At 41.5% G+C, this 72,089-nt stretch overlaps 2 protein-coding genes across 5 annotated transcripts; both read left to right on the top strand.

The window, feature by feature from the left end:
- The first annotated feature begins 43,653 nt into the window (after positions 1–43,653).
- On the top strand, positions 43,654–44,568 carry LOC118013085 (olfactory receptor 6X1). The gene is given in 3 exon segments (XM_035008738.1): positions 43,654–43,813; positions 43,816–44,212; positions 44,214–44,568. Coding segments are annotated over 3 exon segments (912 nt in total).
- A 7,273-nt stretch (positions 44,569–51,841) lies between these two features.
- ZNF202 (zinc finger protein 202) lies at positions 51,842–68,821 on the top strand. Of its 4 annotated transcripts, XM_035009173.1 has the most exons (8): positions 51,842–51,942; positions 53,251–53,367; positions 62,326–62,830; positions 63,511–63,721; positions 64,072–64,160; positions 65,091–65,220; positions 65,749–65,868; positions 66,400–68,821. In XM_035009173.1, the coding sequence occupies exons 3-8, from the start codon at positions 62,429–62,431 to the stop codon at positions 67,392–67,394; spliced, it is 1,947 nt and encodes a 648-aa protein (XP_034865064.1). In that variant the 5' UTR covers positions 51,842–51,942; positions 53,251–53,367; positions 62,326–62,428; the 3' UTR covers positions 67,395–68,821. The 4 variants fall into 4 exon arrangements, with proteins under 4 accessions (XP_034865064.1, XP_034865066.1, XP_034865065.1 ...); XM_035009175.1 differs by lacking the exon at positions 53,251–53,367 and having other exon boundaries at positions 51,855–51,942; XM_035009174.1 differs by lacking the exon at positions 51,842–51,942 and having other exon boundaries at positions 52,423–53,367.
- The last annotated feature ends 3,268 nt before the right edge of the window (positions 68,822–72,089 follow it).

Genomic DNA, 72,089 nt, shown 5'->3' with positions numbered 1-72,089 from the left:
GGGGAGTAGGAGAGGAAGAAGCAGGCTTCCCCGCGGAGCAGGGAGCTGGATGTGGGGCTCGATCCCAGGGTCCTGGGATCAGGACCTGAGCCGAAGGCAGACGCTTAACGACTGAGCCACCCAGGCGCCCCTAGGAGTTATTTTTCTTACATAACTCAAACTTTAGATCTTTGAACATCAACTACACTCAGCCCATGCCAACCACCATTCTACTCTCTGTTTCTATTAATTTGACTATTTTAGATTTCTCATATAACTGGAATCATGTGGTATCTGTCCTTCTGCAGTTGGCTTATTTCATAATGGACTTCAAGTCCATCCATGTTGTCACATATGGCAGGATTTCCTTTATTTTTAAGGCTGAATATCATTCCATTGAATGTACATGGCACCTTTTTCTTTATCCACTCATCCATCAGTGGACATTTGGGTTGTTCCCATATCGTGGCAATTGTGAATAGTGCTACAACGAACAGGAGAGTTTAGGGGAGGAAAATGTTCTCTTCTCCTATTCCAAGTTTTTTGCCTGGCCTAATAATTAAATTGGTATGAGACAGATCAAAAGAAGAAAACCAAATTTAATTCCATATGTACTGAAGCCGCACAAAGACAGAGAAGCTCTCTGATAATCAGGCAAATGAGGCTTGCATGCCACCCTGAATTAAAAAGAAGGGGTTTCGGGGTCTGGGACTTCAAAGGGAAGGAAGACAATTCACAGGAAATGGGAAGAGCAAATGTTTGGTAAACAAATGTTTCTCATGCCAGGTGGAGAAGTTTTCTTATGTCAAAAAAAAATTAGAAAGCTATCTTTGGTGATAGCTCTCTTCCTGGTACAGACTCCCTATCTAAATTATTTTAGGCAATTAAAGAGGAGGTAAAAAGTTCTTCTTGAGTCTATTGGACCTTGATTGTCTTCAGCTAAAAATAATCGGCATGCCAAAGTGGCACATTCTTGGGTGCTTGCTCTAAACCCCATCAGAGGGCAGCAATCCTGATTCAACATTCTGGTTTCAAATATTTTGGATATAGCCCCAGAAGTGGGATCTCTGGACCATACAGCAGTTCTATTTTTAATTTTTTTTTTTTAAGATTTTATTTATTTATTTGACAGAGAGAGACACAGCCAGAGAGGGAACACAAGCAGGGGGAGTGGGAGAGGGAGAAGCAGGCTTCCCGCGGAGCAGGGAGCCCGATGTGGGGCTCGATCCCAGGACCCTGGGATCATGACCTGAGCCGAAGGCAGACGCTTAACGACTGAGCCACCCAGGCGCCCTATTTTTAATTTTTTGAGGGACTTCCATCAGTTTTCCAGAGTGGTTGCACCATTTTACACCCCATCAATGGTGTCCCCGTGTTCCAACTTCTTCACATTCTTACCAACATTTGCTGTCTTTTGTTTTCTTATAATACCCATTCTAACAGGTGTGAGGTCATATCTCATAGTTTTGATTTGCATTTCCCTGATGGTTAGTAATGGTGAGCATCTTTTCATATACTTATTGGCCATTTTCATGTCGTCTTTGGAGAAATGTTTATTCAGTTCTTTTGTCCACTTTAATCAGTTACTTGGGGACTTTTTTGCTACTGAAATGTAGGAGTTCCTTATATATTTTGGATATAATCTCTTTTTTTTTTTTTAAAGATTTTATTTATTTATATGACAGAGAGAGACAGCGAGAACAGGAACACAAGCAGGGGGAGTGGGAGAGGGAGAAGCAGGCTTCCCGCTGAGCAAGGAGCCCGATGTGGGACTCGATCCCAGGACCCTGGGATCATGACCTGAGCTGAAGGCAGACGCTTAATGACTGAGCCACCCAGGTGCCCTGGATATAATCTCTTGTTAGGTATATGGTTTGCAAATTTTTCTCCCATTCTGTTTACTGCCTTTTCACTCTGTTGATTTTTTCTTTTGCTGTGCAGAAGCTTCTCAGTTTGATGCAGTTCCACTTGTTTATTTTTGTCTTTTTTGTCTATGCTTTTGGTGTCACGTTCAAGAAATCATTGCCAGCCCATGTCATGAAGTTTATCCCCTATGTTTTCCACTAGCAACTTTACAGTTTCAGCTCTTATGTTTAAATCTTTAATCCATTTTGAGCTGATTTTTGTGTATGGTGTGAATCCAGTTTCATTCTTTTGCATGTGGATATCCAGTTTTCCCAGCATCATTTGCTAAAAAGACTGTCCTTTCCCCATTCTGCATTCGTGGCTCCCTTATCAAATATCAGTTGAGCATATATATACAGGGTCTATTTATTGGCTTTCTATTTTGTTTGTTAAAAAGAAAAACCACAGGCCCAAAATGGAGTCACTTAGGTGACGTCACCAAACTGGGTCTTAATATCTCACCTAACTGCAATTTCAACCTCCTCCAGAAATGTAGTCTTAACTGATCAGTCAGGAATTTTCTGGTCAGCACCAAAGAGGTAATCAGTGACATGGGCCTCTCCATCCCCAAAAGGAAAATGAGGTCATCTGCATGGTAAGATCCACTACTCCTTCCCTTAAGGGAAAGTGAACTTGCCTGAAACAATCCTTTCTTTTCCCTTTGCTAATTATCCCACCCTGTTTCTGTCTATAAAATCCTTCCATTCTGTCCAGCTCCTTGGAGTTTTTTTGGTTGCTAGATATGATGCTGCCTGATTCATGAATCACTTGATAAAGCCAATTAAATATTCGAACTTACCAGTAGAAGTTTGTTTTTTAACATGTTCCATTGGTCTATTATGTCTGTTTTTATGCCAATGCCATACTGTTTTGATTACTGTGGCTTTGTAATGCATTTTAAAATCAAGAAATGTGAAGCTTCTAGATTTATTCTTTCTCAAGATTGCTTTAGCCATCCTGGGGTCTTTTGTGGTTCCATATGAATTTTAGGATTTTTTTTTTTCTACTTCCTTAAAAAAAAATACCATTAAGACTTTGATGGGATTACACTGAATCTATAGATCACTATGGGTAGGATGGACACTTCAACAATATTAAGTCTTCCAATCCATGAACATAAACGTCTTACCATTTATTTGTGTCTTCTTTAATTTCTTTCATCAGTGATTTAAAGTTTTCAGAGTACAAGTCTCTCATCTCCTTGGTTAAGTTTATTCTGAAGTATTCTATTCTTTTTTATACTATTATAAATGGGATTACTTATTTAATTTTTTGGATAGTTTATTGTTAATGAATAGAAATGCAGCTGATTTTTTATGTTGGTTCCCGTCTCTGCTTCTTTATGCCATCAAAGTAGGAAGATATCAAGGACCAATATTAGAATGTGACCCTGAGGTGTGAACTGAAGCTAATTTTAGTCATGGATCTACTCCTTGAACAGGCAGGAGAAGTTTTGGCATAACTCACATCAAAGAAATACATTGAGGGGCGCCTGGGTGGCTCAGTTGGTTAAGCGACTGCCTTCGGCTCGGGTCATGGTCCTGGAGTCCCGGGATCGAGTCCTGCATCGGACTCCCTGCTCAGCAGGGAGTCTGCTTCTCCCTCTGATCCTCCCCCTCCCATGCTCTCTGTCTCCCATTCTCTCTCTCAGATAAATAAATTAAAAATCTTTAAAAAAAAAAAAGAAAGAAATACATTGAGATTGGGCTCCAAGACTAGTAACAAAGAGCATTCCTTTTCTTTGCCTTATCCTCTAGGCACACATGGGAGAAGCTACAGGGGCTGGCAAAAATTGGGAATATGGTATCATGGGTCCCAGCCATCTCTCTATTGATTTCTACCTTAGACACAAACCTTAAAATTTTGAGAGAAATGTACTGAGCAAACATGAGAATTAAAGTTTTTATGATTTACAGATGTATTCTGGATAACAGAAATTAACAATGAAGACTTTAGAGATACAGCTTAAAGAGTTGGCTTTTGAAAAATTCAGTAACTTACCCAGCAATCTACTTCAAACTTCCAACCTAGAAGGGTCCTGGTGTTGGAACAGAATCAGGTTCACGGAATGGAGGACTCAAATTTCGTTTAACAAAGAATAATTTTTTTTTAAGATTTTATTTATGTATTTGACAGAGAGAGAGTATGAGCCAGTGGAGGGAGGGGGGGAGGAGCAGAGGGACAGGGAGAAGCAGACTCCCCACTGCGCAGGGAGCATGGTATGGGGCTCCACCCCAGGATCCCAGGATCATGACCTGAGCTGAAGTCAGACGCTTAACCGACTGAGCCATCCAGGCACCCCAACAAAGAATAATTTTTTAAGAAAGTGAGAAACAGAAGTCTCCTATATCAAGTGTGACAAGGAGGTCATGAATGAGCCACTTCTATAAATTTATAAAAGTATTCTCATTTCCACAAATATTATTAAGGCATTAGAGACATAAACTTGCAATTTGGGACTGGGTCACATGGCATATTGATAAAAAGCCCAAGTGCACACTCTGTTCTTCATGCATCAGAACATACTGCAAATACACAATGCCAGAAGGTCACTGGCAGGAGGAAGACACAGCTGTCTCCTACATACAGACCAACACGGGACTGAGCAGTAAGAACAGCTGAGAGGAACAGCTGAGGCTTATGACAAACAGGCACAGATCTGAGAAGTGAAAACCTGACCAGGGATAAACTCTGTGAAACCTGGAAATGACAGACTACACTGTGGTTTAGAAATTACCCTTCAATGAGAATCAGATATTCTGGGTTCCAGTCCTGGTCCAGCCACAAACTAGGTCAGTAGCTTCATGGAAGTCACTGAATTTCTGAGGTGCTTCAATGATAAAAGATGTGGTTGTGTCTTACAGGATATCAGGTCTTCATCCAAATCTGTAACAGTGCTTCTCAAACTTTAATATGCATTACAAATTACCTGAAGACCTTGTGAAAAATGTAGATTCTAATTTACTACAACTGAAGTGGAGCTCAATCTTTTGCATCTCCAATAAGTTCCCATGAGACTCAATGCTATTTCTTTGCATATCATGCTCTGTGCAGGAAGGCACTAGAATTGGCTGGTTCAATATTCCTAGGCAGGATCAATCAATGAGGGAACACTAAGTGTCTAATTGGCCCTTTCAAATGAAGAGATGAAGAAGGAAAGTAAGTAGAAGAGACATCAGGCCAGGAAATGTGACAAGGACCAAAGCACAACCCCAAACCATTAAGAACTGAAACCAGGGCTTACCGTGCGAGTAGTTTTTCTATAGTGCTGTCAAATATCAAAAGATAAGAGCGACAGCTAAGAACTCTTGAGTCAGTAAGGAACAGTGGCCCTGGGGGTATTTCATTTGTCAGGTGGGTTATGCTGCGAACGGTTAAAAAATACTTATAAAACTATTCTCCCAATTGGTCATCTGTATATTAAACTTTCCATTAAGGGCGCCTGGGTGGCTCAGTCGGTTAAGCGACTGCCTTCGGCTCAGGTCATGATCCTGGAGTCCCGGGATCGAGTCCCGCGTCGCTCGGCAGGGAGTCTGCTTCTCCCTCTGACCCTCCTCCCTCTCATGCTCTCTGTATCTCATTCTCTCTGTCTCAAATAAATAAATAAAATCTTTAAAACCTCCTACAATATTTAAAAAAAAAAAACAACTTTCCATTAAAGTCTTAGTTTTGAGAGAACTCAAATTTATCAATTCTTTGAGTTATAATTTATGATTTTGAACTTTAGTTTCATCAAAACAAAAGCACCCACCCCAGATTACAAAGTCATTGTCCTACATTTTCTCCTTCACAGTTTTGTTGTGTTTTGTTTTAGAGAGTGCGGGCAAGAGTGGGCTGGTGGGGGAGGGGCAGAGGGAGAGAGAGAATCTTAAGTAAGCTCCACACCCAGCACCGAGCCTGACTCAGGGCTCCATCTCACCACCCTGAGATTGGGACCTGAGCCAAAATGAAGAGTCAGATGCCCAACCAGCTGAGGCGCCCCTCTTCTCTACGGTTTGTTTATTTTTTTCACATTGAGGACTTTAATCTGTCTGGAATCTTCCTTTTCATGAGATGTTTTATACAGAACAGTTACAATTTTCTCGTCTGTTTGTCACCCTACAAGCTTTCTCAATTAGAGATTTTTTTTTCCTAATTCTGGGAAATGTCTCTATTATTTCCTCAAATATGACCTCTCTATTTATTTTTCTTTCCTACTGAAACTCCTCTGTATCTCTTAGCTTTAAATATATATATATATGTTCTACCTTGTCCTTCTTTCCTGTTGCCTTCTAGAGTCCTCAGTGTGACCTTCCAACTCATTAGTGGTTCTTCAGTTTTATCTGTGCCACAATTTACCGTGTTTTTTATTATATTTTACATACTAACATCTCCTATTTGGTTCTTGTTTGTGACTTCCTGTTCTTTTTTATTTCTCTAGTATCTTCCCTTATCTCCTTGGATAGTCTTACTTTGCATATTTAAATTCTATTCTATCAATAACACTACTTCAGTTGGTAGCTGGTGTTTGTTGTCTTTTTTTTTTTTTTAAAGATTTTATTTATTTATTTGAGACAGAATGAGAGACAGAGAGCATGAGAGGGAGGAGGGTCAGAGGAAGAAGCAGACTCCCTGCCGAGCAGGGAGCCTGATGCGGGACTCGATCCAGGGACTCCAGGCTCATGACCTGAGCCGAAGGCAGTCGCTTAACCAACTGAGCCACCCAGGTGCCCTGTTGTCTTTTTTTTTTTAATAGAAATTTTATTCCTTTCTATTGTTTGCCTGTGAACTCATGTACCTTGGGAGACGCCAACTGCCCTTCTTGGTAATGCATGTTGGTAAGGAGCCAAAGGCATCAATCTGATTAAGGCAGTAGTCAGCAAACTGTGGCCCATGGGCCAAATTGGACCCATTGCCCATTTTTATAAATACAGTTTGTTGGAACACAGAAGCTGCCATTGGTTTACATGTTGCTTACGGCTGTGTTAGAACTACAGGGACAAAGTTGAGTAGTTGCAGAGAGACCAGATGGCTCACAAAGCCTAAAATATTTACTATCTGGCACTTCACACAGAAAGTTAGTTGACCCCTGATTTAAGAAGTGGAGAGAGTTGAGACCCAGGGTGGAGAGCGACAACTACCACCAACCCCGGTCCTCGCATCCAACTGCAGCTCCTCCCTCAGGCAACACCTCTCTGGATTTCACCTGGCGGTGGCTCCCCAAGGCTGTAACACCCAGACCTTGATGGTTTACAGGGGAGTCATGAGGGCATGAAGGCTTGTGTGTGGCTGGTCACTTCAGTTTCCATCACTTCCTCACTCAGTCCAGAGCTTGGCATTGCCCTGATATTTCATGGTCGGACTGTTGCTACTTATTTCTGTCATGATAGGGCAGGCAAGGACTGTCTAAAGGCATTGCACGTGAAAAGCAATCTAGTCTCCCAATGTTTCCTCTTTTTTTGTTTTTAAGATTTTATTTATTTGACAGAGAGAGACACAGCGAGAGAGGGAACACAAGCAAGGGGAGTGGGAGAGGGAGAGGGAGAGGGAGAAGCAGGCTTCCCGCCGAGCAGGGAGCCCGATGCAGGGCTCGATCCCAGGACCCTGGGATCATGACCTGAGCTGAAAGCAGACGCCCAACGACTGAGCCACCCAGGCGCCCCGTCCCAATGCTTCCTCTTCCTGCCAGGGTCTAAGCGACCACTGTTCACCCAGGGAAAAAAGACGACCTTCTGTCTCCTTAGAGTTTCTTATGCTTTGTGGTTGTCGTTTCATAGTAATTATCATTATATTCTGGAAACCATGCTTCCCTCTTGTTTCTTTGGCTTCTCCCAGATTGTTTTTTTGTCAGGGAGCCAACAACACATGTTGCTTCACCCTTTGACAGAAACCAGAAGCCTCTGATGTTTATATAGATTAAGCCCATCTCCATGGCAACATCTTTTCCAAGCCCTTCTTCACTCATTCCTAATCCCTCCCAACACAAAACTAATATAGACATGCCTCCCATTTTATTGTGCTTCACTTTATTGTACCTTGCAGATACTGCATTTTTTATAAATTGAAGATCTGTGGCAATCCTGAATCGAACAAGTCTATTGGTGCCATTTTCCCACAGCATTTGCTCCCTTCATGTCTGTGTCACATGTCAGTAATTCACGAACTATTTCAAACTTTTTCATTGTTATTTATATTTGTTATGGTGATCTGTGATCAGTGATTATGGCTTACTGGTTAGCATTTTTTAGCAACAAAGTATTTTTAATTAAAGTATGCACATTGTTTTTTAGACATAATGCTATTGCACACTTAACAGACTACAGTATAATGTAAACAACTTTTATACGCACTGAGAAACCAAAAAATTTATTGACTCACTGTATTGCAATATTCGTTTTACTGTGGTGACCTGGAACTGAACCTACGATATCTCCAAGGTACAACTGAAACCCAGAGGAAACTGGGGAGCCAGGAGCTAAGGAAGAGTAAGACTTCCAGTGATTTTTCTCAAGGATTCTTATCTAGTGGTCCTTCCTTCTCATGGGCTCCACACAGCTTGTAACACACATCACCTGCTATTATGGACCCAAAATTTGTAAGTCAAAGCACTAATCCTCAGTGTGACAATATTTAGAGATAAGGCCTTTAAGGAGATAAATGAGGTTAAATGAGGTCATCAGGGAAAGACCTAATCCAATATGACTGGTGTCCTTAGAAGAAGAGACACCAGTGAGTATGCATACAGAGGAAAGGCCCTGTAAGAAAGTCATAGCAAGAAGATGGCTCTCCAAGATGTCCATCGACAGATGAATGGATAAAGAAGATGTGGTATATATATACAATGGAATATTATGCAGCCAACAAAAGGAATGAGATCTTGCCATTTGCAACGACGTGGATGGAACTGGAGGATATTATGCTGAGCAAAGTAAGTCAAACAGAGAAAGACGTGTATCATATAACTTCACTGATATGAGGAATTCTTAATCTCAGGAAACAAACTGAGGGTTGAGGAGTGGGGGGTGGGATGGGAGGGATGAGGTGACTGGGTGATAGACACTGGGGAGGGTATGTGCTCTGGTAAGCGCTGTGAATTGTGCAAGACTGTTGAATCTTAGATCTGTACCTCTGAAACAAATAATGCAATATATGTTAAGAAAAAAAAAGATGAAGAAGAAGATAGCAGGAGGGGAAGGATGAAGGGGGGAAATCGGAGGGGTAGATGAACCATGAGAGACAATGGACTCTGAAAAACAAACTGAGGGTTCTAGAGGGGAGGGGGGGGGAGGATGGGTTAGCCTGGTGGTGGGTATTGAGGAGGGCACATTCTGCATGGAGCACTGGGTGTTATGCACAAACAATGAATCATGGAACACTTCATCTAAAACTAATGATGTAATGTATGGGGATTAACATAAGAATAAAAAAAATAAATTAAAAAAAAAAAAAAGAAGAAGAAGATGGCTCTCTACAAGCCAGAAAGAAAGGGCCTCACCAGAGACCAAGCACCTTGATCTTGGCCTTCCAGCTTCCAGAACTATGCGAAAGTACGTTTTTGTTGTTTAAGACACCTATTCTGTGGTATTCCACTATGGCAGCCTGAGCAGACCAATACACTTGCCTATTAGCACTAAAAAGTGCCCAGAAGGCTCTGGGCACTTATAACATCCTGATAGCAAGGTTGCAGCTTATAAAACATGCCTTCTCCAATATCCAACATATATATATATTACACCAAATTACATAAATCCTATATCGCAAATGCAGAGAAGGAAAAGAACCCCAGTTGTAACCATCCAACTATATCCCAAATGGATACCATAGAAATATCCTAGATGAAGAAAAATACTTCTCTGGTAGAGAAAGTTCCCACATACCATGATCCCATCTTGCCAGATAAGGAATGTCTTAAACATGGATGAGGAAAGCGTGTAAACAGAAAAAGAATGATCCAGCCATCCAAGCACAATCTGGGAGTACCATAGAACTTGTGAGGCATTTGGGAGATATTTCCTATGCTAATCACAGATAAAGAAAGGCAAAACATTTAAAAGCCTGGACAGAACATTTACTACCCAGATCAATCTAGAGATTCAATGCAATCCCTAGCAAAATACCAACAGTATTTTTCACAGAACTAAAACGAACAATCCTAAAATTTGCATGGAACCACAGAAGACTCAGAATAGCCAAAGCAATCTTGAAAAAGAAAAACAAAGCTGGAGGCATCACAATTCCAGACTTCAAGCTGTAGTCATCAAAACAGTATGGTACTGGCAAAAAACAGATGCATAGATGAATGAAACAAAAAAGAAAGTCCAGAAGTAAACCCATATGGTTAATTAATCTTCAATCAAGGAGGCAATAATATGCAATGTGAAAAAGACAGCGTCTTCAACAAATGGTGTTGGGAAAACTGGTCAGCTACATGCAAAAGAATGAAACTGGCCCACTTTCTTACACCATGCACAAAAATAAACTCAAAAATGGGGCGCCTGGGTGTCTCAGTCATTAAGCGTCTGCCTTTGGCTCAGGTCATGATCCCAGGGTCCATGGGATCGAGTCCCGCATCGGGCTCCTTGCTCAGGGGGGAGCCTGCTTCTCCCTCTCCCACTCCCCCTGCTTGTGTTCCCTCTCTCACTGTGTCTCTCTGTCAAATAAATAAATAAAATCTTTTTTTAAAAAAATTAAATAAATAAATAAACTCAAAATGGATTAAGGACTTTAATGTGAGACCTGAAACTATAAAAATCCTAGAAAAGAACACAGGCAGTAATTTCTCTGCACCAACTGTAACATTTTTCTAGATATGTCTCCTGAGGCAAGGGAAACAATAGCAAAAATAAACTATTGGGACTACATCAAATATGCACAGCAAAGGAAACAATCAACAAAAATGAAAGACAACCTACTGAATGGGAGAAGGTATTTGCAAATGACATGTCCAATAAAGGGTTAGTATCCAAAATATATAAAGAACTTATACAACTCAAAACCAAAAAAAAACCCCCAAATAAACCAATTTAAAAATGGGCAGATGGGGCACCTGGGTGGCTCAGTTGGTTAAGCGACTGCCTTCGGCTCAGGTCATGATTCCGGAGTCCCGGGATCGAGTCCCGCATCGGGCTCCCGGCTCAGCAGGGAGCCTGCTTCTCCCTCTGATCCTCTTCCCTTTCATGCTGTTTCTCTCTCTCTCTCTCAAATAAATAAATAAATAAAATCTTAAAAAATAATAATAAATAAAAAAATAAAATAAAATAAAATAATTTTAATAAATAAATAAAAATGGGCAGAAAACATGAACAGATATTTCTCCAAAGAAGACATCCAGCTAGCCAACAGACACGTGAAAAGATGCTCAACATCACTCATCATCAGGGAAATGGAAATCGAAACCACAATGAGATATCACCTCACACCTGTCAGAATGGCTAAAATCAAAAACACATGGGTGTCTGGGTGGCTCAGTCATTTAAGCATCTGCCGTCGGCTCAGGTCACGATCCCAGGACCCTGGGATGGAATACCACATCGGCCTCCCTGCTCAGCAGGGAGGCTGCTTCTCTCTCAGCCCCCTTGCACATGCTCTCTCTCTCTCACAAAAAAAAATAAAAATTCTTTAGAAAAACCCACATAATTTAAAAATATATATATTAAAAAACAAACAAACAAGAAACAGCAAGTGTTGGTGAGGATGTGGAGAAAAAGGAACCCTTGTGCACTGCTGGTAGGAATGCAAACTGGTGTAGCCACTCTGGAAAACAGTATGGAGGTTTTTCAGAAAATCAAAAAATGGAATTACCATATGATCCAGTAATCACACTACTGGGTATGTACCCCAAAATATGAAAACACTAGTTCAAAGGGATACATGCACCCCTATGTTTATTACAACATTATTTACAATAGTCAAATTATGGAAGCATCCCAACTGTCCAACACTAGATGAATGGATAAAGATGTGATATACTTGATGGGGTATTACTGAGCCATAAAAAAGAATGAGATCTTTCCATTTGCAACAACATGGATGGATCTAGAGAGTATAATGCTAAGCAAAGTAAGTCAAAAAAAGATAAATACCGTATGACTTCACTCATTTGTGGAATGTAAGAAACAAAACAAATGAACAAAGAAAAAAAAAGAGAAAACCAAGAAACAGACTCTTAGCTATAGAGAACAAACAGATATTTACAGAGGGGAGGTAAGTGGTGGGATGGGTGAAACAGGTGAAGGGGATGAAGAGTACGGTTAACCTTGAAGAGTACTGAGTAATGTATACAATTATTGAGTCACTATATGGTATACCTGAAACTAATATAACACTATATGTTAACTATACTGAAATTAAAATTTTAAAAAAATAATAAATGATTAAAAAAAACTTAAATACATAAATACATAAATAAAAGCCTGTAAAGAACAAAAAGATAGGGGCGCCTGGGTGGCTCAGATGGTTGAGCGTCTGCCTTCAGCTCAGGTCATGATCCCAGGGTCCTGGGATCGAGTCCCGCATCGGGCTCCCTGCTCCTTGGGAGCCTGCTTCTCCCTCTGCCTCTCTCTCTCTCTGTCTCTCATGAATAAATAAATAAAATCTTTAAAAAAAAAAAAAAAGAACAAAAAGATAAAGAATATAGTTAAAAGAGGTTTACATATTCCATTTACCTGTGGCTATCCCCTTTCCAGCCCTCTCACCATATTGCATACAAGGGGATTGTGGGGTGCTCCAATCAGATAGGGGGCCACCAAAAGTGGGGCATCCCAACTGGGTAGGGGCCTGCAGCGCAGGTGGTGAAAGAGTTCACCCAACAGAACAAAAGAGATAAAAGTTTATCGACCACAGCACAAGGGAGTGACTGGCCCGACAGCAAAGGAGACTGTCTGCGATGAGGTGGTGGTGAGGGGCCACATTTATAGGGCAGAGTGAAGAGGTGCGGGAACAGATGGAATTTTCTTTCTTTTGGTAACTGTGCCTCACATTTTTTCTCTTTTGGTAACTGTGTTGTAAGTAGCCCATTGGTTAGTTAGGGCCTAAGGCTATTTCAAGGTGTGTTGCTTAGTGAGCCTGTTTGCATTCAGTCCAGGGGTCACTTGCTCACGTTCCCATGGCTCAAGCCTGTTCCCTAAAAGCAGCCACTACGGGGATCATCTCCAAGAATCATCTTGAATTTTCTAAAATCCTTTAAATGGAGAGGATATTAGTTAATATGGGTCCCCTAATATATAAGACTTGATTGCAACATAAAGAAAAAAAAATTTTTTTTTTAAAGATTTTTATTTTTATTTATTTGAGACAGAGAGAATGAGAGACAGAGAGCATGAGAGGGAGGAGGGTCAGAGGGAGAAGAAGACTCCCTGCCGAGCAGGGAGCCCAATGTGGGACTCGATCCCGGGACTCCAGGATCATGACCTGAGCCGAAGGCAGTCGCTTAACCAACTGAGCCACCCAGGCGCCCAAGAAAAAATTTTTAAAAAAATTTTAAGCCAGACAAAATTTCCTTACGTGGAAAATAAAAGTTGGCACAGAAATTCACAACAATGCATCATACTACACCCATTCCCCTTACAGCTTTATGTTTATGCCACTGTTGAAATCAGAAATCCTCCGCTGATAAAGTGGCATCCTAAATGGCTAGCTCCACCTGCCATGAGTTCACCTTTCAGGCTAAGGCTAAAACAACAGCACAAAGCAAATGCCATGGAAAGGAGTGTCCCTTGCCTCAATGTGCTCCCCACCACATCTAAAACAAATCCCTGCACATAATTTGCACAACATAAACACTCAACAAAGAAAAAAGTAAATTAGACTATTAGACTCCTATCTCCAAGATAGGAGATGTCTTTAGTTATCTGTTGTTGTTTTTTTTAATTCTCTGTTATTTTCATCTAATTTAATTTCATCGTAGTCTGAGTCTACCTAAGTCAAACTTGTTCTCCCAGATAACCAAATTACTGGGTAGTAATTTGCACGTCATAAACACTCAACAAAGAAAAAAGTAAATTAGAAGACTAATTATGACAGAAGACACAAGAGACTGATGCATATGGAAATGTCACCATTATTACTGATAGAATTGATAGGAGAACATGTCTTTGGCTCTCCTCGACTTCATCCCAGAATCCGAGGTCACAGGCTCCGGTTGCAAGCAGTGCTGTCAACAGACTGGGGCACCTCAGCAGGGGAAGCGCTTGCTCAAATAAACCTACACATGGTCAGAGAACAGACTGAAACAGTGTACCCTCTCAAGATGTGGCCAGGTCGGAAAAACAGAGCTCCAAAGAGCTAAGTCAAACTTGTTCTCACTGATGAGATAAATCAGTTCTCCTCCTTTGAATGAGTGTGGGTGGAGGTGATCCACAAGATAACATGCCTCCAAGCATTCTTCGTTCTTTATTTTCCCACAACTTCTTTTTTTTTTTTAAAGATTTTGAGAGACAGCTTCAGCGGGGGAGTGGGAGGGGGCAGTGGGAACAGAGGGAGAGGGGGAAGCAGACTCCCTGCTGAGCCGGGAGCCCGACGTGGGGCTCCATCCCAGGACCCTGAGAGCATGACCTGAGCTAAGGCAGCTTCTTAACCGACTGAGCCACCCAGGTCACGATCCCACAACTTCTTAAGTTGGTTGTTTGCCATGATCATTTTCAGTCTTTCTCCTTTTCTTAGAAGCATTTCTCAGAATTTAAAGCTATAAAATGCCTTTTATATACCACTTCAGCTATATTGCATATGTTTTGATATTTAGTATTTTCATTATCACTCAGTTCCAAGCATTTTCTAATATTACCAGTCAAGTGTTTCTTAGAAGCATGATTTTAAAATTTCCAAGATAGGGGGCGCCTGGGTGGCTCAGTCGTTAAGCGTCTGCCTTCGGCTCAGGTCATGATCCTAGGGTCCTGGGATCGAGCCCCACATCGGGCTCCCTGCTCGGTGGAGAGCCTGCTTCTCCCTCTCCCTTTGTGCCGCTCTGCCTACTTGTGCTCTCTCTCTCTCTGTTAAATAAATAAATAAAAATCTTTTAAAAAAAAAAAATTTCCAAGATAGATGTCTTTAGTTATCTGTTGTTGTTTTTTTTAATTCTCTGTTATTTTCATCTAATTTAATTTCATCGTAGTCTGAGAAGGTGTGATCAATTATGATCCTGATTTTTAAAATATTTTTTAGGACTTGATTCATGATCTACGTAAATGTCTTGTGAGTGTCTGAAAAGAATATATATTCTTTACCCCCATATTAGAGTATATATTCTTGAGATAGGTGAATATCATATGGTTTCATTCAGATGCAGAATATAAGAAGCAGCCCAGAGGACCATAGGTGAAGGGAGGGAAAACTGAACGGGAAGTAATCAGAGAGGGAGACAAACCATGAGAGACTCTTTTTTTTTTTTTTTTTAAGATTTTATTTATTTATTTGACAGAGAGAGAGACAGGGAGAGAGGGAACACAAGCGGGGGGAGTGGGAGAGGGAGAAGCAGGCTTCCCGCTGAGCAGGGAGCCCGATGCGGGGCTCGATCCTAGGACCCGGGGATCATGACCTGAGCCGAAGGCAGACACTTAACGACTGAGCCACCCAGACGCCCCAGAATATATATTCTATTATCTATGTTCATAGGTGTTCATTAGGTCAAGCACATTGTTATGATTCCAGTGTTCCATAATCTTATAATTTCTGTCTTCTTGATCTATAAATTATTGAGAGATGTGTTAACATTTCCCACCAAAATCATCAATTTATCAACATCTCTTTGCACTCTCTCAAACTTTATTTATATAGTTTGGAGTTATTTCATTGGGTGCATGAAAATTTAGATTCCTGTTGTGTCCATCTTATGGTAAATTAAATGTTATATCACTAAAACTAATAGTTTTATTCTTTATCTAGAATAACACATTTTGTCTTAAATTTTATTTAATCTCATATAAATAAGGCTACATCTGATTTCCTTTGTTGTGTGTTTCCCTGGTGTATTGTTTTTGATGTTTTTTTGCCTTTGACTTTTTTTGTCCTATAATTTATATTTTTGGTGTGTTTCTTGGAGATGGCATATAGTATGTTCCTTTTTTCAAATCTGACCTGATACTCTGTCTCTTACCTGATGAGTTTAATTCATTTACATTTATTTTTATTATTGACATATTTGGATTTATTTTTACTTATATCTTTTTTTAATTTGTCCATTTCAATGCACCTTTTTATTTTTCCTTCACTTTGTTATTGTTGTTGTTAAGTAAACCACTACACCCAACATGGGGCCCAAACTCATGACCTCAGGATCAAGAGTCACATACATGCTCTACCGACTGAGCTAACCAGGCGCCCTTATTTTTCCTCTTTACTTTGTTCTAAATTAAGGTTTTGGTTTGTTTGGTTTTCTCCCCCGTTTACTGATTTGAGAGTTATTACACTTGTTTTCTACTCTCTCAATGGGAATTCCTGAGATTTTTTTTTAAAGATTTTATTTATTTATTTAAGAGAAAAACAGAGAGATAGAGAGTAGGGGGGCTCAATCCCAGGACCCTGAGATCATTACCTGAGCCAAAGGCAGACGCTTAACCTACTGAGCTACCCAGTCACCCCCCTGAGATTTTTTAAGTGCACATTTAAAATGTCTAAATTTACCAATATCCTTCCCCTCCTTAAAAATAAAAGACCTTTCTATCTCCACTTTCTCTCTCCTGGCTCATGTACTATTGCCATCCAGAGAGCTTTGTCTTTTTTAGGCTCTCAAATTAGATGTTTTATTAGAATTTCTTTCATTGAGAGCCTCTTGGTGGCAGATGGTCTCCATTTTTGTTCATCTGAAAATATTTCTATTTTTTTTAAAGTTTGCTGGGTGAGGGGCACCTGGGTGGCGCAGTCGGTTAAACATCTGCCTTCAGCTCAGGTCACGATCCCAGGGTCCTGGAATTGAGCCCCGAGTCGGGCTCCTTGCTCAGCTGGAAGCCTGCTTCTCCCTCTCCCTCTGCCTGCCGCTCCCCCTGCTTGTGCTCTCTCTCTCTCTCACTATTTCTGTGTGTCAAATAAATAAATAAATTCTTTAAAAAAATAAATAAAATAAAGTGTGCTGGGTGTGAAATTCTAGGATGGTGGGAATTTCTTCTCATACTTGGCTACCATTGTACTATGCTATAGTCAGGAGTCTATTTCATGTTCCTTCATGGATAATGTCTTCCCTGGCTCGTTGTATGGTCTGTTCTCTTTGGTGTTCTGCAATTTCACTCTGATATGTCTGTGTTTGTTGATTTCCTCTTATTTAATCCACTTGGGATTCCCTAGGATTCCTGAAACTGAGAACAGGTGCCTTCATGTTTCAGTGATTAAGTGATTCATTTTCTGAATCTTGCCTTTCCCCATTATCTCGATGCTCTCATTTTTTATCTGCAATTAATTGGTTGTTAGAACACTGGTCCAAGGGTCAGTGAACACTTGTGTCCCCTGGAAGCCATCTGGTTTATAAAAATTACAACTGGAACAGTTGGAACCCCAATTTATGAATTGTCTATGGATGCTTCCAGGCTACAACAGCAAGCATGAGTAGTTGTGACAGAAACGAGAGGCCCACAATGCCTAAAATATTTATCATCTGACTCTTCAAGAGTTATCTGATCTCTGCTTCTAGTCTTTGTGTCTTTTTTTTATTTTCACTTTTTAAATTTGCCAAATTTAATTGCTTTTCTCTAAGCCTCGTCTATGTGTTTTTCACATCTTGATTGTTTCTTTCTTTCTTTTTTTTTTTTAAAGATTTTATTTATTTATTTGAGACAGAGAGAATGAGATAGAGCATGAGAGGGGGGAGGGTCAGAGGGAGAAGCAGACTCCCTGCCAAGCAGGGAGCCCGATGCGGGACTCGATCCAGGGACTCCAGGATCACGACCGGAGCCGAAGGCAGTCGCTTAACCAACTGAGCCACCCAGGCGCCCAGTTTCTTTCTTTTTTTTTAAAGATTTTATTTACTTATTTGACATAGAGAGACACAGAGAGAGAGGGAGAGCACAAGCAGGGGCAGAAGGAGAGGGAGAAGCAGGCGTCCCGTGGAGCAGAGAGCCCAATGCGGGGCTCGATCCCAGGATCCTGGGATCATGACCCGAGTCGAAGGCAGACGCTTAACAACTGAGCCACCCAGATGCTCCTTGATTGTTTCTTCATTGTCTCTAGCTCTTATTTTTGATTCCCTCTCGTTCTTTTAAACACATTCAACATACTTTTTTCTGGATCAAATAAATAATTGTGATATTTTAATACCAAAGTCTTTACAGGCCTAATTCTGATGCTTATTGTTTCTGCCCATTCCTGTTAACAGTGCCTCATACCCTCATGAGTTTTGTACTTTTTTTTTTTTTTACTATGCGGTTGTATTTCTAATATCATTATGGGGATTTTTTCAGGCATGCTTTAGGGATGCCTGTCTCTCCAGAAGATTTACATTCCTTTCTGCCGATTGCCTGGAGAGCACTACACTATCCACCCAGGTCTATTTAAATTACATTTACTGCTTATAGTTTTCAAAGAAGAATAGTGATGTAAGGGTCATTAAATCACAAAATGACTATTTTCCCTCAATTTATAGCCAAGGTCAAAATAGAAAAATAGGATGGATTTCTTTTCTAGTTCACTCTTTCTCTGAAAGTGTAGCTCACCCTTGGTCTGTTTTATGTGGGGGATTTAATCCTGCCTCTGTGTCCTTCACAGGTGCAAGACTTTGTCTTCCATACCTGAAGGTATTTCCATCAAACAAAATCTCAAGGCCACGTGGTGTCAGGAGGTACCACTTACAGCTGGCTTGGTGCCCCTGCTCTCCTGGCTTGAGAGGGTGCCCCTACTCTCTGTCAGGTTGGTTCTCTTATGCAATTGAAAGAGTGAGGTTTTATTTTAATTTTATTTTAATATTTTCAAAGGTTGGGTAGCAAGAGACCTTTAATAGACTATAATACTGCCAGGAGTAGGTCAAGGTTAATTACATTTAATTATTTTAAAATTAAAACTTCTGCATAATAGAAAATTCCCATGAATTGTGAGGTGGGGGGAGATGCTTAGACAGGGAGATAATATTTGCAACACCAGAAGTAATTTGTATACAGATTATACAAAGAATTAATTTTTCTAAATGGTTGAATGATGTCAGAAAAATAGGCAAATCTTATAGAACAAAATAGAGACAAAAGATGCATGAAAGATGTTAAATTCAATAGTAATAAGGGGAAAGTGAGTATCAATGTCTTCATCCATTTGGGCTGCTGTAGCAGAATACCACAGACTTAAAAAAAAAACAAAAATATTTCTTTCTCACAGTTCTGAAGGATATAAAGTCTAAGATCAAGGTGCCATCAGATTCACTGTCTGATGAGAGCCCACTTCCTGGTTCATAAACAGCAGTCTTCTTGCTGTGTCCTCACATGGCACAAGGAGTAAGGAAACTCTCTGGGGTCTCCTTTACAAGGGCACTAATCCCATTCATGAGGGCTCCGCCCTCATGACCTAACCACCTCCCAAAGTTCTCATCTCCTAATACCATCACATTGGGGGTTTGGATTTCAACATATGGATGCAGGGGCAGGAATAAACCTTCAGTATATAGCTACCTAAGATCAGACAAATTCACTCAAGAGATATATTACCTATACAAACACTGCACAAAGCATGGGCAAGAAAATGGATACAATAATTTTCATTATAACATGAGTTATAATTTTGAAAAATTGAAAATATTATCCGTTCAGCAGGAATCAAGTGAATCAACTCTAGTTTACAGGAATCAAGTGAATCAACTCTAGTTTACACCTACATGAAATATTATGCAATAGTTAACAAGAATGAATTCAAATTGTTATGTGTCAACTTGGACAAATCTAAAAAGCAAATTACTGAGTAGAAAAAGGCAAGGTATAAAATAACAGTTGTACTAAAATATCATTTATTTACATTTTAAACATATAAAACAACACTGTATATTATTTATGGATATTAAATATCTACAAAAAATGTAAAAACATGTATGGGATCAATACCCTTCAACTTTGGGGAAGTAGTTCCTCTAGCAAGAGAAGCAGGAAGAGAAAAGAGTGGTGTTTTAGCATTACCTGCAATGTTCTTTTTCTTTTTTTTAGATTTTTTTTTATTTATTTATTTGAGAGAGAAAATGAGAGACAGAGCACGAGAGGGAAGAGGGTCAGAGGGAGAAGCAGACCCCCCGCTGAGCAGGGAGCCCAATGTGGGACTCGATCCCGGGACTTGAGGATCATGACCTGAGCCGAAGGCAGTCGCTTAACCAACTGAGCCACCCAGGCGCCCCTGCAATGTTCTTTTTAATAGAAACATATCTAAAGCAAATAAAGTAAAAATTAACATCTTAAATTTGGTGCTAATTATATATAATATAATAATATATTATATTATATATAATTATATTAAACATATAAATAATATTATATATAATTAGCAGTATATATATATGTCTCTGTATTATTTTCTGTACACTCTGAATGCCTAAATCACTTTATAACTAATTTTTTAAAGAAGAACAAAATTAATGAGTGTAAAAATTACCAAATGTTTTTTTTTTTTACAAGAACACTTATGAACAGGTATTTGAACATATAAATATATGTACTGCCATAAGAAAATAAAAAGTTAATCAGGGTTTCAGAATATAGTCCAGAAACCAGCCCAAGTGTTGACCAGATTGTAAATTACATAAGAACCAAAATTTTAACTGTTTTCTTTTCCCTGAATTACCAGCACCTAAATAGAGACTAGCACATATTAACATCTTAAAAATGTAAAACTTCTGCATGATAAAAGAAAGTAAAATCAAAGTCAAAATACAAATGATAGAGTAGGGAAAATATTTGCAACATTCATAATGGGAAATGGTTAATATCACTAATATTTTGAAGACATCTACAAATCAATTACGTATAAAGGACAACCTAATAGGAAAAAAATGTCCTAGATACATGAACCAGCAAGTCACAAAAAGAGAACTTGCAAATTACCAACAAACATATGAAAAGATAGGCACCTTAGTTATTAATTAGGGAGATATCAATTGAAACAATAACTTCTCTGCATATCTAATTGGCAAAAATTTCAAAAGACGGTTAACATCCGAATTGGCACTGGTTACAGGGAAACTGACACATTTACAAACAGTGCATAAAAATGTAAACGCAACAGAGAGCAAAGCCATAAAATATGCATATAAATTTCCCCAAAATCATTGTCTAACTCCTAAAATGTTCAAGAAACCCAGAGAAAAGCAACATCTGGAAGGTTAAGAAACTGAAATTTCAGTTCCTGCTCAGGACAAAGGAAAGGAAGCTTGGAGTTTGAATTCTATCAATTTAGAAGGATTGGTAAACAACTTGGAGTTTCCACTGAAATTGCTGAGGACTAAAAGCTGTGGCTCAAGACTAAGGAGTTGTTCTAAAAATAAAGGCAAAACCAAAACAAACCAGCCTTTAAAAAGTATAAAAACAAATCTCCACTGGTTCAAAGTGATTGACCAATAATTTGTCTTCCCGAATATAAATGCTCTTCGGAGAAAGCTTATAGAACCCAGAGTCTCTATAAATTATCATTCTCTAGTCCCCAGTATATATGGCAACAATACAAGCGAAACTCTCTAAATCTGTGAAACGTGTGACCTGTAATCAAAAGAAAAATTAGTCAATAGAAACTGATGCATAGATGACCCAAACACTGAAGTTCAGCAATAGCTTTAAAACAGATATTAAAAATGTATTTTAACTTGGGCGCCTGGGTGGCTCAGTCGTTAAGCGTCTGCCTTCGGCTCAGGTCATGATCCCAGGGTCCTGGGATCGAGTCCCACATCGGGCTCCCTGCTCGGCAGGAAGCCTGTTTCTCCCTCTCCCACTCCCCCTGCGTGTGTTCCCTCTTTCACTGTTCTCCTCTCTCTCTGTCAAATAAATAAATAAATAAAATCTTTAAAAAAAAAATGTATTTTAACTTAAAGAAAAATATGGTCATAATCAGTGAACAGATGGGGAAATCTCTGCAGAGGACTGAGAATATTCAAAAGAAAAAAATGGAACTCCAGAATTGAAGCAAAATGGCTGGAATGAAAAAGCCATTGGATGGGTTTAATGGTAGAATGGAATGGTAAAATAAAGGATCAGTGACCTCAAAGACAGATCAGCAAAAACTATTCTATTTCATGAAATAGGATTTTTCTAACAAAAAATAATACAGAATTTCAATGACCTCTGGAATGTGTAAGAATTATCCCAGTTTTATTTGAATTCCAATAGAGATGGGTGTTCATTATAAATATGCCAAACTATTTTGAGTTGTTAAAATTTGTTTAAATAACTGCATTGCTAAATATGACATTTTTATGCCATGAGATATGATGAATCAAAATATTTTCAAAGGGAATTTCAGTTATTCTGTAAATAATGAGAAAGTAAAAAGAAGTGCATTAAAGAAAAGAGACACCTGCCCACAAGCCCCACTTCTCTTTCCCAGTCCCTCCTTTCTCTTAAATTTTTGGCCATTAAATCATTGCATGACTTGCTTTGTGATTATAAAAATTAACGTGAGATTTGTCTACTTCAGAATGATAAAGTGTTTTCGGTGGGGGGAGGTAGAGGATAGAGGAATTTAAGGTAATTGCTACCTAAAAACTAATTAACATCTTTTATGGTGCCCTGCTATTGATGTCCTTTCCTTCCATTCCAGTCCCTCCCTCCAATTCTTTTCCTTCTCCAATATATTTCCTTTGAACTTGACTACAGTCTAAAATTAGTGCAAACACACTCAATTGAATATAAACATAAGGGACCCCTGATAAAACTATGTGGTCATTAAAATATTTATTCTGCCCAAGGCCTCATATCTTATTTTCCATAAACTTCTTGGGTCCATCACCTTTCTCACAAGAGCCTAGAGTCCTCTCAATCTTTCCTAATAGCTGCCTATAGTACACATTGGAAGAAATGTTTATGTTTTAAGTAAAAAATGCTCTTCCAAAATGATTGCTTGTTCAACTATATTTCCTGGGAAATACAACCCAGTCACATCTTGTATGATCTCTTAAAGGAAGACGTGAAGATGTAGATTTGAAGAAATCAGGCCTCCAGAACCCCATCACCCACAGAGTCTGCAACTGCAAGACAAGCTGGACAAGCTTGGCTAAGGCAGGCCTGCCTGCAGCTGTTGGAGAACTATTCCCAGGAGTTTCTAGGGTGGAAGCCTCTTTCTGCCAAGTTCTCAGGATGTGACTCCTCTCCTGCCAGAACGCAAAGTCATCTGAAATCTCTCCCACCAGTTTTCACTCCTCTCTACTTTCCCCAAACCAGCTACTCTTCGCCTCTATGCAATTTTGTGATTCCTTTCTCTTAACGGTTCTGCAAATTTTCAAAGTAAGGCTGACTTTCCCCCCCCTTTTTTTTTTGAACTTTTTTCTAAGTGTAAATTAATGCATTGTCATCATAAACATAATTGTAAAATTGAAAAGGCATATAACAGCACTTTACCTCTCTTACCCAAAGATGAATGATTTTAATTTCTTTACTAAGTGATTCCTTTTGGGTTCAAATCCATTGGAAAATAAAACATCAAGAAGTGCTGGGGGGGTGTGGCTGGGTGGCTCAGTCATTAAGCGTCTGCCTTCGGCTCAGGTCATGATCCCAGGGTCCTGGGATTGAGCCCCGCATAGGGCTCCCTGCTCAGCAGGAGGCCTGCTTCTCCCTCTCTCGCTCCCCCTGCTTGTGTTCTCTCTCTCGCTGTGTCTCTCTCTGTCAAATAAATAAAATCTTAAAAAAAAAAGAAGAAGAAGAAGTGTGGGGGGGGTGGCGCCTGGGTGGCTCAGTCGTTAAGCGTCTGCCTTCGGCTCAGGTCATGATCCCAGGGTCCTGGGATCGAGCCCCGCATCGGGCTCCCTGCTCGGCGGGAAGCCTGCTTCTCCCTCTCCCACTCCCCCTGCTTATGTTCCCTCTCTTGCTGTGTCTCTCTCTGTCAAATAAATAAATAAAATCTTTTTTAAAAAAAGAGAGAGAAGTGTGTTTGTGAATTAGACAGCCAACAACAACTTTGTATCCAGCTGTAGAGCCCTATAGGGATGCACTGCAATCAAAAGTATGAGGGCTATTGTAGAGGGAGTTCTGGAAAGTTCCAGAAAACCAGGGTCCTCTCCAGGTTTATCCACTAAATCACTGTGCAACGGTGACTAAAATCACTTTCTCTCCCTGAGGTCAGGTTCTTTATTCGTATAATAAAGGGGCTAGACTTGATAACTCTAGGTTTACTTCCACCTGGTATTGGTTATTTTTTTGTTGTCCTACCCCAATTTGCATTTGACTTTCCTGTGCATTTGTGTTTTGCAATTATTTGTTTGTATCTGTGCTCCTCAAATTAGTAAATTAATCTTGATGGGGACAAGGTCATCCCAAAATATGCCATCTTAGGCATATCATTTTGAGTTAAAGTTACATAAGAAACAGCCAATGCAAAAAGAACACTCTCATTGTCCTTTGTCTCCCTGAATGCAGGAAATAAATCTCCCATGTGAAAGGAACCCTCCCTGTACCAGGAGGAAGAAAGACATCCTTATCACCAAGACAGAATTTAGGGCCAGGAAGGTTGTATAAACAAACCTTGTTACTTTACTAATTTACTAGCCTAAGACCAAACTTCTTTGTCTTGTAAATTCCTCACAAATGTATTGTTTCTTTGCCTAAAAGATATAAAAGCTGCCTGCTTTAGATACTTATTTATTATTTTGGTCTCATATTTCTATGCACTTCCATACATATGATTTAAATTTGTTTTTCTCCTGGGATACCCAGATGGCTCAGTCAGCTAAGCATCCAACTCTTGATTTTGGCTCAGGTCATTATCTCAGGGTCCTAAGACTGAGCCCTGTGTTGGGCTCCATGTTGGGCATGGAGCCTGCTTAAGATTCCCTCTGCCCCTTCCTGCTCACGTGCTCTCTCTCTCTCTCAAAAAAAAAAATATTTTTTTTTTGTTTTTCTCCTGTTAATCTGTTTCATGTCAATTTTTAATTATTAAACCAGCCAAAGAACCTAAGAAGGAAGAAAGAAAAACTTCCTACTCATACGGTCTTCTTATTCTTTACATCTGCCCAAATACAGTGTTGGAGGAAAAAAACAAAAACAAAACCCCCAAAACCAAAATGAAGATGTTTACCCCCATGACAGCAAACCAAGACTGAATTACAGTTTTAGCCTACCCCAGAAATGTGACCTTTTAAAAGTCCCTCTGAAATTTATGGGCCCTAGTGAAGTAATCTGCATGATCAAAACCCTGCTGTTTCCTTCCTCAGCAAAAGAAGATGTCTCAGCCTGAAACAATCCTTTCTTTTCTTTTGCTAATAATTTCTAGTCCCACCTTCTTTCATATAAAAACCCTCCATTTTGTACAACTCAGAGCTTCTCTCTACTTGCTAGATGGAGTGCTCCCTGAATCATGAATTCCTTAATAAAGATCTTTAAATTTGCTTGGTTGAATTTTGATTATTAACAGTGGTGTATAGCATCTAATAGGTGCTCAATAAAAGTAGGAAGGATGGAAGTGAGAAGACTCAAGAATACTGAAGATAGTTTTTGATGAGGGAGCAGAAGGCTAGGTAAGGACAGGCAGAAGCTAACACCCCACAACCCCCCTCCATGGGATATATGTGACCTTCCTCAGGCATTCCTGGCTGCCCTAAAGGAAAAACAAATAGTTAATTTACAAAGATCACAATCCTGCAAGACACAAGTCTCCCTCGGTTTACAAGTCTTAGCAATTTATAAGAACAAAGCATTGCTATCAATGGCCTTGCTTCCAGAAGGAAACGTAGATACAATTAAGTGTCTTTATAATCTGCAGTCCATTGACAGATACTTGAAGTGGGCAAAGTGCAATGTTCCTCCAGGCAGCTCCCAGCTATCTTAACTATTAATGCCTTACTAGAGGGAAAAACAAACTTAACTTGACAATGGCAAGGCCTTTGGTATCCTGTAGGTCCTCCTTAGCATATGAGAGTTCTTTTGAAACCTCCCTTTTCCTTACCTCCCCTAACCTCGTAGTATATAATCAGCCACCCCTCACAACTCCGGGACAGCAGCTCTTTCTGCCCGTGGGTCCTGTCCCCGTGCTTTAATAAACCACCATTTTGCACCAAAGACGTCTCAAGAGTTCTTTCTTGTCGGCACCGGACTCCACCCCACCGAACCTCACTTATATTCCAAAACCACATCATGTGTGTGTATAAAGAATTGTTATAGGGCGCCTGGGTGGCTCAGTTGGTTAAGCGACTGCCTTCGGCTCAGGTCATGGTCCTGGAGTCCCTGGATCGAGTCCCACATCGGGCTCCCTGCTCGGCAGGGAGCCTGCTTCTGCCTCTGACCCTCCCCCCTCTCATGTGCGCTCTCTCTCTCTCTCATTCTCTCTGTCTCAAATAAATAAATAAAATCTTTAAAAAAAAAAAAAAGAATTGTTATATCCACAGAATGGCATTACATATCTTTACATAACAACATTGCAAAGACTAAGAGCAAGGTTGTTTTATTAGAGAGTCAGTAATTTATAGGAATTGCTCAAGGTTTCATTTATTTTAGGAACTAGAACCACACAGGATGACCTTGTTTGTTTTCTTGGGGGTCTGGGGACGCTTTGTCTCAGCACAAGATGGTGGTGGTAGTGTTACTGATGTCACTCTTAACCATGGGGGCACCGTGCACCATCACCCCTAGTTGAACAGGGAAGGTAGTGGTTTCATTCCCACAGCCCTTGAAAACAAGAAAATAGAAAAGGGTTAAATGAGCCAGAATAAGTGTACGAGGCAGATATTTCCTATAAAGATATAACAAGGAAGACTTTCAGGAAAGATAGATTTCCCAGGTCATTCTAACTTCTTTTTCCTTTGCTTGAAAAAAAGCTGAACATAAGAGGCTGAATTCTTCTGTCATGTAAATCATTTTGCTCCCACATTCATTTGTTTGCAAATTAACAAATTAAATGTCAAGATTATAATGTGAAGCATTCTGTGGAGTAATGCAAAGGGCTGTCCCTTTGGGGAGGGGAAGGACATGAGGAGAAGGACGTGAGGAGAACTGGGGGTGCGGAGGACTTGTCCCTGCTGTGGGAAGAATTTTTCCTTACACTTACATACACTTCTACCACCACACGTCCTCCACATCCCCCCTGCAGGGTCTGGCCTTTCTTTTTATCTTATCTTAGTCTTTATTTTCTTGGGACGACTCTGAGGGTTTAGCTTGAGCTATCTCCGTGTGCCCTCTAGAAATCAAGCAAGCATGTTCTGTTATATCTTGAGGCCTGGAAGGGATAGTCGGGTCAGGGATTTATTTGCCTGAAAATATTTGGAAGGAATGTGAGAGGGGCTTAGGATGTTGTAGAGCAGATGTTTGTTCAACCAAAAAATGGTTGTTTTTAGTGACCATTTCCATGGCCCTGTGTCTGTCCAGGATTGCAACCACACAAAACACTTGGCTTAGAAGATCTTTATGCCTATTTAATAAGTCATGAGGACTAATGTACAAATAGTGTACTTGGGAAATTTGTGAAGAAAGTGAGTATTGAGTAGGGCCTTTAAATACGTCGTAGACTTCATGTCGGGGTGAGGTATGGCTTGACAAAGAGGAAGGTGAACATTTCAAACAGGGAGTATATGGTGTACCAAAGGTAAATGATGAAGTAAAGAGAAATGTTATATGTATAGTAAAATTGACATCGATTGTGGTTAAACATTGGCTTTGAAGCTAATAAAAGTAAAGAAATTTACCTGCTGGGTGTTGGTTCTCTAGGAAGTTAGGGCTGAAGCCCAACATACTTGCTTATCTAACAGCAATATAGCATCAGAAATAGTGTAGCCAGGAGTGGTTCCTCAAAAATTTCCCCCCAATTTTTAAAACTATTTGAAGTTCATGTTCCCATCACTCTTTGGATCCCGGATTCACCTTGCACTGTCATCAACTCCACTTGCCTATTTTCCTTAGCTCACTGAACATCCTCATTGATATATTTGCAAAGAATAACTTTAAGTGTTACCCTACCGATTTGGATGTTTGAGTTTAAAGCGGGACTATAGAAGACTCAGATAATTACTCTTCAATGGTGATTTTCAGGTAGATAACGGGGTAGATGATTTTGGACAGGTGACCACCTTGCTACGGCTAAACTTCTATCATCTAGTCTGACTTCCTGTAAGGTAATCCCTGGGTATCTCTACAATAGAAAACAGTGGTATCCTCAACCATTATAGGTTTATGGATTCTAATTCCTACCATTTACACTGAGTTTGACCAAGACTACCTGTGCACAAACTTACAGCACAAGCAAATTCAAACCACAAGAAATGATGATTCAATACAAAAATGCAAAGATGGGGACGCCTGGGTGGCTCAGTCAGTTAAGCATCGGCCTTCAGCTCAGGTCATGATCTAAGGGTCCTGGGATCAAGCCCCACATCAGGTTCCCTGTTCCTCAGGGAGTCTGCTTCTCCCTCTGCCCTTCACCCCACTCATGGTCTCTCTTATTCTCTCTCTCTCTCAAATAAATAAATAAAATCTTTTTTAAAAAAATGTAGAGATCATTTGTTCCTAATGTTTACATATCAAAGAATCACACTAGATTTCTCTTATAAAAGTATTCACTTAGGGCCTTGTTTACCTCACAAAGTTGTTGTGAGATTAACTAGAGTTATATAACTTGGAAAATGGGAAATTAAAAGCACTCTAAGGGGGCACCTGACTGGCTCATTCAGTGGAGCATGTGACTCTTGATCTTGGGGTTGTGAGTTCGAGCCCCACACTGGGTGTGAAGATTGAAAATAAAATCTTTTTTTAAAAAAGCAGTGTATAAATGTTATGAATGTTTTGTCTGCTTTATATAGATTACTGTGATTCTAAGCTGTTTTACGACAAGGTGCTAGTTCATTATTTATTTTATTTACTTTTTCTGACAGACCCCAGGGGATAGTAGTGATTTGTGGTTATTTACAGCAGAAAGGATAGTGTGAGAAGAATGTGAAGTTGTCAACATATTTTTTGGAAGAATCACAGCTGGAACAAAATAAAATTTCAGAGGGCCCCAAGAGATGAAGATAGACCATAACAGAGGATCTGAGGCAGATAATACTCAGGACCCAAGCAGGTAGGCATGTAGCTTCCATGTAGATAACCAACCAGGAGGAAAGGTTCCAGCCACCAGGATGGTGCTGGAGCAAGACTCCAACTCTGGGAAGGGATCTAAGAAAAGCCCAGTTATTACAGATTTAACTTTGGGTTGATGGAAGGTTGAGGAATGAAGAAAAAGTCTGGACCTCAGGATCCAGACAAAAGCTCAGTCTTCAGAGCTTACTGAGACTGGAAACTGAACCACTTGATCTTAGGAGCTTACCTTCTGCTGCAGGTCAGTTTTGGTCTTTGATCATGGGAATGAAAAGAAGAATGGCATCTGAAGAGGATTATCTAGCTATGGCAAAGAGGTATGCAGAAGCTAAGAATATATTTGGACCCAACACTTCCTTCTACATCATAGCACACTTTGTGGTTCCTTTTGTACTTTTATAAATGTTTCCTCTTCTTCCGAAAATGCTATTTTTCTCAAACTCAGTCTCTGAAACCATATTTGCTGGGTTGAAATCTGTCATTTACTACCTATATGGCCTTGGTCAAGTTACTTGATCATTCTGTGTCCCAGTTTCATCATCTATAAAATAGAAATAATAATAGTCATGTTACTGCACAGGGTTGTTGTAAAGATGACAAAGACTCAATACTCGTAAGAGCACTTAGAATGGTACCTGGCACACAGTAAACACTATGCAAATGTTTGCCTTGATTATTATTATCTTTATTTTTTATTTTATTTTTTTATAATTTAAAAAATATTCTTCATCTTTTTTTTTTAAGAGAGAGAAAGCATGCATGTGTGCACATAGGTCGGTAGGGGCAGAGGGTGAGAAAGAATCTTAAGCGGGGTCTACACCCAGTGTGGAGCCTGATACAGGACTCAGTCTCAGGACCTTGAGATCATGACCTGAGCCGAAATCAAGAGTCAGATACGTAACCAACTGACTGAGCCACCCAGGCACTCCCTTCATCTTTTTTACTTTGAGAAATTCATACTTCGTTCTGACTTGAGTCAACCACAGATTTCGTACTTGAATTTGTAATCTCAGCTGATGCTTTCAAAAACAGAAAACTGACACATCAGAATAATGTTTTAAATCTGTAAATGTGGTGATAACCTGATATGACTTGTAAAATTTCCTAACACTCTTCTGAATTTATATACTATTTCTCATTTTTGTACCTAGTAAATTTTTTTCAAAACCCAGAAATTTCAACAGCCATTCTGAGGCCCCTGAGTTTGAAACAAAAGGTGGCTGTTCATGTTTTGAGAGCCAGGAAGAACCAAGATTTTTTTTTTAATTTTTTAAATTTTTATTTTTTTAATGATGGCTGCCCACTCAGAGAACACCCTAACATAAGCCCTTTTCCTGGTAGCTGATGGTTTAATCTTTTTAATGTTTGTGATAATGGATCCAGACTTATGGTAGCCAAAGCATATACACTGGGGAGGCCATCTCTAAGAAAAAGAACACTAATTGAAAATACAGATTAGGTGCAAAATTAATATGTATTTTAAATATATTTTAAATTGCAATTGTAAAAAGCAACAAAATACTATAAATATCACACAATCCAGAAAATGACACAATATTTTATTTGCTGATGCTTCTCTTATTAGTGGAAGTTCCTGGTTTTTTAGTTTATTAAAGTAAATATTAAACTATTTTTAGCATATCTTTGATCATACAATAATGATTTTGTAATATCATTTCCTATAAAGAAAATGTAAAGTTAATTTAGATGTTCTCTAACACGGTTAACTGAAGTGTTTTTAATTTATGTTAGAGAAGTCACTTTTAGCTTCACAATAATTATTTCTAATAGATAAATGTATACAGTTTTGTCAAATTTATGATAAACCTCTATAGTGCATTTGTTTATGTGCATTACAGAGTATACACCTGACAGTAGAGAATTGCTGCTTGAGTAGGTATTAATGAAACTGTTTGCTTACAGTTTCATATGACCAATAATAGGAAGAATCTTTCACAGACTTGCTTCTTGTTCTGTGCACTTCTGGTTCTGAACATTTTAAATCTTGTTTCTCCTCCATCACCACTGTTGGGGATATATAATTAAAATCAAAATCTTCCAACCCAGAAAACCTCTCCACAAAGACAGTAGAGAAAGAAAATACTTTTATTATTGAATAAGCATTAAACCAGAATGTGATGCATATCCCAGGTAATCCACTGAGATCTTACAAAGACAGAAAGAAATCTCAACCTTTTATATAACCAAGCAAACACAATCCATTACATACATACTCTCAAAATAAACAATAACTAGTCCTCAAGTAAAAGGACTTGACAGCACAATCTGTAACACAGAGTTTATCTTAGATTTATCTGGTAATTGGAGTGACATCTGTGTTAGCTAATTGGCTTACCCAGAGGAAGAACAATCTTCTTATATCTTTTTGACAGGAGATAGTTTTGTAACTTGGAGTAAGGTACCCAAGAAAGTTAGGCAGCTACCCTCCCACAGAAACTGTGAGATAGAGTACTATTACCCTTGTTGTTTACATTTCAAAGAGATGGTTCTCAGGTCCTTGAGAAAGACATTTCTGAGTCATAAAGCTGACAAGAGGCTTATTTAGCTTCTAAAAAAAATTTATACACATTTCAAAGAGACAAAGAAAGAAATTATAATTCAACATTTTCTAAAGTAAATGCTCTATAAAAGGGAGAAGAGAGAAGTCCATTCCCTTATTTTCAACAGGGAGAATTAAGCCTCTTGTTTTTTATTTTTTATTTATTCCTACACCACATATTCTGGTGCTTGCTAGAAAAGTCTCTAGTCCTGTTATTTCGGGTCATGACATCCAAGTGACTCAGCCTGGTGGATATTCCCAGAAACAATTCCTACAGCCATTTGTCTCCCTTGTAACAAAGTTCTTCATTTAACCCTGGTCTTCTCATTCCCAGAGCAAACAAGCACCCTGGGACAGGGGAAAGATCACTGGATCACGAGAGTGGACAAGCATGGCTTGTCCTGTATTGGGAACATGGCTGTCTCCTCTAAAATTGTCCCACTGATAAGCCAACCCAACCTACCAGATTTCTCACATAAGGTGATTTTTTTTCCCCTCAGAGTTTACAGAGTGCTTCTCTATAATTCACTTCATTCAGGGACCATCTCAACTTCCAAATATATTTATAAATATTCCAATTTTGACTGGGCTTTGAACTGTTTCCCATTATAGCTCCCAGACCTGAATCACATCAAGATGTATGATCTAACATCTGATTTAAATTTCCAAATATTATAAGACAGATGAGAAGTTTGCTGAATATTATATGGCAAAAGGCTGGTGTAATCCAAACATATAGATGAGTTCAGTAGGGTGTTATTATATTATTCCACACATGGACCTAAAGAATTCTCATTTAAACAAGATGTCTAACTGAATGTACTTTAGTTGTTATTGGGGCTGACCGGCCCCAATAAGAATAAGTTATGAAAAACTGAGATCTTTCCTTCAGGAATAAAAGACAAGGGGGAGGAGGAAGAAGGAGACAGAGAAGACAAGAATATGTAGTCGTAAAAGGCAGGAGAGAAGAGAGGTTCCAAAAAGGAGGTGTCAGTGGTATTGAATATTACAGATTGTTTTAGAAAAAAAAATGCACTAAGAAAATCCTTTCAGATTTGAAAGATAATTTAAAAATGTAAGAATGATCTTAGGTATATAAATTCAGTAAATTATAAAGTAGAAACTAAAGATGGGTAAAGAAACAGAGGTGAGATTACATATTATTTAAGAAGTTTTGCGGGGCACCTGGGTGGCTCAGTCATTAAGCGTCTGCCTTTGGTTCAGGTCATGATCTCAGGGTCCTGAGATCAAGCCCCGCATTGGGCTCTCTGCTCAGCGGAAAGCCTGCTTCTCCCTCTCCCACTCGCCCTGCTTGTGTTCCCTCTCTCGCTGTGTCTCTCTCTGTCAAATAAATAAAATCTTTAAAAAAAATTTTTTTTGCAATAAAATAAGTCCAAGACAGCTAGGCAGTCAAAATTTTGTTTTGTTTTGCTTTAAAACAGAGAATTGTGCCTTCTAAGGGAGGAGAAAGGAGTCAATTTGGTGAGGGAGAGGGAGGCACAGTAGCCAAAGAAAGTAGAATATTGGATGAAGGATGCTCTGAGAGATGACAAGAAAAAAATATCAATAATACTAACAATAAAACCAATACTAACAATAATAACTACACACATATCAGATATATGATTCATCTTTTAGCTCTGCTAGAGAAAAATCTTCCTTATCTAAGATCAGCCTCTGTTCCCCTACTCATGCTGCCTTCCTTGCTTTTGAACTATCTCATGTCTCTTCAATTATGAATAAATCATCTTTTGGGTATCACTGCACTTTCAAATTTCCATTCCATTATTTTGGAAGAATCCAGTAAACAACAGACAAAGTAATCCTACTAGACCAACCTTCCAACCGCAAACACATAAGAAAAACTAGACAAAATATATGAAACAACTATTTTCAGGCACTGGACAAGGAGTCAAGGATGGAGATCCAAGAAAGAAGGGAAACAAATTAGTTGAACCCTAAAATAGCCAGGGCTCTCTACCTGGAGGTGTCTGTTAGACAACACTGGAGGGCAAACCCAAGCTAGGCACAGCAGGTAGAGGGACAGAGTTCAGAGTTCAAAGAGACTAAAGCAACTGAGGGGCAGAATACAAAAAGGAAAAATCTCCAGAAATCTGCAAAGGAGTGTGTTCTAGTTTATAGCTGAAAATAATAAGCTGTACATGCATGCACAGGTTGAGACTCCACAAGCCCAGGCAAAGAACAACTATGAGAGAAAAAACAACTACTGGGGAGGTGAATGCTGAACTACAGAGCTTGCAGACAGTTAGATGTTTGAGATCCAAGCAACCAGAACGGACGGACCTCATTGACCACCCAGTGCCTTAGAAACCATATGTCGAGCAGCAGAGAAAAATCAGCTCTAAAATGAAGTCTATTCCACTGTGACCCAACAAAGCTTCAAAAGAAAATCTTGAAATAATCAAGTAAATTTACAAATAAATTGACAGCTTGTCAGTACCAACTACAATACTCTTTAAAGAAAGAAAACAAGACACAGAATTCAACAACATTTATAATGTCCAACATCCAATCAAAACTTACTAGACAAAAATAAAAAGGAAATGTGATCCAAAATGAAAAGGAGTATCAGTCAATAGCAACACACCCAGAAATAACAGAGATGATAGAATTACCAGGCAGAGAATTTGAAATAGCTATGGTAATATGTTGTAAGATTATTTTTTTAAAGTGAACATAATGAGGAAAAAATGGAAGGTTAAAAAATAAGTAAATGTAACTGAAGAGCATATAGAGCTGAAGTGAAAATTTTACTGGATGTGTTCAATAGCTGTTTAGACTTCACAATAAAAGAATATGAAGACTAAGTATAAAAGCTGTCCAAACTATATGTCATAGGGGGAATAAAAACTAAAAACAAACTAAATAGAGCTTCAGTGGCTTTTGGGACATCACCCAACAATCTAATGTATGTATAATTGGAGAACAAAAAAAAAAAGGGTTGAGGGTAGAAAAAATATTTGAAGAAAAAAATTCAAAGACATAATGACAAAAATTTTTGAAAATTGGATGGAAAATGTAAACTTACATGTTCACAAAGCTCGATAAATACCAAGGAAGACAAACAAAACAAAATTACACCTACATGTATCATAATTAAATTTCCAAAAATCAATGATAAAAATTGTTAGGACAATCAGAAATTAAAATATTCACCATACCCACCCACACATCACAACACATGTTATATAAATATGGAAATATACATAATACATTGCTTATGTCTCATGAGAACCATGCAAGTCAGAGGAAAATGGGACAATATCTTTAAACTGCTTGGGGTTGGGGGTGGAGTGGAATAAACTACCTAGAATTCTTTATGCAGTAAATATATCCTTCAAAATGAAGGGCATGTAAATAAATTTCACACAAACAAAAACAGAAATTTTTGCTACAAGACCTTCACTGCAAGTAAAGTTAAAACGGTGGCTCAGTTGGTTAAGTGACTGCCTTTGGCTCAGGTCGTAGTCCCGGGGTCCTGGGATAGAGCCTCGCATTGGACTTCCTGCTCAGCGGAGGGCCTGCTTCTCCCTCTGTCTCTCTCCCCTGCTTGTGCTCTCCTGCTCGCTCTCTGTCAAATAAATAAATAAAATCTTTTTTTTTTTAAAGATTTTATTTATTCATTTGAGACACAGAGATACAGAGAGAGAGAGAGCATGAGCAGTGGGAGAGGAAGAGGGAGAGGGAGAAGCAGACTCCCTGCTGAGCCAGGAGCCTGATGTGGGACTCGATCCCAGGACCCTGGGATCATGACCCGAGCTGAAGGCAGACGCTTAACCATCTGAGCCACCCAGGCGCCCCAAATAAATAAAATCTTTAAAAAAAAAAATTAACTCAAATGGGGCACCTGGGCGGCTCAGTTGGTTAAGCATCTGCCTTTGACTCAGGTCATGATCCCAGGATCCTGGGATAGAGCCACACTTCGGGCTCCCTTCTCAGCAGGGAGTCTGCTCCTCCCTCTCCCTCTGCTGCTCCCCCTGCTTGTGCTCTCTCACTCAAATAAAATCTTTTAAAAAAATTAAAAATGGATCATACAGTTCAACATCTAAAAGAAAACACAGAAAAATCTTTGCAATCTTGGGGTATGCAAAGATTTCTTAGGATGCAAAAAAAAAAAAAGAAACATAAGAAGAAAAAAATAAATTAGATTTCAAAAAGTTAAAACTTTTGTGTATCAAAATATATTATTAAAAAATTATCAGGGTGCCTCAGTGGTTCAGTCGGTTAAGTACCCAACTCTTGATCTTAGCTCAGGTCTTGATCTCAGGGTCATAAGTTTGAGCCCCATGTTGGGCTCCACACTGGACATGGAGCCTACTTTAAAAAAAATTATTAGGGTGCCTGGGTAGCTCAGTCTGTTAAGTATCTGCCTTCAGCTCAGGTCATGATCCCAGGATCCTGGGATCAAGCCCTGCATCAGGCTACCTGCTCAGCAGGGAGCCTGCTTCTCCCTCTCCTGCTCCCCTGCTTGTGCTCTCTCTCTCTCACTCTCTCTGTCAAATAAATAAATAAAATCTTTTTGTTTGTTTGTTTGTTTGACAGAGAGCACAAGTAGGCAGAGAGGCAGGCAGAGGGAGAGGGAGAAGCAAGCTCTCTGCTGAGCAGGGAGCCCCATGTGGGGCTCGATCCCAGGACCCTGGGATCATGACCTGAGCCGAAAGCAGACGCTTAATGACTGAGCCACCCAGGCGCCCCTAAATAAATAAAATCTTAAAAAAAAAATTATTAGTAAGCCACAAATTGGGAAAAAATATTCTGTTTTTTTTTATCTCACAAAGGACTCATATCTAGAATAAAGAACTTTTGTGACAATAATAAAAGGAAAATTAATCTAATTTTTAGTGAATAAAATATTTTAATTAATTCTTCACAAGGAATAAATATATGAAGTCAATAAGCATATGAAAATTTGCTCAATATCACTAGTCATCACAGAAATGCAAATTAAGTTAACATTGAGAAAACCCTACTTACCCCTACAATAATGTCTTTTTTTTTTTTAAAGATTTTATTTATTTATTTGAGACAGAACGAGAGACAGAGAGCATGAGAGGGAGGAGGGTCAGAGGGAGAAGCAGACTCCCTGCCGAGCAGGGAGCCCGATGCGGGACTCGATCCCGGGACTCCAGGATCATGACCTGAGCCGAAGGCAGTCGCTTAACCAACTGAGCCACCCAGGCGCCCAATAATGTCTTTTTTTAATTGATAGTAACAAATATTGGTAAAATGTGGAGCAACTAGAACTCCTGTATGTTTGGTTGATGGGACAGCAAAATGGTGAAATCTCACTAGAGAACAATTTGGCTCTTTCTTAAAAAATTAAACATACACTTACCTCATCTCAGAAAATTCAGCTAACATTTATTCATCTAAAATAAATAAAAACATAGGCTCACAAAAAGATTCCTGCATGAGTATTCAGCACAGCTTTATTCATATAATTAAAACTGAAACAACTCAATAACTTATGAACCACTAAGTGAATAAACAAGGTGTGGTATGTTCATGGAATATGGAATGTGTAAGGAAGGAAAACTTCCCCTCTCTCCCTTTCTAGTTTCTTTGGCTGGTCTAATAATTAAATTGACATAAGACAGATTAAGAGGAGAAAAAAACAAAAATTTTTTTTTAGAAAAAAATAATTTTAATTTTGTATGTACAGCAGCTCGTAGAAATACGAGATTCAAAAAAAAGTGACCAAACCAGGCAGCTTTTTTATCTTTTAGACAAAGAAACAATAGATTTGTGAGGAATTGACAAGACAGAGAATTTTGGACTTGGGGAGGTAAATTGGTAAAGTAACAAGGATTGTTTTTATAGCTTTCGTGGCCCTAAATTCTCCATCTCTGGTGATAAGGATGTCTCTCTTCCTCCTGGTTCAGGGAGGGTATACCTCACATGGGAGACTTATTTCCTGCTTTCAGGGAGACAAAGGAAGTTCAGAGTGTCCTTCCTGCACTCTGAACTTAAAGTTACTTTCTTAAGTAACTTTAATTTTAAATAATCAATATGCCAAAGTGTTATATTTTGAGGCAGCCTGCCCTGAACCTTATCAAATACTGCTCAGCAATCAGAAGGAATTAATGAACTTTTTCTATTTGACAGTAGGGTTGAATCTCAAAAATTCTTTGCTAAATGAAAGCATCCAGACGCAAAAGAGTATACAGATGGTATGATTTCACTCATATAAAATCATACAGAAGTCAAGACTAATCTACAGGCATAGAAATGAGGTCAGTGGTTGTTGGAGTGGGAGGGAAGGTGTTGAGGAAGACTAACTGAAAGTGGCCACAAAGGAATTTTTTGGAGTGCTGAGAACCTTCGAAATCTTAATTGAAGTGGTGGTTCCATGGGTATACACATCTGTCAAAACCCACTGAACTGTATGCTAAAAATGACTGCATTTTATTCTATGTAAATTATACCTCATTAAAGTTTTTTTAAAATTACAACTCTAGCTCTATTTTCTCGTTTTGCAGAGTGTCCCCCAACAATGAGTTATGCTTGCTATATCCATCAACTCTCTGTTGACCCTCAAGAGTTCAAAACCCCATCTTTTCATTTAGCACCATAAGATAGTTCACCAAAAAAGTCGTACAATTCTATGCCATTCACTCTTGGATTTCTGCATACCTGGTCACTTGTCACATTATTAATCAAATTTCCTACCCTTGATTCAACTTAGTTCAATAGAGGATCCCATTTAATTATTAAGAAACCACTGATTGTTCTTCTTGCAGAAACTGTGAAATTCAAGATCTAAAACCCACAAAATCATGGATTCTCCTATTTTAATTATCTCAGGAGTGGAGGGATGACTGGTCCCAACTAGAATTTAGAAAACTGCCAATGCCCCGCCTTGACTTACGAATAAAGTTTTAGCGAGACTTTGTTTTCTCCTGGGAGTCTCTGGAGCACATCCATGGAGACCGATGTCCCAGAGGAAGCTAAGAAAGTGCCCCACTAACAAACTGCTATTCTGAGAGAAGAAATCTTGACCTAGTGTGAACTGATCTATTAATCAGTTTCCACACAATTCTCTTAAATACTGAAGCAATCTTGCTATTTCCTGAAAGCTTTATGAATGAAATTCAGCAATGCGTAACAACACTTACCTTAAATTTTAGAAAGAGAGATTCATTTTCCTGGTGCAAAAAAGGAAATTTTCTGTTTCAATTCTGTGCCTTTATAAGCACCTTTCCTTTCCTTTCAGTCGGCTCTGTGGATAAGGACACGCCTCTGCCTCCGGACCAGAAGTGTTTCCCTGGGAATCATTAGTGCTTGAGTATTGCTTTGCTAAGAGAGAGCAAAGAGTACTATTCTGGGTAAACTGTTGCTCTTCTGTAGAATGAATAGATATGGCTAGGCTTGATGCCTTGAAGCCTTGAAATAAATTCCAATTAATGCATCTCAGTCTCATATAGAAAAGTCATAACCATGACTGGACTTGGACAAGCAAGCAGTCTTAATTCACTGCATTTTACCCGCAACCATCAATCCTTGGGATGAATTTCAAACTGGCTGTCTTTATTTGCATTCCGGTTTTGCACAGTCCCCCAAATAGTGATTCTTGATGCATGTCCCTTTGTGGAATTTATAGGGTATAATCCGGGTGCCTCTGCCGGAAGGTGGTACACTATTGGGCATCTTCAAATTTACTACATGATCAAAGTCTTGAAAAATTGAAATTGTCCCCCAGCAACAGTTCAGAAAAACAAAATGAATAAGCAAACAAACAAACAAAAGATGAGGCTTGGGACATATTGCGCTTAGCCCAGATTGGGAAAAGATATATGTTAATATCTTTGTGCTTTTTTTCTTCTTTTAAGATAATGAAAAGTTTCAGAAAAATGAAGGATGCTTGTCAAACCATTGAGCATCAAGTGGGTTAAGAAAGCTCTCTGTACTCTGAGCAGTCTGGAGATCTGGGATAATAACCAGAACACAGTAAGAAACACAAAGCCCTGATTAGGGAAAGATGGAGCAGAAAGGTTTGCATGAGGCAAAATTTACATAAAAGCTGGAAGCAGCCGTGGACTTGGAGACAAATTATTTAGCAAACAGTCCCTGTTATGTCTCCAGCATTTGAAATATAACAGTAGCATTTTTTTTTAAAGATTTTATTTATTTATTTGAGAGAGAGAGTGAGAGAGAGAAAGAGCACAAGAGGGGGGAGCGGGAGAGGGAGAAGCAGACTCCCCTCCGACAGGGAGCCCGACGCGGGACTCGATCCCGGGACTCCAGGATCATGACCTGAGCCGAAGGCAGTCGCTTAACCAACTGAGCCACCCAGGCGCCCAACAGTAGCATTTTATAAACATATGCATGTATCAGCCTATATAAATTCCTAGGTAACTGGGGACACAGTGTCAACAAAATATCCATTTATATAATCCTTTAGAAAAATCTCTTTTGAGGACTTATTTTATGCCAAGCCCATGCTTAGGCCCCACAGATATTATTGCTGCCCTCACGACCTTAGAGTTTGTGGAGGAAGCCAAACAAACTGTAAATACAATGTTGTAAGCGTTCAGATATGGAAATGCCCAGGGGGTTGGGTGGGGGTGGGGATGGGGGGAGGAGGAAGTTGGGAGTAGCCCTGGAAATAGACTGGAGATGAGAAGTCGGGAAACGCTTCCCGTGACATGGCTCCTCGGCTGGGGTCTAGAAGTCAGACTGGATTTAGCCAAATGTGGGAGAGATTGGGGGAGGGGATTCTAGGCCAAGTTAACAGCACGTGAAGTGATTAGGTGATGAGAGAGAAGATGGCACCTTCAGGGAACCAGAGCAGGGGTCAGCAAACTGTTGCTGTAAAGGGCTGGCCTGATCATGGGTATTTTAGGCGTTGGGGGTCCTATAGTCTCTGCTGTAACTCTCAACTCTGCGATTGTAGCACCACAGCATCCACAGGCAATATGTAAACAAATTAGTGTGATTCCAGGGAAATCCTATTTACAGATAGTTAGCCAAACTCTAAACTTGGGTAACTCAATAAGCACAGAGCATAGAATGGGGAAGGAAAATGGCAGAGCAGGCTGGAAGATTGGGTGAGGTAAGACCAGATCATCAATGCCTTGAATGTCACACCAAGGAGTCTGGGTGCTACCCTTAAGGTTCCGAGGAGCGACATGGTCAGAATTGTGTTTGAAAAGGACCGATCTAGCTACAGTTTGAAACATGGGTAGGAAAGAGTATGACAGGTCAGGAGACAGGGAGTTCAGTTAGGAGGCTGTCTTGATCCCGATGAAAGATAATGGCATGCACAAAAATAGCCTCGAAGAGACCGAAGGAACAGATTGGAAGGTAAGGAGGTAACATGAACAGGACAACTCCTGATTGCTACGGGGAAATGAGGAGGAATGCCATATGACTCTATATGTCATGACTTCTCCAAAGGAAAAGAAATAGAGTCTAGACTATATAGTTAAATCTGGTAAACATGTCGACTGCAATGTTTAATCCAGTAATCCAGTATTTTAACTCTATCCCCTTAGCTTCCTAGGATTACTTTCCTGTCTTTCTCTGAATATTGCTTTCACCTGCTAACTCACACCATCTGGCCTTCCTCGATATCTCACAAAACTTTACATGTGCTCACGCCCCAATCTAGTCGGCGGTCCAGACAGCTACTGCCTGGTTCCTGCCCCTTCTCTTTTGCTCTGCATCCCTCCTGCGGGCCACTGCTCTCGCCAGGCACGCCCACTTCTACTGCTACCATTTCTGCAGACGCCATTGCTGCAGCTCCTGGGTCCTCATGGTGCCAAAGCCAAGTCATGGTCCTTACAAAAGTACGCAGGGTCGGTATCTCCTCGTCTATGCCTTGCTTTCTCACTTGGATACATAGCAGTGCTATCTGTGACCAGAATCTCAAAGGAGCCCATTCAGATACCACCAGCAGTCCCTTCCTCCATGAAGCATAGATAAATGTGTACGTGTGTTGGGGAGGAAGGTGACACCATATTTTCCACACATACACATATGCACAAATTTGCCCCATGTTTGCAAACTCCCTGACTCAAGATTCTCTCCTCCAAAAGTCTCATGAACCCATCATGTACACTGACTTCCAGGAGGCCTGCCCTACCTGTTAGTTTATCAGAAGTGCCTAGACTGGCCCAACTCCCAGCTCCAGCTGAATTCTCTGCTTTAGTTCTATTTCACAAACTTCAGGCCTTGTCTGGAAGGCATTTTCCCTCCCTACCCCACTCTCTTTTCCTATTGAACGCCTCTAGACTCAGCTTAGGCATCTCCTTCTCTGGAAAACTTTCTCTAACCCCTACCCAAGCTGGGTGAGGGGTCTTTCTGCGTTTTCCCAAAACAATCTGTGCACAAATCTACACTATCACTCACTGGGTTTCTCCCTATTTAAATGATAAGCTCCTTAGTCCTCTAGGAGGACTTGGAACATAGGAAGCTCTCAACAAATGCTTAAGGAATATATAGGTCTAGTTCTCCAAATTGTGGAACGTTTAGTCCTTAGAAATTTTGTATTAAGCAGGAGAGACTGCCACTCCCTTCTGAGTGGGGAATGAAGATAAATCTATATCTACCCTATTTTGAGGGACAAGGCTCATGGCCAGTTATATTGACCATTAGTACAAATTCAAATACTTCTCTGTCTCTTATAGTCTCATGGGAAATAACTGAAGCTTTTGACTTAATAGGCAAAAAATAATAATCCTTTCCTGGTCTAAAAAAGAGGTGGGAGGAAATGGGAGCATTTTTCTCCTCTGCGCTCTCAAAGAATTCTAGTTCTCTGATGTGGGGTAGAATGAAGCCACAAATCAATGAACTTTCCCATACTTTGAAAGTGGGGCAGTTCATTTCACAGCAATTTACCTTACCCACTGCAAAGAAGAACCATGTGGAAGAATATCCTCAGTAAGATAGGAAGTAGTGTTACTGTTTTCCAGTGAATTTTAAGAGAGTTGAAAGTTCTCAACCTATGAATTTGCATATACAAATAGGAATGCTTTGCTTGGTATGGAAAGATACTTAGTCACAAAGGAAGGTTTTGGTAGGGATGTACTTTCCAGGATCCAGTTTGTTATCTAAAGAATTTGCTAGAGGGTGCCTGGGTGGCTCAGTTGGTTAAGCATCTGCCTTCGGCTCAGGTCATGATCCCAGGGTCCTAGGATTGAGCCCCACATCGGGCTCCCTGCTCAGCAGGAAGCCTGCTTCTCCCTCTTCCACTCCGCCTGCTTGTGTTCCCTCTCTCGCTGTGTCTCTCTCTGTCAAATAAATAAATAAAATCTTTAAAAAAAAAAAAAAGAATTTGCTAGACTTTTTACTTTTTAGTTTCATGTCTATGGATCTTTACCCAGTATACAGTGATTAGGTACATCTGCATATTAGGCACTAATTCAGCTGGTCTTGGCATTTTAAATTAAAGCTTAGTACATTTTCCTACTTGCTTAGCAATTTTATTCATTTCATTTGAATGTTTTTTAGTCTCCTTTGTTATGAGTCTGAATTAGTATTTGGAAGTGGATTCTTGAGAAAAACATCTGTTCTATTATCTAAGTTAGTATTTCACTGCTAATATATAACAGCAATGATTTTTAGTTGTATAAATACACCCAGACAGATGGGGGGGGTTGTAAAATCAGCTTTCTTAAACATATTTGTAATATAAATCAAGAATTTCTTTTATTAGAGTATAAAAGGGGAGTATGGCTTATTTCTTATGAACCCACAGCTCAGTTTATGCAGACATACCATTGTATACACTTTAAAAAATCATATGGATTATTGACAATTAAACCATGTTGCAATGATCATTCTCATAGCTGTGTATGGATGGAAAAGTACTTTTCCACTCATCAAGTGTACTTAGTACTTTCAAAGTCCATTAAAAGATGGTTTAGCTGGCAAAAGGACAAGCCCAATCCTGAGTAACGAAGGAGTGCTGAGGGTGTATATGTGTATGCAAAGGAGGGGGAGTGCCCTGATGGACCTTAAATAGACTCAGAATCCTCCTTTTTTTGTGTCCAACCTGTATTTGAGCATGAGATTTGAAGAAGCTACTTTCTTGCTTGTCTTTCTAGAGTATCAAGGGACATGAGGACTGGCATGACAATCACAGAGTTCATCCTCCTAGGCTTTCCTGATATCCAAGGACTACAGATCCCTCTCTTTATAGTCATCTTTTTCATCTACATATTAACCCTTGCAGGCAATGGGCTCATAATTGCCATTGTCTGGGCAGAGCCCAAGCTACAAAACCAATGTACTTCTTCCTCTGCAACTTGTCCTTCTTAGAGATCTGGTACACCACCACAGTCATCCCCAAACTGCTGGAAACTTTTGTGGTGGCAAGAACAGCTATCTGCATCCCCTGCTGCCTATTGCAGGCCTTCTTCCACTTTTTCCTGGGCACCACTGAGTTCTTTATCCTCACCATCATGTCTTTTGACCGTTACCTGGCCATCTGCAAGCCCCTTGACTACCCCACCATTATGACCAGCAACCTCTGCCTGCGACTTGCCCTCAGTTCCTGGGTGCTAGGCTTTACCATTGTCTTTGGTCAGATGCTGCTGCTCATCCAGGTGCCCTTCTGTGGCAACAATGTCATCAATCATTTCTACTGTGATGTTGGTCCCATCTCGAAAGCAGCCTGTGCAGACAAGCATTCCGGAGCTCCTGGTGATCCCAGGGTCACTCCTCTTCACAATGATTTCTTATATTTATATCCTGTCCACGATCCTACAGATTCCTTCAGCCACTGGCCGACAGAAGACTTTCTCTACCTGTGCCTCTCACCCGACAGTAGTCTCCCTGCTCTATGGTGCTATTTTGTTCATGTACCTGAGACCCACAACACACTCTTCCTTTAAGATTAATAAGGTGGTGTTAGTGCTAAATACTATCCTCACACCTCTTCTGAATCCCTTCATTTATACAATTAGAAACAAGAAGGTAAAAGCAGCCCTAAGGAAGGCAAGGGCTTGTCCAAAGACTCATCGTCCACAGTAAAATATGCAACACATCAAAATGAACTTAAGGCAGATACAAAAATTAAATGTGAAAGAGGACTGTGGAGAAGGTAAAGATGTAAAAGCAAACTATGATGGTTAAAGTCTCCTATAAGAATTTGTTATGTATAAATGAATCAGTCCTTCAAAAGAAATGAACTCATTCTCCAACAAGGAAATCCCAGAATACCTTCAGATGCATCAAGTAGAAACCGCAAAAGTCAAGGACAACTGTCAGTAGCCTTAAAAAGAAATGTAAGGAATCCTGTCTCCCTCTTTGTTTATAATAACTCTTCTTGCCTCATTTCCTTGTCAATGGCATAAAACATCCCACGCATTTTCTCAGTACTTAGTTTCTTCACAGTATAAGTCCTCTGTAGGCTCCTAATCAATTCTAATGGGTCTTTCAAAAATATTTTAAATAAACCAAGTTTTTGTTTGATAATGTGGGACTTTCATTTGAATAGAATACAAATGTCTACATACACCTAAACGTGTTTATTCCCAGATAATACCAAAACTTGAGGACATCATGTGAAAATTTCTATATTGGATTTAGCCAGTTCCTATGCTTCACTCTAGGTAGGCCAGGTGCCTAGGAAACAAAAAGTCTGAGAACCAGTGAACTATGAAGGTTTTCTTGCTGGAAAACTCAACCCCAAGTTGAGTTTTGACAGGGCTTGAATGTAAGGTTATCATGTAATGTCCTTCAAGGCAATGACAAACCTATTCATTTAACCATGTTCTCAGGCAAGACATTTGGCAGAAAAAGTTTTTTACAGAATGATGATGCAGGTGAGTCAGTTTGTAAAAATGAGTATTATATGTGCCCCTCTTCCACAGCAAAAAAAGTCTATCATTAAAAGTCCATTAAACTGTGATTTTTTTTAAAAAGGATTATTGCAATCCTTTTTTTAAACTTTTATTGTTATGTTAATCACCATACATTACATCATTAGTTTTTGATGTAGTGTTCCATGATTCATTGTTTGTGCATAACACCCAGTGCTCCATGCAGAATGTGCCCTCCTCAATACCCATCACCAGGCTAACCCATCCTCCCACCCCCTTCCCCTCTAAAACCCTCAGTTTGTTTTTCAGAGTCCATTGTCTCTCATGGTTTGTCTCCCCCTCCGATTTCCCCCCCTTCATTCTTCCCCTCCTACTATCTTCTTTTTTTTTTCTTAACATCCTTTTTACTATTGAATTGAAAATTGCAAAAGCAAAACAAAGTGTAATGAGGTGAAAACGTTATTATCTCAACTGTCCGATCTGATCTTATCTTAGAGAGGAGCTGTCTTGGGGCCAGGCAGGTGAAATTGGTCATTTGAAGGCAGAAGGAGAGAGAGAGCTTAAGGATGAATATTACCAAGAGCCCTATCATCAAAAGAATGGTTTAAACTGCCCTGAATGAGAAAATCTGGGTAGTATCTAAGTGCTCCTCAGAGGGGAAAATGGCACAAAAAGTAAAGAGAGGAGAAATGAGCCAAAAAGATGAATGTAGCAGAAAAGTCTGTGGGAAGAAGCCAGTGGAAATTCTCCAAAGTTGGGGAGCCTACAGAGCATTTTAAAGGTGGAGATGCCTATCCTCAATATGAGGCCACATTTCTATGCTGTTCAACTGTCTTCCCCTTGAACCTTTAGTAAAGTCTCCTACATTACCAAATAAATATCTGAACAGTCTGTGTATGTCACACACATTCACGTATGTGTATGCTGTGCATGTAATTCAAGGAAGAACTGAGTTTCTTGTCTGGAATGATGTGGTTTGGATTCGAGACAGCCCATAGAAAAGCTCACAGCAATGGCCACAGAATATGCAGAAATTTTAGGAAGAACTTCAGACTTTCATTGGCTTGGGCATGGATCCAGCTAACCTATATCTAGGGGAATTGAGACACTTGGGTTATATTATTACTTAAAAACATTTTTAAAATCTGCTTTCAAGTTTCACCGATATTAGTTTCCCTGGGCCTAGCCTATTGCCTTAAGAGTTACCTGTTTGAAAAAAAAAAAAAAAAGTTACCTGTTTGATAGCAGACAGAGGGTAACATAAAACACCTTGACAGATCTTATAAAGGAGAGAACAAATGTGAGAGTACCACCTGAGTCCAATTCATGAAAATCAAAACAGACACCATTTATTCATGCATTTTTCATATTTTATTGATGTATTGGTATCATGTCCCAAGCAATGTGCCAGGTACTGATTCTGTTGAAAAAAACATTTTTGTGTAGTCTGCCAGAAAATCAGTGCTAGGGGTTGGAAATGCCAGAGCTGGAGAAGCCTATCCAACAAAGATGTTCCAACACCTGAACATCAAGAATGAAATGGGTTACAAGACTTCTAGGCAGCCCGGCCTTAGATCTTCACCAACATGGTCCCTCCAAAGTCACCAGGGAGTGTGTTGTCTACCTCCAGTGCCTACAGGAGCCAGAGTGTGTTTTGAGGAAAAAGAGCCCTGGCCACAGAGAAAACATGGCAGAGCTTGACTTTACATTGCTCTTTGTTTCTTAGGGCTCTAGAACCCAAATATCTTCCCCAAATGTACATACCCCAGCTTTCTCCAAGAGAATAAGAAATTACACAAGAACTCATCCAAACAATATCATAAACAACCTCTTACTCAGATCCCTGGATAGTAATTATTTTTCTACTACTGATAACTCTAATGACAAGGTGGAGCTCATGCATACAGCTGAGCCAAATCCTTGACAATGAGGTCTTGAGTTAATTTGTTCCTGAAAAATGTACACACTTAGGTAAAGCGGTTGTTTCCATGATGTGTTCCAAGAATACATTAGTTATTAAAAACAGGGTTCAAGTATTCAAATCGGGGGACATACAGAGTTAGACAAGGTTAAGCAGGTTCCTTCACTACTCAATTTCTCAGAATCTTTAACACTATGTTGAAAAAAAATTTCTAACTCCCAAGCTTATGCATATAAAACTGCCTGTTATATCATCTTGCTTTTATTAAGAACTGTGCCTACTATTAGTGATGTAAACCAGAGCAATGACCGTTTCAAAAGGAGACTTTACAATCCTCTCCTCAACCAATCAAATGGTGGCCTCTTGTTCCTGCCTTATTTGGGCAAAACTTCCTTTCCTTATCCACGATCTAGCCCTTCCCTTGTAACTCAGAAAGACCAAAGTCACTTTTGAGTGATACAGCTCTCCTTTACCTGTCAAGTAATAAATTCAGCTTTACTTTTTCAGTTCTAATAATCTTCACATGCATTAGAAACTCCCAAGAGGAAGATAGAGAATATGCCTTTCCCAAGCTTACCCAGCTACAGAGCACTTTTCTCAATGTGCCTTAGACTAAAGCTTTCCTGCCATCTTCCTTAACCTTAAGGAAGGTGCATCCAAAGTCATCTCTGTTTTTATCAGGCTCTTATAATTCCATGATATTCATAAATGACCAACCAACTTGGAGACAAAATTTTTAACTCCAATACAAGAAAAGCTGAATAGACAAAGAATTGGACATGATTACATATTTACCTAAGCATTAGTGCCTGAGCAAGTGGCTCACCACCACTTTGAATTACATATTCTCCTTGCAAGTTTAAATGAGTTCAATTATAAAAATGCCATTTACACATGACTCTTCCAGAACCATCCACTTCTTGTACCTGGTATTCAGCTCGTCTCAGACTGAACAACTAAAAGAGTAGAATGACACACACTTTCAGATCAGCCCACTCCACTAATTACTCCTGCCATTTCTTTAATTTTTCGAAAATAGTCTCTCTCTTCCAAGTGCAGAAGCAACCATTTTCCTAATAATTAGTTCTTTGGTCTTCATCAAATACTGTTTAAAAAACAACAACAACAACCTAATGCCCCCATCTCCACACTATGGCTTTAGTCCAAGCACTTGACCTACAATAATAACTTTGTAAATCACCTTTCCCAATCTACTCTTGGACCCCTTCATTCTCTTCTGTGGCCAGAAAGATCTTATAAAAATCTCTATCTAATCATGTCACTTGATTAAAATCCTTCAGTGGCTTCCCATTAACTGTAAGAGATAATGCTTAATTTAGTCTATAAGACATTTGGTCTATCGGATCTGATCCCTGTTCACAATACCAGGTCCATCTCATATATTTCTCTATTGCTCTCTGGCCCTAGACACACTATCCTCTCAGTTTCTCCAATACCCTAAGCTCCTTTCCACTTCAGGACCCTTGCATACACACTATTACTTCAAATATTCTTTCTTACCCCACTTCCCACTCCCACCCCCAATCTCAGCCTGCCCACTCATCCTTCAGAACTCTGCTCAAAGCTTACCACTCAAGAAAGTTTCCCCTAACCACCTCTCTACCAGCACCATCACCTGGATTAGGACCACCAGTCATAAGCTCTTGTAATAGGTTGTACTTCTCCTTTGTAGAACCTACCACAATCATAAGTAATTTATTCAAATATGTTTCTTCCCTCCCAAACACACACATCCACATGAAATTTAGCTCCATGAGGACAGGTTGTTCTCCACTGTATTCCATATACTACCACAGCATCCGGCAATAGTAGTTACTCAATAAATAAATCCCACTGATGAATGAAGGACCAGATAACTGGACGGACAGAAAATCAGTCACATCACATACAGATTGTAATCTCTGTAGTTATGTTATGTAAATATCCCACACACTGTGTTTTAAAAGTATAAATGAATTACCATAGGCTATATTAGATTAGAATCCCCAATTTATACCAATCACAAAAGTAAATTCAAATTCATAAAAAGGAAAGCAAAAAAGTAGTAAAAGAAAATATAGGATGAAGCCCTGATGATTTTGGTGTGGAAAAAAATGTTCTGGAGTAAGACATGAAATTCAAAGCCACTGAGAAAAACAGTGTATCAAATTTATCCAATTTGAAACTTTTTTTTAAATAAAGACTTTGATTCCTGTTCTTCTTTTTTCCCCCCAAAGATTTTCTTCATTTATTTATTTGACATAGAGAGAGACAGCGAGAGAGGGAACACAAGCAAGGGGAGTGTGAGAGGGAGAAGCAGGTTTCCCGCTGAGCAGGGAGCCCAATGCAGGGCCGATCCCAGGACCCCGGGATCATGCCCCAAGCCGGAGGCAGATGCCCAACAGCTGAGCCACCCAGGCGCCCCCAATTTGAAACTTTAAGACCATAAACAAAGTTAGAATGTAAGCTATAAAGTCAAAGAAAGTATTTGCAACATACATATTAAATGATTACTACAAGAATATATAACATTTAACAAGAATAAGAAAAAAATCCAATTGAGAAATAGGCAAACTCATAGGAAAACTACAAGTTACCAATCAACATACAAAGATTGTTCATTTTCATTCTTAATCCTGGAAAAGGTAAAATAATGAAACATCAATTTTTACCCATTTTACAAGTTGTTTTGAGAGAGAGTGAGAGAGAGAAGGAGCGGGGGGGGGGGCGGGGGAGTCAGGGGGGCAGAGGGAGAGGGGGAGGGGAACCTTAAGCAGGCTCCCTTCTCAGTGCAAGTCAGTCAGGGCTCAATCCCAGGACCCTGAGATCATGACCCAGGCCAAAACCAAGAGTCGAATGCTTAATCAAATGAGCCACCCAGGCACTCCTCACTTTACAAGGTTAGCAACATAAAATAGTGGCATAAATATGGGGGGAAAACATTCTCATATACAGCTGTTAAGATCATAAATTGGTGCAGTCTCCGGGGAGATAATTTGGTAGCATTGATTGAATGTATACAACCTATGACCCAGCAATACTTTTTCTTTGTCCCAGAGTAACATCTGCATGTATGCATGAAGAAGATGTTTATTATAGCATTGTTTGTGATAGTAACAATTATAAACAACATATATTACCCATAGGGAAATGGCTAGTCACACAATGGAATGTTATGCAAAAAGTAGAAGGAATAAGGGAGATCTGTATGTACTATGAACAGGTCTCCAAGGCCCAATACTAGGAGAAAATAGCAAATCAAGGAATCCAACATGAACCCACACATATATGCATATGCACACAAAATAATATATGATTTCTATGAATACATATGTATATTGTATGTAAAAGTATAGAAAAGGTAAGGTAAACACGTAAGAATAACGTTTGGTGAGAGAGATGAGGAAGCCAGGATTAGTAAAAGGTCATTAACTTTATCTGCAATGTTTGAAATGTTTAGAAGAACATTTATGTATCATTTATGAACTTAATATTTTAAAATATTAAATGAAATCTATAATGAGAACATCTGGCACACAGTAGACCTTCACGAACCGTATATTCCTGCCCCTCCATCAAAGGTAACGAGTACCTTGGCTTCAAACACAATAGACTGATCCCAGCAATGTGTCCTATTAAAATGAAACGGGTAAGACATAGTTGGGGGGAGAGAAGGCCCTCCCATGGCACGTGGAGAGGGGTGACTTAGGGGGTTCAAGGGACAGGGAGAATAAAAAGGAAAATAGGGGAGATCACTGACCGAGACAAACTGAACAAATGAGATCAAGGAGGTCAGTCTTTTTTTTTTTAAAGATTTATTTATTTATTTATTTGAAAGAAAGAGAATGAGAGAGAGAGAGAGCATGAGAGGGGGAGGGTCAGAGGGAGAAGCAGACTCCCTGCCGAGCAGGGAGCCGGATGCGGGGCTCGATCCCGGGACTCCAGGATCATGACCTGAGCCGAAGGCAGTTGCTTAACCAACTGAGCCACCCAGGCGCCCCAAGGAGGTCAGTCTTAACGAAACACAAAGACATGCTCCAAGGAAAACAGAAAACAGATACCGTAACTATTCTCTTACTAAGCTCCTACTACGTTCCAAAGAGTTCGCATGCAATGTATCCCTTAGCTCTCAGAGCAAGGGTATTATTACACCCATTTTAGAAGAGCACACTGAACTCTAGAGGGGTAGAGGGGTTTGCCTGAGGCCCCACAACTGCTGGTGAATGCAAGAGCCAAACCTCAAACGGCTCTCCTTGCTACCCCGCTTCGCGGGCAATCAAGAAAACCAAGTAGAGTTACAGACTCCAAAATCAAAGCAGAGATCAAAAGCGGTGAAACAGGTGTGTGAGTAAACTGAAGGCCCCGGGTTGCAGGAGGGGCGGGCGGAAACGGTATGGCCTGAGGCTTTCCGCGCGGGGTCCCCGCGGCGATCAGAGCCTCCACCCGCGCGGAGCGCACAGAGACCAAACCTCCCGCTGCCTAGAGCGGCTCCAGCGCCGCGAGGAGGCGGGGCGAAGCCCAGCTTCCGGTTCCGGGCGCAAAGGCCCCACGTGTTTCGACCCGCCAGGCCCCGCGCGGCTCGGATCCGGCGGCGCTGCTACGGCCGGGAGTGGGTGGGGGAGAAGCCGGGGCAGGGGAGGAGCTGCCGGAGCTGCCGGAGCCGTGAGTGCTGAGGGGCTGGGTCGGGGCCGGGCCGGGCCGGATCGCGTTGAGCCGGGCAGGGCGGGGAAGAGGGGGAGAGGTCTGAGACCCCGCCCCCCCAGATCGTGGGGAAATCTCACTGTCCTGGAAGAAGGGGCGGCGGCGGTGTAGTGAGGGGGTCTGGGCGTTGTGGTCCCCGGGGCTCCTGGTGGCCGGAGCTCGAACCTCTGGGGACGCAGATGGCGCTCCGGGCTTCTTTCGGTGCAGCCACCGCCCTCCGCCCCCTCCTGAGGCCTGTAGAAACGCAGTTAGTTCGTACCTCCCATTGCTTCCGCGCCAAGTGGCCCCCCGGCACCGAGGGAGGAGTGGTCTAGGCCCCTTTATTTCCCCTAGCTTTTTCTCACCCGGTCTTTCAGATTGTTCAAGAGCCACCCCCCGCTCCACCCCATCCTCCGCAGGCTCCCGGCCCCGACAAGCCCCATCTCTCTCCACCACCAACCCCCCCCCCCCACATTCAGATACAGTCACCCGTGATCTTATCACCCTTGGATACCGTCTGGCCTGTGGCTTTTCAGCTGCCACTGACCGACCCCACGCTTCCCTTCAAGCTAGTACTTCTGTCTCCCCCTGCAACTTCCCTCCCCCCTCCAACCCCTCACAGCCAGTTTTGGCACTTCTGAACACCACCGTTACCCACAGCAGGAGTGTACAGGCCTCTGCTGCTTGTCTGGTTTGACCAAAAGTTTGTTAGTTTGTATGCCATGGATATTCTGTGTTCTCTCAGGGGTCAGCCCAATTTTTATTTTTCTGGCATTGGAGATTCTTGTCTCCCAGGCGCTTTGATTTCCCTGTCTGCCTTGGTCCCTGTACTGACCACCCCAAAGGTGGGCTCCTAGGCCTAGCTGTTCTTTGACCACCTTGGTCCTGGAGAGCACTGTCACATTCAGGCTCTCACTCGGAGGTTAGGGTGAGAACCGTTGCTTTTTCTCTGTCCACACACTGCAGGTGACTCCCAGGGCAGCCTGACTCAGGAGCCACAGAAAGCTAGTGGAGTCCCCCTTCCCTTCTCCCAGCTTCTCTTCCAAGTCACCCCCCTGGGCCTTGATCCAGAAAGCCGCTTCAGAAAGGTTGTGAGGAAGCCATTGGGAGGCATGTTGGTGGGAAGTATGTGACAACCAAGCAGTTAGGGTTTGTGGCCATTCGTCTTGGGTAACTTTCTGCTGATAGAGTCTAGTATAAGAGGGTGGGCAGGGTTGGTGGGAGGAAGGGGATTTTTCCTCTTAGGACCAAATACCTGGGATTCATAATCTTTCCCCCTTTTTCCTCCAGCTGTACCCCTTTTGCACTCTTTTAAATACTATATTGCAGTAGACAGTCATTTCAAGGGCACAGCAAGGTTTACTACGATGTGAGGGACTCTTGGGCATTACAAACTATACAGATGAGGTAAGTTACAGGTTTACTTTTTTTTCCAGTTAATTTGCACAGGCATAAAACAGTCCTAGACTCTTTTGACTTTTGCAAACCTTCCTGTAAATTTGGCCAGCACTGGAAAAGTTGTATGCTTTCTGCTTGAACCTCAAGTTTACTTTCTTTGCCTTAGGTACTGGCTCTCAAACTTATCATGCTTCTCAAGCACCTGAAGGGAGGGCTTGTGGAAGAGATTGCTGGGTCCACCCCCAGAGTTTCTGATAATAGGTTTGGGCCCCGGGCTTGAATATCTGCACATTTCTGACAAGTTTTTAGATGCTTGCGCTGCTGGTTTGGGTTTCTCACACTGAGAACCACTGCCTTTGGCCAGTCTCCTTCACATAAACAGTGCAGTGGTTGGGGGATCAAAAGACCTGTGTGTGTACTTCTGTGTTAGAAACTAGTAATATGATCTTGTATGGATAATTTAACCACTTCGGTCTGAGTTCTTTCGTTTTTAAAATTAAGAAAGCGTACTTTAAAAAAAAAACAGACCTCCAAATTGTAGTGATCTTATGCCAAATGGAAGATGAAATATTGATGAATTTTCCCCTTGATTTTCTTAATTCTCTTGATAGGAGCTTCTGTTTTGACCATATAGCTTATATCCATATTTAGGTTTTTGCTACAGATTGCTAGTATATGCTAAAGTTCCTGCTACTTAACTGCTTATTAAATTCTTTAAGGTCAGAACTAGTGCTTTTTTCATCTTTCTCCGCCTGGACCTTGGTTTGTGTGGCACACACAATTGATGCTCAGTAGATATTTGTAGAATGAATAATCATATCCCCTGCTCTCTTTTCCCTTTGAGGAAGTTTTTCTCCACTAGTCCTGTGTCACATTGTAAAGCAGTATATGGCTGTGCCACCGGATTGCCCCAGGCGATTGGGATAAATGCCGATGCCAAATTCCTATAACTGTCCCCGTGAGAGATTCATTACCAAAGCCGTGGCACCCACTGATTCTGAATTTTAGTGCATCCGTATCCAACTGGGAGTAAGAGAAATAGCTTAATAAAATTCAACACGTTTTACTGAGCGTCTTTTCTACCAAGCATCTGACAAAGTGTTAGGCACTTAGAATATAAAAATGAATAAAGAGGTCCTTGCCATCCTGGGATGCCTTCTACTCTTTGTACCGTGATTTTTTTTTTTTTTTTTAAGATTTTTATTTGACAGAGAAGGAACACAAGCAGGGGGAATGGGAGAGGGAGAAGCAGGCTTCCCACGGAGCAGGGAGCCCGACGCAGGGCTCAATCCCAGGACTCCAGGATCGTGACCTGAGCCGAAGGCAGGCGCTTAATGACTGAGCCCCCCAGGCAGCCCTCTTTGTACCATGATTTAATCTGCAGTGGAGACTGCTGCTCCTCTGATTCCTCTGGTCCCATAGGCATGGGTCCCATCTTTTATTATCTCATCATAAGCGAGGGAGCCTCGGGCAATGCCAGAAGGAAGTCATCTAGACACAAAGCAAAGAGTATTTTGGCAATATCAGTTATAAAACAAACCATTAATACATGACTCTTGAATTGACTATTCTGAATTATCCCTGTTTACTCCTCAGGTCAGTCTCTAGTTATAAAATATATTATCCTGTTGTTTTTCGCTAAATAATGGTTCCTCTGACTGTCCATGTGATTGGCATTGACCATGTTCATCGTAGTAATGAATTAGGTACAGCTAGTTTAACTCTGCCTGCCACATGAAAGCTGCCACTGTCATCAGGGTGGGTGTCAGGTTTGAAGGGTGTCCTTTTCCCACTTCAGATTCATTTGTGATGTTCTGTTTTAAACTGAGGGGTATAGATTGACCTGCTTTATTTAAGCCATTGACCACCTCTAGGCCCTTAAGGTTTAAAAGCCTAGCTTCATGTTGAACGTTAACCAATATCATCAGGATGGCCAGATACTCAATTCTGGACTTGAAAATCTGTCTGTGGCCTCTAGCCCATCTGAAGTCTTGAGTAAATGCCTGTCACCATCTTAGGCTAATACATCATGGCCTAGGTATTCAATAAAGAAGCACTGTATCCTTGTTCCTCTCGAAGCCCCTCTATCACCATCAAAAAGCAAGATGGTTTCTCAAAAGATGATCCAGCTCTCTGCCTTTAGGTGGAAAGTCATTCCCAGTTCCCAGATGACACATCTGGAGAAGGTAGAACACAGATCACCTACTTCCAAAGGCAGAACTACCAACATCCAGCACTGCCTCCTGGGCCTGTGATACACACCTAGAAAAACACTAATTAAAAATACAGTGAATTGTGGGGTGCTTGGGTGGCTCAGTCGTTAAGCGTCTGCCTTCGGCTCAGGTCATGATCCCAGGGTCCTGGGATCGAGCCCCGCATCAGGCTCCCTGCTCAGCGGGAAGCCTGCTTCTCCCTCTCCCACTCCCCCTGCTTGTGTTCCCTCTCTGGCTGTCTTTCTCTCTGTCAAATAAATAAAACCTTTAAAAAATAATAATAAAGTGAATTGTTAACGGTTTTTATAGTTTATTTCACATTATTTGTGCTTACATTTACTCCCAATGACATTTTTATACCCACTTTATACCTTGATCCTAACCACAGAGTCTGCAGAATTTCAGGGCAAAAGATATTCGTGTCTTGGCTTTCCCCTGATTTCCCTGTACCACCCACCGCCACTACTTATTTAGCCTCTGGGTTTATTTCTTCCTGTCTTCCCCCTCACTCCGACTTACCCTGTTTCTTTGAATCCTATTGTAATAAGCTTTGAGCCACTTCTCCTCTTGCTACTCAGATATTTTATGCTGAATCTAATGAAGGAAAGATGTAAATGGCAAAAAAATTTTTTTTAGAGATTTTGTTTATTTATTTGACAGAGTGAGAGCACACAAGCAGGGGGAACAGCAGACAGAGGGAGAGAGAGAAGCAGGCTCCCCGCTGAGCAGGGAGCCCGATGCGGGGCTTGATCCCAGGACCCCGGGATCATGACCTGAGCCAAAGGCAGATGCTTAACCACCTGAGCCACCTAGGCGCCCCGACAAAAATATTTTAAAGAAATAGTTTTTAGGGCACCTGGGTGGATCAGTCGTTAAGCGTCTGCCTTCAGCTTGGGTCGTGATCCCAGGGTCCTGGGATCGAGCCCCACATGGGGCTCCCTGCTCCGCAGGAAGCCTGCTTCTCCCTCTCCCACTCCCCCTGCTTGTGTTCCTGCTCTCGCTGTCTCTCTCTCCCTGTCATATAAATAAAGTCTTAAAAAAAAAAAAAAGTTTTTAGGGGCGCCTGGGTGGCTCAGATGGTTAAGCGTCTGCCTTCGGCTCAGGTCATGGTCCCGGGGTCCTGGGATCGAGTCCCGCATCGGGCTCCCTGCTCCTTGGGGGCCTGCTTCTCCCTCTGCTTCTCTCTCTCTCTCTCTCTCTGTCTCCGTCTCTCATGGATAAATAAATAAAATATTTAAAAAAAAAAAAGTTTTTAAACATGGTTTGAAGTATACTAATTATGATTTGTTAGAAGGCCAGAAGTCAGCGAATGCCTTCCCTTTCATTTCTCCAGCCTTCTGGGTTAAGTTTTCAAGGGCCTTAGTAGGTATACTAACCGGGCTTGCCCCAGATTGCCTCTTCCCAGTTCGAGGAGGAGACAGGACTGCAACACTGGTAAGGAGAAGCACCACTGATAGGTCTTGGGCAGGAGAACTTGGCTGGAAGGTTCCATCCCATCTGTGTTCCAAGGCTCTTAATCTTAGCTGATAAGTCTTTCAAAGCAAGGACTCTTCTTTCAGTTTAACACTTTACTTTTAATATAACAGTAAGCAGGCCAAGATTTTTCCTGTGCATTTAAAATTTTTTGGAATGACGATGAATGAAATAAAGGACTGTTTGCCTGTTTATCATTTAAATCTTGCCTTCCCAAAAGGATTTAAAGCACTTTGAAGGAAAGAGAACAAAATCTATTGAGCATCTACTCTGTACTGGGCTCTGTGCTGCAGTGATTCTATACATTACTTCATTTACTCCTTAAAACAACCATGGGAGGGAGGTAGTGTAGCTACATTTTGAAAATGAGACCAAGACAGGGAGTGTCCCGTGGCCAGTAAATGAGGAGAGTGATTCAAACTCAGGGTTCCAAAGCCCTGAACCATTATGTGGAAAGCATGGATAAACACTTGTATACAGGATAATTAACCATAAAAGATCATCTTTCCAGTAGAAGGATCATACCAGATAATCTTTAGTTCTAAAGAAGAATACAGCGGGACATCTGGGTAACAGACTGATTTTGTCTCAGAATCGTGAGATCAAGCCCTCTGTTGGGCTCCATGCTGAGTGTGGAGACTGCTTGAGAGTCTCTCTTTCCCTCCTCTACCCCTTCCCATCCTTTCTCTCTTCCCTCTCCCTCTCTAAAAAAGAAGAATACAGCATTAGAACAGGGCAGTTAACAATTTTTATTAGTTGATTTCTATTCTAGAACAATGAGAAGAGCAGTTGGAAGGTTTGGTTAACCCCAGAGAACAGACATACCCAGATTTCCAGGTTATGGGCCAGCATTAAGGTAAAAAATAAAATTGGGGGCAGGAAGGGAAATAAGTATCTGCTAAACATAATCATTTGAACCTCTCTGATCACTACTGAAGATTATTTGCCAGTAAACAGATCAGTCTCTCTCTACTGGGTAGATACTATATGACCACAAACCTTGTCATTTAGAATCCAGAAAGCTCTCCCCAAGTAGTCATATTTTAAGGTAGAGAACCATATATCCTTTTAATGCCTGCAGTTTTCTGTTCTTGTCAATAGAATGCAGTTACGGCCTTCGCTGGCATGTGACACATTCAGATAAGGGTCAGAGGTAGTTGGACCAAAGACCGGAGAAAGCTCTTACCTTTTCCACATCTCCCCAGTCCTGCTCCATACATCCTAGAAACACTTACTCAGAGACTAGGTCATGGAGTGCACCCATCCCTAGGTTTCTGAAGCTTTTCTGCAGACATTGTTTCAGAGCCTTCTGGAACCAAGTCTTGCTCTTCCTGGCCTGGGTTCAGTCTCTCTATATAGTCCTCTTCAGTTTTATCTGTCATTGTGGAACCCTTCCAAGGACAGACACTGAGGGAAGGTATTAGAATGCCAAGGGCAACAAATTGCAGGCAGACTTGTGGTGTAGCATATCCCAGGAACCTAGAATGAAACAACGTCCGTTTTCTGTTTCTAATACTTGACATTTGCACAGCACATTTTAGTTCATAAGCTCACAGAGCTCAGCTAATCCTGTGAGTTAGGAGGGTAGTTCTCTGCAGAGGGCTTTCCCCTTTACAAGGGCTCTTGTGTGTGTTATGTCATGGAACCCTTAGAGCTGCTCCAGTTACTTGAAGGTGTGGGGCTAGGACGCACGTCTTTGGATACCTAATCCAGTGTTCTTTCCACTGCACCGCCTGCCTCCGGTTCCTTCCCATCCCTTGCCCCACCAGGGACTCCTCTTCTGCCCTTCATCGTGTCATTGCTGATCTGTTTGCCTTCATCTCTTCCTGAGCTGCCAAAGTAAATCCAAAACAAGCAATGGAAACCTCAATTGATGATTTTTCTTTTTTTTTTTTTTAAAGATTTTATTTTTATTTATTTGACAGAGAGACAGCCAGAGAGGGAACACAAGCAGGGGGAGCAGGAGAGGGAGAAGCAAGCTTCCTGCAGAGCGGGGAGCCTGATGCGGGGCTCGATCCCAGGACCCTGGGATCATGACCTGAGCTGAAGGCAGACACTTAACGACTGAGCTACCCAGGTGCCCCTCAATTGATTTCTGAAGTGGATTTAGAAACAGCAGGTTTTATGTGGGCCAGCATTAGGGTAAAACTGTTCCTTTTTGTCTTTGGAGAGCGAGAGCAGGAATGCTTCTGTCAATGCAGACTTTGTAGACTCCGTAGTAGACAATCTCTGGTAGCCAGTGCTCCGTGGAAACAAGGAGAGCTTCTAGTCTGCTTTCCTGGGCATGGTTCTCAGACTTTGAAGATGATTGAGATCCCTTCATTATGCCAAAGACTCTCTATCGATTCTGTCTTCTCCCAGAACTCCCAAAGAAAACAATCTCACTGAAGATAGGCATAACATTTTAAAAACCACAAACTGTAGAAAACAGACCACCATGGGGTAGAGACTGCAGATTCAGTAGGTGGGACAATTACCACATAAAGACTGAGAAATGAGGGAACTCTGTAAAGCAGACTATGAAAGTAGGTAGTGGATATTTGAGGCTACTGGAAGAGAAATAAGAGCATGAGTGAATGAAAAGGCATTTGAGATACCGTTAATAAAAATAAATAATAGGGTCATTGAAATTAAACTCAATTTGATGGGCAGCATCTAATTAGACCCAGCTCTTAAGAGCGGATTGTTAACCTTGAAGGTGGATCTGAGGCTGAGGTAATGAAGCCCCAAAAGACTGAAAAATGAAGAACCCTTCAGGTTGCATGTGGAGAGGGGTCTGGAGGGGGCAGGACTGGGAAGACTAGGGGTGACTTGAACAAAGTCGTTCATTCAACATACAAGTGTCCGTTACATACCAGTGTGGTGTAGGAGACGGTCATGTTTTTAAAAGGTCCTACTGGCTCAACCAGGGGAATGGAAGTGGAGATGAGATGGATGAATTGGAAAGACATTTAGAAGGAAGGATTAACAAGATCAGTGAATAAAGAGTGTAGAAACAATGGAGGGAAAGATGGATTCTTCCTGATAAAGAAGAGGAAGAAAACTTGTTTATTCATTTAAATTCCCTTACTGTGCACTTTATTATGCATGTTGGAAACTTGAAGGAGTTTCATAGGAAGCTTAACCAGTGGCTGTATTGCGGTATCCCAGGATCGATACCACAGATGTGGTGATAGAGGTGTGCCCATGTTGCTGCAGAAGCACAGTGATTTCTCACCATTTTAAGGGTAAGGGGAATGGGATCAAAGAAAACATCTCAGAAAGCATGAAGTCTGAGCTGTCTTAGAAGTAAAGTTTCACCTAATGAAGGGTAAAGACTCAGAAGGAACAACATGTTCTAAAGCTAAAGAGATGGGATTTGTAGGTGCTTCACAGGCATACAGAATGTGTGTGTGTGTGCGCTGCGTGTGTTGGGAAGGATTGAAGAGGAGGGCGAAAGGAAAGTCTGCCTAATCTATAATACTTAGGAGTTTGCTTTTCACTTACAAGACAGAGGAATGGTTGAGGATCTTAAATAGGGAAGGGACATGATCACATTTGCCAAGAGTGCCAGTCACTCTTGTGATACTGTCCTTGGTAACTTGAAGGTAACAAACCTGGAGGCAGGTGGCTCAGGATTGGAGGCAGTTGGGAGTAATCCAGACAAGAACTGATAAGGAGCTAATAGTGTAAATCATAGGAGTGAAGAAGAGGGGGCCATGTGAAGAAATGGAACACACCATGCAGCATTGGAGGTGGGGGGTGGAAACATTGCGTTTAGAAGGAACAGCCTTCCTACAGGCATGGTGTCCTGAAAAGACACCCCCTTTCGATTGGAAGATCAGCAATGCACCCATGATAGCTCCACGATAACACAGCAAAGGGGAGGATATGAGGCTTGAAAAATCAACTGAGGGCTGATGGTGAAGAGCTTCATGTGCCATGCCAAGGATGTTATAGCTGATCTTACTAACAAGTATTTTTAAATGTTGAGCGGTGCAGTTGGGACTGTAATTTAGAAAGATGGTTAACATTGGGTTGCCATTGCTCTTCTGAGCACTTGACAGAGGGTGATATGTTTAATCCTCATAGTCACGCTGTTAGATGGATACCATCCTTACCTCCATGCCACAGATGGGGAAACAGGCATAGGGAGCATAGGAACTTAACTCTGGCCTCACACCTACTACACGGTACAGCCCAAATTTAACCCCTGACACCAGACTCAACTCCTTACCTTACACGCCCTAGTTGTCCTCCACCATCACACACATCAGGACCACATGCAGCATTTCTAAAGATACAGTTGCCTACGTTGACTAAATCCCAAGTATCCCCAAGAGTGTTGAGCGATACTTATTTTGCAAAAGCTTCACCATAATTATGCTGCCCTTTACTCATGGTCGAGTACGCAGGGATCCCAGTTAGGAAGTTAGGTCAATAGTCCAGGCGAGAGCTGAAGGCCCAAACTAAAGCGGTCTGTGGCAAAGAGGAGGAAACAGATTTAGAGGCTTACAAGGTAGAATTGGTTTAATGGGCTGTAAGCAATGGGAAAGAATCAGAATTGAGTCTAAAGATTACAAAGTTGAGTGTTTACTTAGCTAGTGATGATCTCAGCCAAGACAGGATCTTGGGAAGAGGGGTGGATTTGGGAGTCAGCAGAATGAGTTCAGTTTTAAACACTTGGGTTTGAGGGTCTGGAGGTCTTCCCATTAAGATATCTTAATAAGCGGAAGGTTGCTCTTAGGGGTGCCTGTGCACCTGCTGCTGTATAAGGGGCTTTCCTGACTGTTACCTCACACAATTTGCCCCTCAAATCTCTGAGAGTCCCTATTTTACAGAGGAATTCATATTGAGTGTAATTCAGTTTGAATGAGCCTTTATAAAGGCTTCCCCATCTGTTTCAGCCTGGCGGATGCGTCTCTTCTCCTGGTGTGTATGTAAACGTGTGTGTGACATGGTCAGTACCACGTGCCCTAGCAGGCCATGAGCAGCGTCCGTGGTCCTCTCCATTCTCCTTGCAGGTTCACAGGGTTCTTGAAGAAGAGATGCAGTTTTTTTCTGTTTCTCTGTGGGGTGTGAACCTGGCCAAGGACAAGGGGTAAGAGAACATAACTTGAGGCATAGATCATCCGATTTCAGCCAAATCTATTTATAGCTGATGGTTGTGGAGATTGAGGGCAGGGGATTTAATAGTGTAAGGAAGTGTTATGTGTGCGGGGTTATGAGTGAACTCAGAACTATTTTCCCTGTGTATAATCTCACGCTTATACTGATGTTTTTCTCTACTTCTCTGCCCCAGGTCCCTTGGGAGAAACTCCTTGAGGTGCCCAGGCTGAGACTGGGGGCAAATGACAGTGTGAGCTCTAGATGGTGTGAGACCCCTCCCCCCCGAGAGCCAAACAATGGCTACAGCCTTGGAACCAGAGGACCAGGATCTTTGGGAAGAAGAGGGAATTCTCATGGTGAAATTGGAAGATGATTTCACCTGTAGGCCAGAGTCTGTCTTACAGAGAGATGACCCTGTGCTCGAGACCTCACACCAGAACTTTCGGCGCTTTCGCTACCAGGAAGCCGCAAGCCCTCGAGAAGCTCTCATTCGACTGCGAGAACTTTGTCATCAGTGGCTGAGGCCAGAAAGGCGGACAAAGGAGCAGATCCTAGAGTTGCTTGTGCTGGAACAGTTCCTTACCGTCCTGCCTGGAGAACTGCAGAGCTGGGTGCGGGGCCAACGGCCAGAGAGTGGCGAGGAGGCGGTGACGCTGGTGGAGGGTTTGCAGAAACAACCCAGGAGACCAAGGCGGTGGGTGAGGAGGGGGAGTCCTGATCTATGTGATGTGGAGGGGGACTATTTGTTTGCTGGAAGGATGGATTTGGGGGTAGGGCATACAGGGCCCCCATCATTTACCCTTTAAAACTAATTGGCTGTGCTTTCAGGTTGCATCTAGATCCATAAGGGGCAGAGGTGTGTGTTTGCGTGTTTGTGTGAGTGAGTGAGTGTGACTTTCTGGTTTTTGAAACACCTGCCTGGGGACCATCTTAGGGATCTCAGCACTCAAGGGTCATATGGTTTTGGTTTTCCTTTCTTTGGCTGTTGAACCTCCAGTTCCTGGGGAGGCCAATTTTGTGACTTCCTCAAAAGTTCTAGATTCTCAGTCACTCCCCCTCCCCCAGGACCATAAGACAGGAAAGCAAAAACAAGGTGGGAGAGGTAGAGATGGGAAGGATGGGTGTCTTAGAGCCCTGGGGGACAGGGGCAGGGTTGAGGGGAGTAAGGAAGCTGTGCAGTACCCAAACGTCCCTGCCTTGTCCTGGTGAGGATAACCTGCAACAACTCTTGCGTGCCCCAATGGAACCAGAGATTCCCCTCCTCATCTGGGACTCTTTGGGAGTGTTTCTGTTGGCAGGTTCTCCAAAAATAAGCCCTGATGTCAACCGAGACTTTCCTCTTGACTCCATGCTGACTGGAAATTGGAATTATTCCCAGGTGACTGTCCATGTTCATGGCCAGGAAGTCCTGTCAGAGGAGACGGTGCATCCAGAAGCAGAGCCCGAGTCACCTAGTGAGCTGCAGAACCCTGTGCAGACCTCGACTCCCGAGGCGTCCTGTGAGGAGACCATACAGAGCCCTGATCTGGGGCCACCAGAAGAGCAGAGCCTGTGCCATGAATTGGAGTTCCAGCCCCTGCAGGAGAGCGGTGGGAAGTCTCAGCAGAAGCGGGGCATTGTGACGGGCAGAGCGTGGGAAGGGGGATATTTCCCCTCTACTAAGGAGGCTAGGTGTGGAGCACAGTGGGAATAAATCACAGAATCCAGGATGTTGAGAGGAGACAGTACTAGCTAGAGTCCCCCAGAAACTGGGCCGAGCTTTATCCTTGGTTGTTCTCTTGGCATTTCAGTAGTGTTCCAGATGGTGGCATTGGGATGATTTGAGCTGCCCTTGGGCCAGTTTCCTGATTCCTACCAAAGAGCATGAGAGCCACTCGGCTGTTGGCCACTTACATGGGCACACTGCATATTGCTGATCTCCGCACTCTTTTCATCGTAGAGGTTCCAGTGTCCCAGGACCCAGACCTTCCTGAAGAGAGGAACACTGGAAACCCAGAGATGGTTGCCCTTCTTACTGCTCTTTCACAGGTGTGCTCTAGTTTCCCTCTGTGCCTCAGAGAATTTGAAGAACCATCAGGCATTAGCTGTATACTGAACGGGTCAGACAGGACACAAATTTGCACCCTTCTTTCGCCAACTTAAGTTCTCAGTTCTAGACGTGTCTGCAGCAGGAGTTGAATCGAATGGGATGAATTATCACAGTCTCAGTTGGATCTGCAGGCTCCAGAGCCTCTTTATTTGCCACTGCCCAGAGAGAGGAACTAACAAAATAGGATTATTTTAGAACTCTCCAGTACAACCTGGAAGTTGCTGAATGAAGGCTTGTTTCTTGGTTTTTTTTTAGGAGTAAACTTGATAGTCATTTGTAAGAATGGCTGACTGCTGCAGAAATGATTTCTGAAATTGTGTGGTGTCCTCTTGCAAGGACTGCACTCAGTCAGGCCACGACTCATAGGAATCCCTTAAAATAGTCAGGGCCCGAAAACTAAGCTAGAGGCTGGAGAGAAAAGGAAAAGAAGCATCCGTGGTTTCAGATTGTAGTCTAGCTGCAGCAAAAGGGCCTGTGTGTGCTCTGCCGACCGTGTAGATGATGGGGGTCCCTGGAGAAGGTCAGTTAGGGAGAGCTTTCCAGAAAAGGTGAATTTTTGCAGAAATGTAGGTGGCATTAAGGCATCAAATAGGGAGTTAATTAGAACTTTTAAGACTTTTCTTGTATGTTAACCCATATGCTCAAGAAGAAGAGCAGAGGCTTGCCCTGAGAGAAAGCAGTGGGACCGGGGAGCCCGGAGGAGGAAGTAGGAAGTCGGGGAGCAGCAGCCAAGGGTGCCACAGATTTCCCGAAGGGAGCCCGGAGTCCTGTGTGTGTTCCTTTGGTCTCCGGGCGTAACCTTCATTCCGGGAACTAAGTGGGCAGCTCCAGGAACCGCCCCTTTTTAACTGAAGCCTGTGTTGTTTCAGGGATTGGTAACTTTCAAGGACGTGGCTGTGTGCTTCTCCCAGGACCAGTGGAGCGATCTGGATCCCGCACAGAAAGAGTTCTATGGAGAATATGTCTTGGAAGAAGACTGTGGAATTGTGGTCTCTTTGTGTAAGGAATTTCAAGTGTTTCTAGGGTGTTCTGAGCACAGAGGTCTTTCTCCTGTTGGAAATTGTGGGGGTCTTAGATCTTAGACTGTATGCACCATGCTTCTCTTACGCCTGCCCCCCCAGTGAGATTGAAGGATGAGCTATAAGCAAGACGATATCCTTCCAAGTTAAAGGGAAGAGGAAATGCTTAGAAAGTGGTTGGAAGCTTCTAATAAGAGAATAAAATTACAATATATAGCTTTAGTATATTTGAGGTAGTGTGTGAGTTTTGAAACCAGCAGTAGAAGTTGATCTGCTTACTTGAATATGGGGAAAGAGGGAGCATTAGCGGTCCTAGATTATCAAGTCGCAGACAAAGGGCATGAAATATGCAGGATTTGGTGAGAGGTGCTCAAGCTAAAAAGACCAGATTGGATCCACTGACTGGGCTGTCCATTTGTTCTGCAGTCTACCCAACAGCAAAGATCTGCTCTTAACACAGGGAATTGCTGAACCAATCGTAATGTCCCGCTTTCCCTCTCTTGAGCAGCATTTCCAATCCCCAGACTAGATGAGATCTCCCACGTTAGAGAGGAAGAGCCTTTGGTCCCAGATATCCCAGAGCCTCAAGAGCCTCAAGAGCCAGAAATCCTGAGTTTTACCTACACAGGTGAGGAACAACAAAAGGCATCTTCCCCCACAGAGCTGGCACTTCCCCTCTCCCTCTGGGGTGCCCCTCTCATTGGTTCTTCTAACCTGTTGGCCATCACCCCTGTCTCCCTCTGAATGCCAAATTCTTCTGTCCTCATCCTCCTCTTTCCCCTCCCATCATTCGTGTGAGGGATATGTAATGTAAGATGGTGAAAGAGAAAAAATGGGAACTTTGGAATGCAGCTGTAGTCCTATATGAAGCAGGTCACTTAAACTCTTGGTCCTCAGTGTCCACATTTGTGAAATGAGGATAATAATCTTTGTCCACACCAAGGCTTGTCGACAGCATGAGATAACATATAAGAAAGTGCCTGGCACATGACAGAAATCAGTTGACCAGTTATTTCCTTCTTTCCCAGCCTCTGCAGTTATGAAATACGGGCTTCTCTCTGTGTGGTCTTGCCTTCCCAAGACAGTTTAAAAATCCCGCCGTTGTGTGGAAGGCATCATCCCCTCTATAATTTCCCCTGTTCTCTCACCCTCTCTACAGGAGATAGGAGTGAAGATGAAGAAGAGTATCTTGAGCCGGAAGATCTAAGTTTGGAAGATCTACACAGATCTATTTTGGGAGATCCAGAAATCCACCAGACTCCAGACTGGGAAATAGTCTTTGAGGATGATCCAAATAGACTTAACGAAAGAAGATTTGGTACAAATATTTCTCAAGTTAATAGTTTATCGAATCTTCGGGAAACCATGCCTGTCCACCCCTTGTTAGGGAGACACCATGACTGTCCTGTATGTGGGAAAAGTTTCACTTGTAACTCCCACCTTGTTAGACACCTAAGAACTCACACAGGAGAGAAACCCTATAAATGTATGGAGTGTGGAAAAAGTTACACGCGCAGCTCGCATCTTGCCAGGCACCAGAAGATTCACAAAATGGGCACTCCTTATAAATTTCCCCTAAACCGGAAGAATTTGGATGAGACCTCCTCTCTGGTCCAGGCTGAGAGAACTCCACCTGTTGAGAAACCATATAGATGTGACGATTGTGGAAAACACTTCCGCTGGACCTCAGACCTTGTCCGGCATCAGAGGACACACACAGGAGAAAAACCCTTCTTCTGTACTATTTGTGGCAAAAGCTTCAGCCAGAAGTCTGTGCTCACAACACACCAAAGAATCCACCTTGGAGGCAAACCCTACCTGTGTGGAGAGTGTGGGGAGGACTTCAGCGACCACAGGCGGTATCTGGCACACCGGAAGACGCACGCCGCTGAGGAGCTGTATCTCTGTAGCGAGTGCGGGCGGTGCTTCAGCCACAGCGCAGCATTTGCCAAGCACCTGCGAGGACACGCCTCAGTGAGGCCCTGCCGGTGCAACGAATGTGGGAAAAGCTTCAGTCGGAGGGACCACCTTGTCAGGCATCAGAGAACCCACACTGGCGAGAAACCGTTCACCTGCCCTACCTGTGGAAAAAGCTTCAGTAGGGGCTATCACTTAATCAGGCATCAGAGGACCCACTCAGAAAAGACCTCCTAGCTAGCTTCCTGTGTGAGGCGGTCTGCATTCAGCCCTCACCCGGGGATGGGCGAGGAGATGCCCCTTGTCAGCTCGGGAAGACCTTTTCCAGGGAGTCTCCCTCACTTGCCCAGATCTACGTCACCTCTTCCCACAGCTAAATAAAATCCCCCTGGCAGAACCTCTCAACCTTCTTCTACACCTGGAGGAGATTTTTTTGCCCAAAGTACAACCTGGGTGGAGGCTTCTCCTTGACCGGAGTGTTCCTGCCTCTACCTCATGGGTGTGAAGGAGGAGATTTAGAAGACTTCCGAGGTTGTGGTTATTCTGTTTTGCCCAAAATAGGCTGTCGCATATCCTAAAGACTGCTTCACAGCCTCAAGTATAAAGTTGCCCAGGACAGCCCTTTAGGTATGGTAAGGGACCGGCCTCTAGGATTCTGTCTTTACTGGGCTCAAATCTTAAAGCACACAGCCCTGAACTCAAGGCCGGAGATTTGCATCCTCATGGCTCTGCCACACACTCACGGGATAACTACAGATCTCTCACTGGTTCATTTCTTCACCATGCACTTTCCTTTGATCCTGGGGAGAGATGGGAGAAGTGTCTGATGGGGGAAAACCTCGAGGCTGTTTCCCATGGACCTTGTCAGGCTGCTCCCTTATCCGTTGCCAAAATACCAGGTGCCAGACCCTGCTAGAAAGGAGGACCTAGTCAGAAGCCTCTTTCCTTGTGGGGTGCTTTCCTGTTAGAATACTCATGCCCACCCTTCTTAGTGTTCTACCAGCCTCTTGGTTTTGCCCCTAGCACTTCTGCAAAAGTGAGACGCAACAATTGGGTGCTGGGGGAGTCAGTTAAAGCATAATTAAACCATGATGAAATCATTTACATTCCCACACGTGTACAAGCCCACCCCTCCTGCCCTTTTCACATGGGTTTGTGAGGGGATTTTGGAACCATGTCAGCTTACATAGGTACTATAGTAATTACAGAGTCATGATTGACTGGGTCACTTCCTTTATATGAAGAACACAAGAAGACCTGAGACCAAATTATGGAGCATAATTTTTAAAAGCTGTTGCTGCTGGCTAAGGCCATCAAGACTACACTGACACCCAGCCCCTGTCATCCCCGCCTTGGTTCTCTGATATCAGGGAAAATTATGAACCCCAGCACCTGGGACCCTGAGGAATTTACCAGGAGTAAATGGCTTTCATGTAATTGCGTTGTTTGCTTTTTCTTATGTGATCTCATTTTTATGTAATTAAGAACTAAATAGTATTATCTCATGGCCTGATAGTAGGATCTCTGTTGCCTGATAAAGGTTCCTTGGAGATGAGGTTGAATAATTATGAACCTCACCTGCTCTGCTTGTGGGAGTGGCAAGGACTGGATGAGCGTCCTCCATAAGTGGAGCACAGGGTATGGGATTAAAGCATGAGAAGGGAGATTGTCTTCTGTGCATGGTTTCTTCAGCTGTTTCTCAGTCCATTATGTGCCAGTGTGTACAGAGAAAATGGGTGGGATAACAAGGCCTCAGCCCTACCAGCTCAACAAGGCAATTCTCATTTTGGTCAGTAATGATACTCCAGTTGACCAGTTTGGCTTTGATATCAGTCAGTCGTTGTCCTGGAGATAAACACATATGGAATAAATAAATGTAACACCGGCAGCCATGTTCCCTGGTTTCTGGAACTTTCCATTTTACTTCCCAAGGCTTCAGGTTCCAGATAGTTCTGAACATCATACATACAAAGACATCAGAGAGTACAAAGTAGTTTTCCATGAGGCCGGTCATGCTTAGCAGAGCCAAAGGGAATAGATGGCATACTGAGCTAAGACCTATGCCTGTGGTTTGCAGAAGACACTCCTAATGGGCAGACATTTCTGAACCCTAGATCTGAGGTCGAAGCATATTTGTGCTGGGTGAAATACAGCCTCAAGAGACCCATTTTTCCTAGCTCATACCAGTTATGGGAGCTGATACAATTCTGGAGGTAACAGAACAAATTTGTTCTAACAGAACAGTGACTTTATTCACGGATTTACCTGGTTACTGCAGTAAGTGAGAAACTGTCAAGAGAATTGTACATGAGGAAAAGTGAGAGACTCGTCCAGTTTGTTGGAACATCAAATAGTTCTCTTATTGCCGATCCCCCAGCAAAGTTTCATATGCTGACACTAAATCTCTGCTTGTAAAATAACTTTATTTTCTGAGGTTCGTGGAGGGGCATACTGTCTCCTAAACCTGAGCATGAGCAGAACTGAAGTTTGCAGCAGAAGGGCCTATGCAAGAACCTGCAGTGAGCAAGAGACTGCAGCTGAACGGGCAGGTGCTGGGCCACAGGTTACCCTTAAGGGGTTCCCTGTAGGATTTTGTAAACAGTTGAATACTGGTGTTCTTGAATACCATACTAAATTAAAGTTTTTGGAGAATAAAGAGGCAGGATTTTAAAGATAATTGGAGGAAGCTATAAAGTACTGTAAATCAACAACTCAAGGAAATTGATAGATTGTTGGAAATTAAGGCACAAGCTAATCAAGTTATGAAATTAAAATGATAATATTTGAGTTCTTGGCCATTTAGTTTAGGAATAACCAAGGAATATTCAGCCTCTTCATCTCACTTACCCAAGAGAAATAAATGGAAAGAGTTCAAGGCAGAATATATTTTTATTATCTGGAACTTAGGCCTCAAAGTCTAGAGCAGAATCTAGTGAACTCCAATGAACCCCATGGAGAGTTCATTTGGTAGATTAACCTCAAAGTACTAGAACCAAAGCAAGCTAAAAAATGCTTTCTCCAGAGCCCAACTCAACAGAAAGATCTAATAGAACATGCATTCTTTTCACGGTGCAGCAAAATGGTGAACAAGAAAACACCCCACTGAGTCCTGCAAAGTTGGCAGAGACCATTCACTCCAAGCCTCACGTGTCAGAGCAACAACCTTTAGATCGCCCCCTTGCATGAGGAAAATGAGCTAGTGTGCACGCCTTCCTAAGCCATTTTGATTCACCAAGCTCCCAGGAAGGACATCAACACAGATGAGAGTTAATCTGACCCTGTGATGGTTTTGGAGAACAAAAGCTGTCCTGAGAAATAGTGAATTATTATATGCCATGTACATGAATAATTTGGTAGTCTTCCACACAGATATTTTTTAGTTTTACCTCTGAGATCTCCCTCAGCTGACCAAAGTACTTCTTCCAGCCGCAATAACTTTCCCTGAGAGAAATACACATAAAATTTTTTTTCTGCCTCCTTAAATTTCTAGTGATGTTGGCCAACTGACCCATGAATCTGATTTGTGGGAGAGGAACAGACTAAAAGCCAAAAAATGAGTGCCCTACCCATGTACTCACTAATCTGCTTTGGCAGAATTCAATGTTCTCAGACACATTGATGAACACATCTCCTTTTACGTGGAATAACTTGATTCCTCCTTGGGGAAGCCCTAAGAGGCTGGCAAGGACAAGTTTTGGTCTCTCCTTAGATATCAGTCATTGTAAATTATCCTTAATAATAAGAAGAAGAAACAAAGAATTCTTGTCAGGGCAGCAAAAGTAAGGGTATCCTATAATGAATAGGTTCCTGTTCTTACTGTATGTGTATGTTCATGGAAGTTTCAGGTAAAAAGGGAGAAGAGGGAATGCAATTTGATTTTTTTTAAAAAGAGCACAGACTAGATTATTTGTAAGGACAGGGGCTCTTCAGTGGAAACTGGGAGCTAAAGAACAGAACTTATATAAAGACTTCCAGAAGCAGAAGTAATAGGTAGCTCAAGCAAAAAGACCCAATCCTCTGCAAAGGTGTATGAAAAATAATAATCTTCATTTAAATAGAGTATAAATCTTAGTAATGATCCGTGCAGAATATGACAAGGCTTCAAAAGGCCATTTGTACAGAAAGATTATTGAAACTGTAAATTCCCAGGATTTCCTGTAAGACTACTGCTCTGGACACATTTATCTGTGGTTCCTCCATTAGTTGTTATTCCTCCATTAGTTGTACATCTTATGATCCCTTAGAAGAGTCCAAGAGACTACTTACCAAGGAACTATCTCAGCAAGAGGACTACAGCAACTGTTTGGACCTTCAGTTCATTTACTGAATCTCTGCAAAAGCTCTACCAAGAAGCAGTTCAAGGCTAAGAGCTGGGGAGCAGTTGGAAGAAAGTACCCGAACAGTGATAAGTTAACCATGAGCCGGGAAACATCAATACAAAAGCAGAAAACTGGATCCAGAAAGAAAGGAAGAAGATCTCTGCTTCCTTCTTTAACTCTGAGGAGATATTCTGAAAGGCCCTCTTCTACAACGACTCTAATTTGGACAAACTACTAGAGAATAGAAATAGCATGTAAATTGGGGTAGGGTGCTCAGAATTTGAGTGTGTTAGCATTCATGAATTGTTCAGGACAAAAGCTATAAGATGTTGGTTAACTTTGGATACTAAGTATGCACTAATAAATTATTACATTAAATTATTAAGTACGCACTGTGCGATATTAAGGATACTCATTACAAGAAATAGAGTAAGTAATATTCTAAATAGTGGAGGGAAAATTAGAAATAAGAATTTAAAAACAAAAGTAGGGAAGTAACTCATATTGTCCAAAGAAAGGCAAAAAATAAGCATCTAAAAGTTTCAGACAGCCCAAATATGTGAAGAAAACGAACAAAATATTGGTTAAATAAAAGAGATTATTAAGGTGAGCT

The sequence above is a fragment of the Mirounga leonina genome, unplaced genomic scaffold, assembly GCF_011800145.1.
Source record: "Mirounga leonina isolate KUSES-001 unplaced genomic scaffold, KU_Mleo_1.0 Mir_153, whole genome shotgun sequence".
In the NCBI taxonomy this organism is placed as follows: Eukaryota; Metazoa; Chordata; class Mammalia; order Carnivora; family Phocidae; genus Mirounga; species Mirounga leonina.
Note: the sequence above shows the minus strand (reverse complement) of the source record. Positions and strands in the feature narration are given on the sequence as shown.

Excerpts from the sequence above, each read along its gene's own strand:
- ZNF202 (XM_035009173.1), top strand. The coding sequence starts at position 62,429 with ATGGCTACAGCCTTGGAACCAGAGGACCAGGATCTTTGGGAAGAAGAG. Across the intron at positions 63,722-64,071 it reads CCAGCCCCTGCAGGAGAGCG|AGGTTCCAGTGTCCCAGGAC; the intron begins GTGGGAAGTCTC and ends TTTTCATCGTAG. Across the intron at positions 65,869-66,399 it reads CCTGAGTTTTACCTACACAG|GAGATAGGAGTGAAGATGAA; the intron begins GTGAGGAACAAC and ends CCCTCTCTACAG.